At 35.3% G+C, this 70,655-nt stretch overlaps 5 protein-coding genes and 1 long non-coding RNA gene across 16 annotated transcripts; 4 read left to right on the top strand and 2 right to left on the bottom strand.

Annotated features, from left to right (window-relative positions):
• Positions 1 to 3,716: 3,716 nt before the first annotated feature.
• APRR2 (CheY-like two-component responsive regulator family protein) lies at positions 3,717 to 10,127 on the top strand. 4 transcript variants are annotated; one of them, XM_028221750.2, is made up of 12 exons: positions 3,717 to 4,000; positions 4,844 to 5,048; positions 5,882 to 5,961; positions 6,218 to 6,284; positions 6,432 to 6,478; positions 6,709 to 6,786; positions 6,875 to 7,417; positions 7,872 to 8,012; positions 8,222 to 8,491; positions 8,975 to 9,049; positions 9,169 to 9,246; positions 9,411 to 10,127. In XM_028221750.2, exons 2-12 carry the CDS (start codon positions 4,919 to 4,921, stop codon positions 9,558 to 9,560), a joined length of 1,659 nt encoding a protein of 552 aa, XP_028077551.2. In that variant the 5' UTR covers positions 3,717 to 4,000; positions 4,844 to 4,918; the 3' UTR covers positions 9,561 to 10,127. The 4 variants fall into 4 exon arrangements, with proteins under 4 accessions (XP_028077551.2, XP_028077553.2, XP_028077552.2 ...); XM_028221751.2 differs by having other exon boundaries at positions 3,873 to 4,161; XM_028221752.2 differs by lacking the exon at positions 7,872 to 8,012 and having other exon boundaries at positions 3,814 to 4,000.
• Positions 10,128 to 24,551: 14,424 nt separating this feature from the next.
• Positions 24,552 to 29,529, top strand: LOC114279495 (tobamovirus multiplication protein 2A). Of its 5 annotated transcripts, none has more exons than XM_028221744.2 (7): positions 24,552 to 24,735; positions 25,118 to 25,475; positions 27,018 to 27,117; positions 27,323 to 27,403; positions 27,490 to 27,594; positions 28,261 to 28,476; positions 29,071 to 29,529. In XM_028221744.2, exons 2-7 carry the CDS (start codon positions 25,243 to 25,245, stop codon positions 29,179 to 29,181), a joined length of 846 nt encoding a protein of 281 aa, XP_028077545.1. In that variant the 5' UTR covers positions 24,552 to 24,735; positions 25,118 to 25,242; the 3' UTR covers positions 29,182 to 29,529. The 5 variants fall into 5 exon arrangements, with proteins under 5 accessions (XP_028077545.1, XP_028077550.1, XP_028077549.1 ...); XM_028221749.2 differs by having other exon boundaries at positions 24,553 to 24,735; positions 25,231 to 25,475; XM_028221748.2 differs by having other exon boundaries at positions 24,553 to 24,735; positions 25,217 to 25,475.
• Positions 29,530 to 29,676: 147 nt separating this feature from the next.
• On the bottom strand, positions 29,677 to 31,593 carry LOC114279442 (uncharacterized). Its single transcript, XR_003635280.2, has 2 exons — positions 30,879 to 31,593; positions 29,677 to 30,708 (listed from the first exon to the last, which is right to left on the bottom strand). It is a non-coding gene; the product is annotated as an uncharacterized LOC114279442 (long non-coding RNA).
• An 8,090-nt stretch (positions 31,594 to 39,683) lies between these two features.
• IP5PII (myo-inositol polyphosphate 5-phosphatase 2) lies at positions 39,684 to 46,182 on the top strand. Of its 3 annotated transcripts, none has more exons than XM_028221742.2 (12): positions 39,684 to 39,855; positions 40,553 to 40,714; positions 40,810 to 40,915; positions 41,002 to 41,094; positions 41,438 to 41,528; positions 41,643 to 41,747; positions 42,512 to 43,370; positions 43,461 to 43,645; positions 44,052 to 44,160; positions 44,369 to 44,517; positions 45,405 to 45,628; positions 45,993 to 46,182. In XM_028221742.2, exons 2-11 carry the CDS (start codon positions 40,685 to 40,687, stop codon positions 45,616 to 45,618), a joined length of 1,941 nt encoding a protein of 646 aa, XP_028077543.2. In that variant the 5' UTR covers positions 39,684 to 39,855; positions 40,553 to 40,684; the 3' UTR covers positions 45,619 to 45,628; positions 45,993 to 46,182. The 3 variants fall into 3 exon arrangements, with proteins under 3 accessions (XP_028077543.2, XP_082758280.1, XP_082758279.1); XM_082902154.1 differs by having other exon boundaries at positions 39,689 to 39,736; XM_082902153.1 differs by having other exon boundaries at positions 39,769 to 40,714.
• Positions 46,183 to 50,394: 4,212 nt separating this feature from the next.
• Positions 50,395 to 54,151, top strand: LOC114279492 (S-norcoclaurine synthase 1). Its single transcript, XM_028221741.2, has 4 exons — positions 50,395 to 51,072; positions 52,194 to 52,438; positions 52,834 to 53,158; positions 53,709 to 54,151. Exons 1-4 carry the CDS (start codon positions 50,794 to 50,796, stop codon positions 53,955 to 53,957), a joined length of 1,098 nt encoding a protein of 365 aa, XP_028077542.2. The 5' UTR covers positions 50,395 to 50,793; the 3' UTR covers positions 53,958 to 54,151.
• Positions 54,152 to 57,444: 3,293 nt separating this feature from the next.
• Positions 57,445 to 63,162, bottom strand: LOC114279491 (ribose-phosphate pyrophosphokinase 1). 2 transcript variants are annotated; one of them, XM_028221738.2, is made up of 8 exons: positions 62,887 to 63,162; positions 62,145 to 62,312; positions 60,686 to 60,934; positions 60,222 to 60,365; positions 59,956 to 60,123; positions 59,420 to 59,489; positions 58,488 to 58,569; positions 57,445 to 58,051 (listed from the first exon to the last, which is right to left on the bottom strand). In XM_028221738.2, exons 1-8 carry the CDS (start codon positions 63,052 to 63,054, stop codon positions 57,871 to 57,873), a joined length of 1,230 nt encoding a protein of 409 aa, XP_028077539.2. In that variant the 5' UTR covers positions 63,055 to 63,162; the 3' UTR covers positions 57,445 to 57,870. The 2 variants fall into 2 exon arrangements, with proteins under 2 accessions (XP_028077539.2, XP_028077540.2); XM_028221739.2 differs by lacking the exon at positions 62,145 to 62,312 and having other exon boundaries at positions 62,887 to 63,157.
• Positions 63,163 to 70,655: the final 7,493 nt, after the last annotated feature.

The raw sequence follows: 70,655 nt of genomic DNA, 5'->3' as shown, positions 1-70,655 counted from the left end.
CATTGCGGTGAACAATGGCCAACACTTGCATCTTTTTAGCTTTTTCAACTTCATGCCAACCTCTGGAGCACGCGCTTCACGCAACCTTCTTCCACCCTGCACTCTCCCTTTTGAAGTTTGCAAGTTGAGCCTTGGCCTCATCCAACTTGACCTTTGTAGCCGCCGCCTTTCTCAGCAAAGCCCCAGCTAAGGTGGTTACCTCCATTTGGACAGAGCACAACCCCCTTAGCAGCTCAGCCTCATTGAACCTGGCTGCCGAGCGCACAGCCGCCTCATCCACGATCCCAACAAGGCGATCTGCAGCTGCCCTGGCGGGGCCTTCTTCTCCCTCCAATCGCCCAGACATCGCGCGGGCGTGGTAAATCGCAGTCGTTAGCCTAACCTCCCCTCCTCCTTGGGACGCAGGACCCCCTTAGGACTGTTCCTCTCCCCTCGGCTCAGGGCCAATTGCCTCACCTTCTACTTGAATTTTTTGGGCGATCTCCGCCACTACTGGGACGACTTCCATGACCTTTGAGGCGACCTCCACCACTTTTGGGGCAACCATTCGTCCTGGGATCTCCCCTACCCCCTCCTCCCTTGCCTCCTTGGCCATGGGGTCTCCTCTGCCGTCATCTCCTTCCTCCTCTTTAAGGCAGGCTCTTCTTCACTCCTCCTCACTCTCCTCTTCTTCTTCACCACACCCTCCACCTGCATCTCCCCGTGGGCTCTCTCTTTTAAAGGATCAACTGGGGGCGGTCGTGGCTCAAATCCACCTAAGTCTTTTTCCCCCAGGGGTTTGGGGCGAGGTCGGATCCTCTCCCTCGCGATCGGTTTTGTCGGTCGGTCTGCCTGGGACTCTTTGAACTTACTGGCTTTGGCAAGGATGGCCATATCCTCAGCCTCTTGCGCTTTTCTCCTCGCCTCTAGTTCAGCCCGTCCCAAATCTCCAACGCTCGGCTGAGGACCCAATCTCACTGCAAACAAGGCTGAAGGTTGAACGAGTTCGTCCCACCTGACTCCCTCCTTCTCCTTCTATGCCTTCACCTTTTTTATCCTCTCTTCTACTACCGCCCCCAGTTTTGGCTCCACAGATTTTGTGGGCACTCTCCACACCGTATGCACCCCAACCTCTCCATTCGCAGACACGTAAAACCACCGCGGCCTTCAAACCTTAATGGATGATGGCAGCCCCGTCACCAGACCCCTCCCTGCCGTCGCCTGCAACGTCACCCAAGTCTCTTGCTGTCCTGAGGCCTCATAACACACAAAAAATTCGTCCACCGTCATAGCCGCCCCTTTAGTCGCCTTCGGCCACGCGCTTGCACAGGCTAACACAATCTTCCACGCGTTGGGCATTAGTTGCCCCGGCGCTACCTCCAACCGGTTTAGGACATCAACCACCACTTGCGGAAGCGGCAGCCTCAGTCCTCCTTTCAATGCTTCCTCGTATAGGGCAAACTCCCCCGGCGGGGCGTCGGATGGCCTCTCCGTTGACGACGGTAACAGTAACTCTATTTCAGCGGGAACCTGGTATTTTTCACGCATAACCTCCAAGTCCGCCGCAGTAACCATTGATTTGTCAGCCTTCGTATGCCAGTGATCTGGTTCGGCCTGGCTGATTGGCTTCGAAGCCACTATCATGATGGAAGAATGAGATTGTACCACCGGCTCTCCTACCCTTTCCACTTGTCTCTCCGTCCAGTACTGCTCCGCCAGCTCCATTGCATCGTCATCCCCAAACGAATCAACCCTAGCGGTTCCAGCTTCTTCTTGAGCCATCTCTGTGGTGTGCCTATAAATAGCTTCGGAAGCGGGTGTAAGAAAATTCAAGAAATGTTGCAAAGCTGTATCGTCAGCAACAAAGGAGTTAACACTTGGAATGTTTTGATTTTTTGTAAAGAAGTAGGTAAATCGAATAATATCAAAAGCCCAAGGCTTGCCCGTATTCTAAGGGTCACAATTAATTTTCGCCAGTTTGAAAAATTTTCAAAAACATCCGCCAAAACTGTCTTTTCAACACCCATCATGACCTATCGTTTCATTTCTGGCCCAACGCCTAATCTCCCTCCCCACGAGATGCTGCCACGTATACGATCACGATTCACTACCACCTCCCCTTACCCTGTCTTTTCCACTTCAAGTCATCACGTGACACGCCGTTTCTTAAGCCCCGCGCCCCCCCCTCAACCTCCCACTAGGCCACCCTTCGCGGTCGGTTCTCCTCATAGTCGGTCCTTCCACTCGGTCACCCTTCGCGGTCGGTCCTTCTCATGGTAGGCCCATCCACTCGGCCACCCTTCGCGGTCGGTCCTCCTCATGGTCGGCCCTCCCACTCGGCCACCCTTCGCGGTCGGTCCTTCTTATGGTCGGCTTATCCACTCGGCCACCTTTCGCGGTCGGTCCTCCTCATGGCAGCCCTCCCACTCAGCCACCCTTCGCAGTCGGTCCTCCTCATGGTCTGTCTTTCCACTCGGCCACCCTTCACGGTCGGTCTTCCCCATCTTCTCCATTAGTATTCCCTTCATTGGGCTAAATCTGCACTTGGGAATGGGGGACTTCTGACGTAGTTAGGCCCACAAAGGTCAAGGCCCACTATGAACAACCCAAACCCATCACTTAGAGCCCAACACATAACCCAACTGATAAGATCCTGAACAGTTGGAAGCCAACATGGCACGAAGAACCAATGATATTCAGACATGTGGCAGGTAAAGGACAAATCACATCAGCAGACAAAGATCTGTAAAGTTATTGCCACTGCACATCGCCATTAATGCGGCCCATCATAACATTTATTACGACAACACCTCTCTGTCGGAATAGCACCTTCTCACCCTGAATAAGGTAAGCTACAGCATAGACTTTAGGCCAAGGTGGCAGGTCGGAAGGGACGGCGAAATGATTACCAAAGGATATAAGCAGACGTTGAAGACAAGAAGAAGGTTAAGCTTTCTACCTCCAATTCATATCTCTACATTACACTTCTCTCTCTCTAACTTGCTCGTCGGAGGCTTCGCTGGGAGACTCCCCGTTCCCCTGTTAAACTTGTGTGCAGGTTCTCTGGTGGACTTGAACACTCAGTTACTGGTTAAAGAAGCGTGAATTAATCCCACTTATTTCACCTGAAATCCATTGTATCGTAACTGTACCATCAAATAATATCAACAAAACCCATAAATAAATAACAATATTACATTTATATACTATAATCCTTCTACGTATGTCTCCGTCCTATAAATTTAAATCAGTATCATATATCTTATTTTGAGGTGATTTTTAGAATAAAAATTCATAACAAATAGTGATTTCCATAAAAAGTTTTTCTACAATAAAAAAAAAAAAAAAATTGAACTTTTTTGTATTGACCAGTAGGGGGAGCCTTTTTGCATATTCTGTGGTCTGCAGCAACTGACAGTAACTGTGCAGAGTCACAGACACCTCCAGAAAGCGCACTTAAACGAGTGAAGATCCTCTCCTTGCAGCTTCCGTGCTTGCGCCTGTTTTTGCAGGCTTTTGGATCTACTTTTAGGCTTAATTTTGATAATTCGAACCGTTCATATTTTATGATTTATTCAGTATATCATACCTATAAAAAATCAAGTTGATCGAATATCAGAAAGTATGTGTTCGGAAAACTGTTTATTAAAATCTTTAAAAAATAGTGTTTAGTTCAATTTTTCAAACACATACTTTCTGATATCCGATCAACTTGATTTTTTACAGGTATGATATACTGAATAAATCATAAAATATAAACGATTCAGATTATCAAAATTGAGCCTAAAAGTAGACCCGAAAGCCTACAAAGACGGACGCAAGCACGGACTTGGAAGGAGAGGCTCTTGACTCCACTTAAACACCCTCTCTCTCTCTCTCTCTCTCTCTCAACTTTTGAATTTCCTCTCTCTTGATTCCTGGTTCTCTCTTGATTCCTGGTTTTCTTCCTCTACATTCTACCCAACAAGATAAGAACAAAGAAAACCAGAGTGACAAAGCTTGTTTTCCTTCTAGACGAAGGGTAATAAAAGCTTCTCTTCATTGCATTTTCTATGCTTCTATGTTTCATATGTGATTTGATCAATTCATATTTTTTGTGGGATTTTAGTGAATTTTCTTTGTGATTTTCTTCTCTTGATCTCTACACACTTATTATCTCTCTGTTTCTAGTTTCACCAAGAGGTATTTTCTGGTAGTCTGTTGACTATGTGACTAATAATGATTTTCCCATATGTTTCTTTCTATGTTTGGTGTTTTGTTGTCTTTTCCTTTTGCTAATAATTTTTTTTTTTTGAACGATTCCATTTGCTAATAAGATCTTATAACATCAACACAATCTTTTTCCCCATCTTATGCACAAAGATTTATAGATCAGTGACTGACAATTTTAATTAGTTGATAGTACTGGGTATTTAGATCAAATCCATGGACCTTGATCCAACAGTGCCAGCATGCATGGTCTAAATTTTACCCCCCCTTTTTTTTGTGGGTGTTTTAGAGTCTGATGGAGAGCTTGTCTCAACTGTAGGACTTGCCGTTAGCGTTATTAGTGCTTAGATTTAAGACTCCATTTTAACAAGAGTCTCATGTACTGGATCACTCTTTTTAGCTCTTTTTGTGTTATATTAAAGTTTTTTTTTTTTATGGTTAGAGTCACTATCTTTGTTATTTCATCTATTGTTGTTGTGTAAATGGTTTTGTTACATGGCATGCCAACTAGTTGTTGATATTTTTAGGAGAATTTTTCTTTCAAAAATATTTTGGTGCTTTTCTTTTCAATACATGTACTAGATTAGCTTAACAATCTTGATGTTTTAGACCAAGAGATGATAGATTTGATGGGAAATTTATGTGGGTTATGCAGAATTGATTGATTGGATGTCCATAACCTCCAATCTGCGACACTCATCATTGGCCTGAGAACGATGCCAAACCAGCTATGGTTTGCACTGCTAATGATCTACTGGGATGGACAGATTTTCCTAAGGGCCTCCGAGTCCTCCTCCTCGACGAAGACAGCAGTTCTGCTGCTGAGCTAAGGTTGAAGCTCGAGGAAATGAACTACATTGGTTAGAGATTTTGGTTTCATTTTTTTCTTTTGCTTTTCAAATTCTGTTTTCCTTTGGTAAACTACAATTGGTCTGTCCTAATTTGCCTGTTGTCGATATTTGTTGCTTCCCATATGACATCTTATTCTTTAGATCGTTTTGGAATTTAGTCATATACAACTTAGAATTGGTTTTGACTTGTAAAGACTTCATTGCTTGGTGGAGGACTTGCTTTCCTTCCTGCATCTCCAACTGTTCTAAAATTAGAAATATTGAAATGATTAATGAAAGTAGTGAAATTGCACTACATTTTAACTGTTTTCCTATGGATTTACATGTTAGTTAAGCTTTTATAACACTTCGACTCAGTTCAATTTCACAAGCTTGAACTTCAACTATATCCTTGGAAACTGGTCCTCTTCATTTAGCTAAAACTAAGAAGGCACCTTATTTTTCCGACTTATTTTTGTCTTCATTGAATTTTTTTCAACTTTGAGTCTTTTTTTTTTTTTTTTTTTTTAACTTCATTGGTCCATCTCAACTAGATGTTTCTTAAAATTAAAAAAATTTGAGTCAATTTTGAAAAAGGTTCACTAAAGCCAAATGGCTTATTTTTGTAATCAACCAAAAAAGGGGATTATTTTTTTCTTTCTCTGGACTATTTTTTAAAAATAAAATAAATTTTTATGATAGTCTAATCGAGATGGATCTATAAAAAGTTAAAAAAGAATTTGACATAATTTTACCAAGTTAGTCACATGATGGTTGGCCAAAACTCTCTCTTCTCTCTCTCTCTCTCTCTCATATGCATGCACCTATATATGTTAATGTCTCATTGCCCTTGCCCTTTACAGTTTCTATGTTCTGCGATGAGGATGAAGCTTTGACAGCAATTTCGGACAAACCTGAGAGCTTCCATGTTGCTATTGTAGAGGTACTAAACTTCAATTAAAATTGCAAGCACTGAAAGGATCAACTATTAGATATGCATGTACGTAGATGGTGTTATGTGGATACAAGTCATGAATTCATTTAAATAGTTCTTAAGACACAAGAGTAATGACTCTCTATTTATGAAAGCCAATTTTGGAAGATAATTTCAATTAATATCTAATTAAGCAGAAGGTCGGTTCTTGTGTAACATGAGTCCCGTGTTAATCTTCACATTAAAATTTCGTTCATTTTCACAGGTGAGCACCGGAAACAGCCATGGAAGATTCAAGTTTCTTGAAGTTGCAACAGACTTGCCCACAATAAGTAAGTGCAAAAGTCGTATCTCCTCATGTATGTACCAAAGCACTTTGTAAATGATTCATTAGGATATGACTTAGCGCAACGAAAAATAGTCCATTTTTTTACACACAAAACAGTTTCTAAATTGTTTTGATCACTCTTTTGTTACAGTGACTTCAAACACACAATGCCTGACTACCATGATGAAGTGCATAACGGTGAGAATTCTAGTTCATGCTCTCATTGCACTGATTAATGCATGTTTGTATGCAACAAAGAGCATGGAGTAAAAATTCACACTTCCATAAATTGTGAATAAAATCAATCTAGAAATTTTTTGATTCAATTTGGAATGAGAATGAAGTTAAGGGAAATTATATCTTTAAAGCATATCAAGCTCTTCATATGCATCGTAGTTGTCAATGCTTTGTTCTGTGGAAATTTGCAGCTTGGAGCAGTTGAATTTCTCCTAAAACCGCTTTCTGATGACAAGCTTAGAAATATATGGCAGCACGTTGTTCATAAGGTTAGTCTAGATTCTAGCGTCAATGCATTATGCTTTAACTATAAAATTTTCCATGAAAAGTAAATCATAAACTTATTTGCCTGAGCAGGCATTCAACGCAGGAGGAAAGGACCTCTCTGAATCATTAAAGCCTGTCAAAGAATCCATGGTTTCTATGCTTCGCCTCCAGTTGGAAAACGGAGAACCAATGAGCGGTATCTCAGTCAAAGAAGAACATGAAACTGTGGTGGAAGAAAACAAGGAGGAGCACGATAAGTACCCAGCTCCCCCAACCCCGCAATTGGAACAAGGAGTGAGGTTGGTGGATGATGGGGATTGCCAAGACCAGATTAACTGCTTGACAGAGAAAGAGGGCGGGGATCAAGATGGGGAATATAAATCTGTTGACACTACTTGTGAAAATTTAGATGCTGAAACTACCGTTTGGGAAATCCCACCTCAGATATCGGAAGAGGCTGTTATTAAAGATGAGGATGAATCACTTGATGGTTGTAAGAGCGAGAGTAACGTGTCTTCGCGTTTAGAGAACAAAGACGGTCCTAGTGATTCTGGTGGTGATGCTGCAAACCTGAATAAGGCATCTGGGGTTCGTAATTCATGTGGGAATAAAGCTAATCGGAAGAAGATGAAGGTAAATTAGTCTATGAGTGGGCTTTATTAATTACATCCCAACTCTTTCATATGATCCAATAATTATTTGAATCATTATCAGTAGTAACTAAATTACTGTCATAAATTTACAATTTTACTCTCAACTGATAAATATAAATACAAATAAAAAACCAAAAAAAACTTAAATTTCACACTATTTCTAGTCATTTCCCTTTTCAATTCCTGTATCTTGACTTGCCATGCTTGCACAGGGGTTGGTCATGGACTCACCCTAGTGAGAGTGCTTTCTTGTAACTCTACATTCACTAGTTACAGAAAATTCTTTGACTCAATAATGACGTAAATTCTTGCTCAATCATTGAATCTCAAGTTGAAAATTTCTCTATAATTAAAAGTAAACTTTCCATGAATGTGCTCTAAGTAACTTTGGATTATACTTATGAAGCTTACATTCGTGTTTTGTTGGGTTTTAGGTAGACTGGACACCTGAACTGCACAAAAAGTTTGTACAGGCTGTAGATAAACTTGGCGTGGATCAGGCCATTCCTTCTCGAATACTAGAGTTGATGAAAGTGGATGGATTGACTAGACATAATGTAGCTAGTCATCTCCAGGTTGGTGGTAAATTTAGCAATAGAGATGCACATTAATAGTAATCTAGTTTTTTTGTGCAAATTTGAAGAGGGGGGGGGGGGGGGGGGGGGGTTGGGGTTTATTTCCCCAAAACAATGAAATTGAGACGTGGAGACAAAACCACATTTCTTTCCACACTAGAACAACGTTTCATAGCTTTTTAGAATGACTGTGACTCTTTTTGAAGCAGAAATACAGAATGCAGCGGAGACACATTTTGCCGAAGGAAGTTGAGAGGAGATGGCCTCATCCAAGAGACCCCTCACAAAGGAGTTACCATCCACACAAACCTGTTATGGCCTTCCCTCCATATCATTCTAATCCGACCCTACCTGCTGCTCAGGTCTATCCGGCATGGGGACCTCCCAGAAGCTACGCCTCCGGTGTCCAGATGTGGGGCCCTGCTTTCTATCCACCGTGGCAGCCTACAGAAAGTTGGCATTGGAAGCCATATCCAGGGGTAACATTTGCTCTCTTACGCTTCCTTTATTTTTTGGCCTAAAACAAGCCTGTTGTTGATGGTGTTTCCTGTCATGGAGAAGGCATGGGAATCTTCTGTCCAGATCTTCCTGTCCCTCTATGTCAATGCCGAACGCACACAATTAGGCCGGTAGAGAGGTGTTTTGGGACAGGGGAAATGGGAGATTCTGGACAGAGGATTCAGCTTCATGGAGAAGTCTTGTGTGGAACTTACTATATTTGATTAAGGGTCTGTTTGGTGAAATTAAAAACTGATAATGAAAAAGTATAAGTTAACAATACCCCTTTTCCTGCTTCTAAATAATCTTTTTTTTTTATTTTTTTTTTATAATTAATACATTGTAAGTTGTAAATAGAAATTACACGAGATACTTTGACAAAAATTTTCAAAGTAAAAAAGCTATAAGAAGTCTCATAAGCTGAACCAAACAGAGCCTAATATGTGGATGTTATGGTGTTTCAGATGCATGCTGATGCATGGGGCTGCCCTGTGATGCCACCAGCGCCACCTCACGGACCATATCCGTCTTTCCCTCAAGTAAGTATATTGGTGTGAATGTTTCGTGTTTTGATTATTGATTGAGAGAAATGTCTTCTTCTAGTTAATGCATGAAGTTAGACAAGGTCCACTGACTGCATGTTATTTGGAAAAAGCAGAATGCCAATGGGTTTAACAATGCTTATGCAACACATAGCAGCTACATGATGCCACCGAGTTCTGTTGATCTTCAAGCGGTAAGTAATTCCATGCATTTTCATCATTCTATCTTTTAAAATTTGAACATCCTCAATAGAGAAATTCTGTCTCATACAAATCTCTCTTTTTTTCTTTTTTCTTTTTCCTTCTTTTTTTTTGGGTTTTTGTCTTAATACAAGTAAGTCATTGTTTGTATGCACAGGCAGACGAGGTCATTGACAAGGTTGTGAAGGAGGCAATAAACAAGCGATGGTTGCCTCTTCCCATAGGCCTCAAGCCTCCTTCAACAGACTCTGTACTCACTGAGCTCTCAAGGCAAGGCATCTCCACCATCCCTCCCCACCTCATCTAACGGCTCTCATCCTCCCCCACTCTTCTTCCTCCCAACACCATTGTAGTAGATGATGATGCAATTGCTCACCTCATTCTCCGGTCACACACCAAGGCAAACAAACAAAAAAAAAACAAAAAGACAACCAAAGGGTCCACTCAGACTCGGATCCTATCGAACACCACAGTAAAAAGGTGGCAATGCTGCTGATTTGATTGGGAATTTCAATGGTTGAGGATGGGCCACGTATGTGGGTTTATAGCCATGGAGATCAACATGTGGTTGTGAATAGATCACTGACCTAGAACACTGTCATGGGGATGGTGTGTGTTATTGTTAGGTGGGGATGCAGTACTGGTTGGTTGCTGTCCTTAATAATGGAACTGGGTCGAGCTCATAATGTTGTGGGAGGTACTTGTGAATAACAATTGATGTCCTTTTTGCAATCTTTTTGGTTGAAATAGTCACTTTGTTTGTTTGTTTGTTTTTTTGTTTTTTGTTTTTTAAACTAAGTCACTTTGTTTGTTATTGCAGTTGATAATGATTTATTTAGCTGACAAATGGGGGAAAAAAAAAATTCTTACTCAAGTTTTTTTTGTTTTTTGTTGTTTGTTTTTTGAACCCAAGATAGCGGTTAGTATATTAATAGTTAAATTATAACGCATGCTAACATTTCTTCATAGACTCAAGCCTAAAAACTTGAGCAATTGTCCGGGTCATCTTACTCAAGTTTTTCACTAACAAAAAAGTGTAATGTTTTTGGTATTTGTCAAATGGGTCATGCTACATCCCCCTAAAAAACATCCCCCTAATCCCCCTAATTTCCATATTAAGTAAAGAAAAAAAAAAAAAAAAGGAAACAGTTGCCAGAAATGGAAATTAGGGGGATTAGGGGTGAGGATTTTAGGGCTACAAATCATTTCCCTTGTCAAATACATCATTTTTTTAACAATTATTCTTCCTAAGTGAAAAAAGCAAAAACAAAAGGTTACTTAACAAAAAAAGAAAAAGTATCTACCAAGCCCCGAAAATCTTCATGGAAATTCTTGCTTAAATATGGAAGATGCCATAAATGATTACTGTCATAATAACAGTTGTAAGACTTGAACAATAGAGGGTGAAAAGATTGGTGTATCAATTATTCCACTTTTTCTTCCTTTTTTTTTTTTTTCAAAAACTTTTTTGAGCTGGTTTGGATTTATGCCTAAATGGAGATATGGTGGGTTTGATGGACCCATCTTGCTCCTCTTTGAGCAAATAACCACCAGTTTTTTTTAGGAAGTGTGTATTTTATTTAATTTTAAAACTTTTTGGATAGATTTAAAAGTCCTATACCTATTTATTTTCTCTTCTTTCCTTACACCTTATTTCTTCTCTGTATCTTTCTTTCTTTGATATCGGCGACGACCACGACCACGTCTACGCATTCCTTTTTTTCTTTCTTTTTCTACCACCATTGATTGGGGTTCATAGACAATCACCGAGAACCAACTCCTTACTTCGTGCTCACCAACAACAATGCAAATGAGTTTTTGAAGAAGAAGATGAGTAATCTATTTAGATCTGACGTAGATTTAGTAGATCTACGTTAAATTCGGCTTCACAGCTCATTGGACGATAAATTGAGATATTATCGGCTTTCGTTAGCCCCTTATACTATTGACTGGTGAGCAGGCCTTTAGTAATCTCGGATTACTGGTCGGTTACGTCTCTAATCTTGTCGAAGTACAAGCATCTTTCGATATCTGTCTCTTTCTTTCGATCTCTCAGTTTTATTACTTTTTTTTGCACTATACATTTTCTATTTTCCTGTTATAATGGCAAAGTTTTTCAAGTTTTGAACAAGTTATTTTCGAGTTTTAATTACAAACAGTGAAAATTGTAAAATTTTATAATTTCATAACATATTTTTCAATTTGATTAATAAGGATAAATGTTTAATAGAATCATACTTTGAAACTGTAACATTTTACAGTTTTAAAGCTTACTTTTCAGTTTGATCAATATTAGAAATTATTTGCTTAAAACCCTACAAAAATTGAAAATAACATATGTTTTTTTTCATTGTAACTGTTTGTTGTTCTTAGGTTTTTTTTTTTTTAATATTTAGTATATTTTACTATGTTTTTTCACTTTAATTTCTCAGTTTATTTTTCTTTTTTTTTTTCGACAATATTCTAGATATTCCGATGAGTCTTCAACAATATTCTTGACATCCATAGACTATTCTAGACATTTTGACGACTTTTAGTGACATTCAGAACATTTCGACGATACTCTGACCAATTTCCAATGATATTCCGGTGACTTCTTGGTGATATTGAATATTCCGACGATTCTTCGATGACCTTTTGACGGAAGTCCAACGATGATGGATGTAGGAGCGTTTTTAATTTTTTTGGTAACAATTAAAAATATATATGGCTAATTAACGCAAGTATTTTGCTTTGGAGTGGGATAGATTTTAAACTTTGTTTATGAGACTTATTAGCAAGTTTCCCCCTTTTTTTAAACAACTACAATAATTTTGTAGCTATGATCTTTTTAATAGGTACTACAAAATAACCCGTTCAAATTATAGAAATAGATCTTAAGGTAGACCCACTAAACTCAAGAGCACCAATAGAATTTTCACAGTTTGTAGCCTCCATAAGCCATAAGAAATTTTTCCTTTTTTATTTTTATTTCTAGAAACATATAAACGAATATGAAAAATAAAGAAAAAATAAAAATAAAAAACTTAGAAATTGAAATTGATGCATAATGAGCCCTAAATTTGTAATATCATTATATGAATTCTATTTTAATTATTTATTTTGGGTTGCTAAAAACCATCTTATTCACTTGAGTTGGACTTGAGACCACAATCACAAATTTCTTTTTAACATATCCAGCAAGTAAAATTCTTATCTAAATGTATACATTGTCAAACATATAGTTTTGTAATATTTTCCATGAAGTCAATGAAAAGCACTATGGCTTTAAATTTGGATAGGGATTCCACGTAATGTTTGGATTGTAAGTATGATGTTCAAAAAATTTGAGTTTGTTTTCAAAGCAGATTTGGAGATACCAAGACAAATACCAAACATATGGAATCTTCAACCATCTGACACTATTGTCAAATGTGAATTTAAGGTTTAGCATGAAACTAGTTCTTTATTTATTTTTATTTTTTTTGTGTGTGCGCGCGCGTGTAGGTATTGAGTTCTGTAGTAAAGTTTTTTTGGGTGGGTAATGTAGTAAAGTTACTGGGCCTGAAATGTCAAGAGATGTATGCCCAGCTTAAGTCATGTTACGGCCCACAGCCCCAATACAGGTCATTTTTTTGGACCCCTTAGCAAACATGATTCTCTCTTTGGTTTGGGCTGACTTACCATGGAGAAGGTTTTTTATTTTTTTTAAGACTTTGCCAAAATGAGTTTTTTGGAATGGGGGCCTACGCCAGAAGAACTTTAAAAAAAGAAAAAAAGAAAAAAAAGAATCATATGCCCAACCCTAGTCCAGATTGATAAATCAAACTAAACCAAACCAAACCAAATCAAACCAAGCTTTAAGTCTCATCATATTGAGTTGGTTATATAAATCCTTCTTCTCCACGCGGTCCTATCAAAGGTCATTTCGTTAGTCAAATCAAGTAGATCCATATCTCTATTTACAACGCTAACCAACGTTAATCTAGGCCTATCCCTTCTCCTAACACTCCCATCTACCGTTACAGTATCACATCTCTTCACTACAGCCTCTATTGATCTCCGTTGAATGTAACCATCTCAATCGATTCTCTCTCAACTGATCTTCTATCGGTACTACTCCTATCCATTCCCGTCCCCTAACACTCCCATCTATCGTTACAGTATCGCTTCTCTTCACTAGTCCAGATTGATAGCAGTCCTAAAATCTATTTCAGGTCTAATTATTATAATAAAATTATGTACTCAATAAAATTTAATTAATTAATAATAATAACATATTGTAGTCTAGTTTAACACAAACATTTGGCTTTGTTTGGTAACATTTATGCATATTTCTTTTAAGAAACTACTAAATATGTTGTGTTTATTTTTGGTGAGAATAAAAACAAAACCATATTTGTCCACATGTATATTTTCAAAGGAGTTTTAAGCAAGTGAGAAGTTTTGAAAGGTAGTTTTTGGTGGGAGGTGCTGACGAAGATGGTTGTCAGCCATCAAAGATGGAGACTCTTTGAAGGTGGTTATTAGAGGGGTTTTCAGTAACAACAATAAAACGTAGGAGTTGGTCGATAATGACTTAAAAGAGTGAGAAAGGAGGAAAGAATCTAAGTTATTTTTAAAATAAGTAAAATCAACTTTTAATTTATTTATTATAATTTAATAAATTTTATAAATAATATGGGCTAACTTGGGCAAGATAGAAAAATTATTCGACCCAATTTTGTTTGTTTAAACTCAATTTTAATATAAATAGTTTGAGAGAGTATTGATTAGGTAAAATAAAATACAATAATAGAAAAGTTAAAATTATCAAATTTCTATTAAAATATAAAATTTTATTATTAAAATAAGGGAGAACTATTTATAAGTCTTAGTTTGGAGACTTATGTTACATATGGTTCTAAGTAAAAACTTATATTCCCATAAGTCTTATGGGAAGTTACGTATCACATTTACCCTTAATAGTAGTTGCTAATATCATAAATAATATAAAAATCATATATAGGAAATTGAATATTATCATAGATCATATCCATATACATATGGTTTTGAAATTCAAAATACACGTGATTTGTGGAAATTACAGGTTCACTTTGGCAAAATTTTAGGGATAAAAAAGAAGTAGATATGTTTTGTAGCTCTACGCTAATGTAAACGGTTAATTCAGTTGATAACATTTCGAAACCCACCACGAACAGGAGAAGGGGCGCGATTCAACTGACACGTTCGACTGGAAGGTGCTAACGAAATACCGTTTTCGGTGAACGAGGAGGAATGATGGCTCCAAAACATAAGTGTGGATTTGCCCTTGTTTTGCAATGTTCATTCATTTGATTTTGATTAACAACCCAGAACTAGGGTTTATGTGAATATGGGGTTTTTGATAATTTCGGTAAACTTCAGTCGTAATATGTTTTGTTGGTTGTATGTTTTGTGAGTTTTGTGAGGAATAATGGATTTTACAGTTTTCGATTTGGAAATAATATATATGTGGGGATTGTTCGATGGGGGTTCTGCGGGTTAACCAGTGTGGGTGTTTTGTGCTTGATTCGTTGTTGTATTGCTTGGTACGTGGTCTATTTTTTTTTGTTTTTTTTCGATCCATGCAAAGTATTGTGTTTGGTAGACTATTTTTGGGGGTTTCTTGTTGTGATACGATGTCGTTTGGTTCTGCGTATTAACTTTAAAAAATCAGTTGTTGGATGTGAAATGTGCCACGTTTTTGTGTTGTGTGTTGTACAGTTAATGAATGTGATTGTGATCCAATGTAAAATTACTGTTGAATGTGAGTGGAAGCACATATATGTTGGACTGTGTGTATAGTGCCACATTGTGGTACGGTGTCGTTTGGTTGTTTTCATTCAAATATACAAGTAAGTTGTCGAACGTGGCTGGTGCTACGTTCTATTTTGATATACGTTAAGGTTTGTGAATGTGTCAAGATATTTGAGGGACATTGTTTGTAAACTGTGACATGGAGAGGAACAATGAAAGTAACATGATTTGGGGTGTGTGGTTGTGATTTCATGTCAGCATATGAAAAGGTCACGTTCGTGTTCATAGTGGTTTTGGTTGTCAAGCTTTCTGTAGCACATTTTCGTTTATTTTTGGGTTTAGATTATTGCATTAATTGGCATGCCTAACATTATTCATGATTACGTTAAGTACTTCACAGCCACATTTGAAACCATGACCGTGAAGTGGGTGCGTAATTACTTCTAAATTTTTGAATTGTGTGACGGTAATTTTCGTTATAATATCTATTGGAATTCGCGAGGAGAATATTACATGTTTGAACTATGAATGTGTAACCGAATATTTAGGACACAATAGGACATACGCAAAGTGGCACATGCATATTTCCTTTAAATGTTATCACATTCGTGTTCGGGGTGTGTTACATGGAAATTGACTCATTTCACAGTATGGCTGTTATTGTGACAGTAGTTGATAAAATGGCATGCGCCACAGTATGATAGATGCTGTGTTTTGGGCTGAAGACGTTAACCCCCATGTATGTTTGTTTTTTAATTTTTGTAATTAACTAATGGTGTATACTCAAAAAAGTCATGTCAAGCTAACACGAGTGAAGCATAACAGAATGTGAAAATGTTGTAATTAATTTTAACATTTAGTGAATGAAGTAAACACAGTTGTTGAGGCATACGTAGAGAATAATTTTGTCTTCACATGTTGTATTGTCATCCAATTAGAATGTCAATGTACGGTGAGGGTATGTGATGAGGTTTGAATTCAATACATATATAACCACATGTTATCAGACCACATTTTAATATTCACGAGGAATATATTAACATACATTGTTACATATTGCTATTAATTTACATATTCACATAAGTTTTTAGTGGCATCTTATTTGTATGTAAAATGTGAAATATTTGTAACATGTTTTTCAAGAGGAACAATTAAAGGTACACCACAAAAAGGCTACAAAGCAAAAGTGAACATCTGTGAAGGGACTACATTTGGTAAAAGACGATGGTGTCAAACTTCGTCACGGAATGTGAACGCAGTAGAGCAAAGCAGTGTTCAAAAAGGAAAGAAGCTGAAATATGAGCCTCAACAACCACTGACCAAACAACCAAGATTTTGTTACCGTTCCAACATTGCTGGAATTGTGAAGCTGGTGGCAACGTCAAATCTGAAAGATGTGCATTTGCATCATCTTCAGAAAACACTAGTCAGGACCACCAGGATGTTGCAAAGTTACTATGTTTGTACTTATGTGGGAAGTTATTCTTTGCCACTTCAGGCGAGACCGTGGGATGGGGGTTCGTCCGGGTTGTTGAGGATCTAGAGAACATGAAAGCACATGATTAGGCTGGAGCAATCTGCGCAACTTTGATGGAGTCAATTAAGGGATTTTACTCTAAGCCTGAGAAAGTTACTAGATGTGTAACTCCCCTGCTTGTAAGTGCTCTGTTTTTTTTGTTTTTCCCACATTATAATTTCGATTTTTTTTGGTAGCTTTGGTATGTGTATTTGTTTCGAATAATTTTGACAACTTATGTTTTTAACCCATGGTTACACAATTTTGGATATGTGAGCACACCAACTTGATATAAGCAGATCGTGGAGATGGATTTTCGAGGTTTATGAAATAGAATATCAGCAAGTTAGTCACAAAGATAAGAGCAGTGGACATCGATTAGCCGCTTGATGTTGAAGTATGAATTTGTGTACTATTAGCGTAAATATTAGATGTGGCAATTACTATTTGTGATTTTTATTTTTTATTTTGTTTGCAGGTTGTAATAGGAGAGCTGCACATGAGTCATTCTGAACGGAGCATCACGAAGGCGAAAGACGATAAGGAAATTTGAGCAAATGCCAAATGTTCGTATCGCAGTGGGGTTGGTGGGAACATGTGGTGGACTACTGGGACAATTGTAGATGGCAGCATTTTGGGTTTAATTGATGGTGTTGTCAATCTGATGTCATATTTGCTTTAGAGACACAACTGTCAACAATGAGGGCATCATACGAAGAAAAATATAGGAAGTTAGCACATGAAATCACACTGACCAATAACCAGAAGGAATGCGACATTGAAAGGATGAAGCAGCTAGTGGATGAGCTTAACGACAAAAATACGAAGCTTGTGGAACAGTTGGAGTACGCAGTGCGTGAATACGCCTAAGCAGCTGTTGGTGTACAGGAGATGAAGCAAAGTAATCAGGACATGTACCACTGTAAGGTAAACATACTTGACATTATGCCATTGTTAACGTCGTCTCCATCTGATGTGAATAAGAAGACAGAGTTACAAGAGGTGAATACTCATATGACCTCGATCGACGACATTGGGCATGTGGCATGTGATGTGGATATAATGCCCAGGATTAATCAAAACACTAGAACAACAACTGCATTGTAGAATTCGCTTGTAAGAAACATTAAAAAAAAAATAGGAAGGAGCACAAATTGCTAGAGTATGAATATCCATTGGTTTTGGAGAAGTTGATGAAACCATCAGATAGTGGTGTGGTCAATGGAAGTGAGTGTGTCGATAAACAAAAAATGCAAGATGAGATCATAGAGGTTGATGACCTTGTAGACCCGTAGAGGACATTTTCTCGGTTTGACTTGACTAATCGTTTACCGATCTGGAAGTTGTTATCAACGCAAGAGAAGGACAAGCTTAAAGAAGCGTATGAGAAAATGGGTGACAGATAGGTTTCGCAACTTACTCTTACCGTTTTGCATTTGTACATGAATTTAGTATTCAATAAATGTCTTGTTTAACTGGTAGTGTGCAAGTTTGGACTAGGCAAAATGGTTCCAATTCTGTGTCTTTCAATGACATACGGGCAATCGTTAAGGGGTTGACGTTACGAGGCAATGTAAGTATGGTATTCTTAATTGTTCGTCAAACTTCTTAAGCTTCTTTACATAGAATGCAATTTATGTAGATGTATACGAGAGAAGCAAAATCATAAATATTTTATTTTTGCACGTATGTGATTGATGCATACGCGAAAATGTTGATGTACGAGCAGCAGATCAAGGCGCCTGTATCCATGGATGAGGATACATTTTCAGCACATTATGTTTGGTAAGACGTGGCATTTGATGAATTGATTGTAGTCGTTTTTAGTTTGTGCTTCTCAATTTCAAAAATGAATGTGTACCGTTTACGATAAGAGATATGGATGAAGATGTACGTGATAGGTACTTGGCTATGCGTGCCCCTCATGCCCTCAAGGTCAGATATATACAATTCCCAATCCACTTAGATAACTATTGGACACTAATGGTTTATGACACTGAGGAGGGGTTTTGGATGCATTACAACTCAATGAAACCAAGACGTGGAAGGGAAAACAAACATTACTGGGAAGCGTGGTTGTTGGTTAGTAAACATGAATTAGTTAATTGTAATGATCTTTATATTTTATTTTGGACAACAAAACTAATTACTTATAATATAAATTTGACAATAACGTAGAAGAGATACTTTGAGGATTACATAAATCGAAGACTGAAGATGGGCACAGTTGAAACACAAGACTTGGTGAAGGAGCTTTTAGTGGTTGATTATTGTCCACAACAAAAAGCAAACTCGTAAGTGTGTGTTACATTTCTTTACAACGTATGCCATTCATGTTTCTATACATTGCACGTGGTTTGTTTTGACGTTGTTACTAATGACTTAAATTTTCATAATAGAAATGATTATGGAATTATAGTATGCTTCATTATGAAGCAACTTGTGTGTCACCTAGATGTGGACAAGTCAATGGGAGGGGAGAGCTACAAAACGATGAGAGTTGGTTTAATGAAGTCATTTGTGAATGACCGAAGAAGGTCATTTGTTGTTGGCAATTGACTATCTTCCAATGGTGGTAGATGGGTGCATCGTTGATATTTTTGGTATAATTTCATGGTTAATTTTTTTTTGAATGGTATAGTAAGTTTGCTGGTAAAAAAAAAATTAGAAGTTTTTGATATTTTTGGTTGCATTGTCAATATGGATTGAGGATTAGTATAATTTGTTTTGGGAATATGTTACAATGGTTAATTCATTATTTTTTGTATGCACTTGGTTTTTCAATATGGCTTTATGTGTCATTTAGTAATGTCAGTAGAAAGTTAAGGATAGTAGGAATGTTGGGTACATAAGTGTCAATGTGGTTGTGTAAATGTGAATGTAAATAGTAATGTGACTTAAAATGTGAGGTGAATGTGAATGTCAATATCAGAAATGATGTTGATTTTCAATTCTAATACCCAGATTGTGTTTGTGAATATATGAAAATGTTTAGTACTTGTCTTAAGGAGTGGGAAAATGTAAATGTGAATGTGGTTGTGTAAATGTGAAGGCGTATGTTACTGTGATGATGAATATGAAAGTGAATGCGAATGTGAATGTCAGAACAAGTTTGGTTGTCTACCTATAATATCCAGATTGTGTTTGTGAATGTATGACAGTGATTTGTACTTGTCTTAGGAAGTGGGAAAATGCAAATGTGAATGTGGTTGTGTAAATGTGAAGGTGTATGTTAATGTGATACTGAATGTGAAAGTGAATGCGATTGTGAATGTCATAACAGGTTTGGTTGTCTACCTATAATACCCAGATTGTGTTTGTGAATGTATAACAGTGTTTGGTACTTGTCTTTGGGAGTGAGAAAATGTGAGTGTGAATGTGGTTTTGTAAATGTTAACGCAAATGTTAATGCCAAATTTAATGTGATTGTGAATGCGTAGGTGTATATGAATGTGAATGTGAAGGTCAGAAGGGATCTTGGTTATCCATCTGTAATTCGCATATTGTGATGGTCAATGTACGACAGTGTTTGGTACTTGTCATAGGGATATTGAAAATGCAACTAAAAAGATTGAGGATTGATAACATGGTGTTTGTTGTCTACGTTGCTGAAATTGTTGCTTTGGATATTCACGTTACGTGTCGATGGTGGATTGTTGTTACAAAATTTGACTTCCCATATATACTATAAATATAATGAAGGTGAATGTGTTAAAAGTGTTTACTACTTGTGATAGGATGTTTAGGGTGGTGGGTTTTGTTAGATAGATGTGGTTCAGTTGTCTGTAGATGCCTTACATTTTAAAATTGTCATTCAGTAAGCATGTATGCTAGCACATTAACGTTGGGGTGTGCTTTGTCAATTTAATCTGTCAAGAATATGTTGTAATTTAAGATTGATTAACTGGTTGCACGATAACCTGTGTCATACTAAAAGAATAACACCAACATGACCTGGCTTCAAAAACTATGTCTTCCCACATACAAAGCCAGCGTGCAACGCACCATCCAAACGTATTTTGTTGGTTTGAAACATACGGATGCATGAACAAATAAATAAACATGTAAACCTAACATATGAATGAATGTAGTGTGAAGGAAAAAACCAGCTGAATGATCAATTATAAATAATGTGTTTACTTTATTAAAATTTGTTCATGCATTTGCTTTTATACATTCTATTACGATAATACGATGTTGCTATTCAAAACTGATTATAAAACTTCCCCGCTAAATGTCTATTACTAAATTGGTTCTTTATATGTCTTTCGGTTGTGGCTGCCCATGCGGCCACATCGATCGCACCTGATCTGACTTAGTTTCTCTCCTCGAGATGGTATTTGATTCTTCTTTGGTCGCCCTGGAGGACGTTTAACTGCCGGTGGATATATGATAAAGTCATTTTCTGAGAATGAGGGTTTGTCAACTGTTGGTATTGACTGAATGTATCCGGAATAAGCTGCTTTGTACTGATCGACGGTGAAAAATTGTTCGACACATGTACTAAAATCCCTTCCACTATTCTGTATTGCAATCACTGCATATGCATATGGGAATCCGTTCAATTGCCACTGGAAACATGAACATGAATACTTGCCAACGTCTACCAACACCGTTGGAAATGAATGGACCTCGTATATGTCTTTATTTGCCTGGCTAACAATCCATGTGCAACCATTGAAGTACGCCTCCCTAACATAGCTTTTCATTTTCAGACAAAGTAATCCATTCCAATTAGTAGCCAATAATTTACGCTTAACCCTCATAGTCATTATCTAATTTCTGATTGTATCAACTAACCTTGTGATTGGGTAGTTACGGGCATCAAGTATCCATTTATTAAATGATTCTGCAGCGTTCGAGGTCATCTCTTCATACCGTTTGCCCCTGTTGACATTATGAAAACATAATGAAAATGTTATCACATATTGGGTATTTTCAATGTTAGCATGCGTAAGTATCGTACAAACCTGAAATACGCATTGGCCCAATGGTTCGGTGGCATATTTTCCAAGAAATTATTTATTCCAGATTGTCTTGATCCTTTTAGCTTGGTCAAATGGTGCTAAAACGAAGCCTCGGTTGAAGCATATGCACATTCACACAATTTGGCCATTAAACCCAAACGAACACAATTGTCAACCCATCGTAATTTGTCCCTCAAATTTGTTTAGAGATATTGTAAGCAGTACGCATGGTGTACATATGGGAATACAGTAGGCAAGGATTCGAGCAACCCAGCATTACGATTAGATACGAAAGTTAATGTGCGAGCACTATTGACAACCTTTGTCAAATGCTGTAAAAACCAAGTCCAATTTGCAGTTGTTTCGGAGTCAACAAAAGCAAAAGGTAATGGGAATAAACCTTGCAGATTTGACAAGTTTGATGTTAGATGAGTAATATTTTTAACAAAGTTTACATTCACATTAACAATTGTTCACAATTCAAATCGCACCATACACAATGTTATGAAAATAATATTAAATTGGAAACAATCTTGCTATTGAGGATCACCCACTGCTATAGTGGACTAATAAAAAATGTTTAGTCACAATGTGATGCATTACTATATGGATTTTTGAAGTAATCATCGTAAGACATGTACCTTTATTGCCATCCTTCCCCGTCGTTGCAAGCAAATTGCCTTTAAATCTACCTTTAAAAAAAGTGCCATCAAGAAACAATAACGGGCCGATATAGTTGAATCCGTCAATACAAGATTTGAATGATATGAAGAATCGCTAAATCGGCCGGTTGACTGCTCGAAATCCAAGTTGACATAACTCCCAGGATTGTACTGCATAACGGCATCTGCGTACCACCTAAGTTGATCGAATGAAACATGATAGTCACCATACACTTCGCCCCCTTGCCTTTTCCACACCTAACCATGCTATGTGGTAATATATTCAGGCTGTGCTCCGTTTTTAGGTCAAACACGACGTCAGTGGAACGTGTAAGCGGCTTATCACGTAATCGATCATCAATAACATTGCAAACTAATTCAGAGTTAAGTCTACTATTCTTCCCAGTGCGAACAACAGCACCACAACTATGTAAGTTGTTCAACCTCTTCAAGTAAAAATATCCATTGCATGTTTGAACTCTTCCATGTACACCATTTTTGCTCTCGCAACGTGCACACTGCCGTGACCCACAGTGAATCATTTTTTACAAATTTGAAGTCAAACCCATACTCAATAGCATATTTCGACAGAACCAAACAGAAAGCAGCAACACCCCTTTTGAACATTGGCCTACGTGACTAATGTCGTGTGACCAATCAACTGTCATCAACGTTTTCTCACTGTGGCGACAATGATTGGGCAACAAATCTATGCTAGTTTCGGGACTTGGTAATTGTTCACTATTAGGATCCAGTTGATTTGCAGATATAGTCCCACCGAATTGATTACCTCGAATCAAATCATCTACCTTATTTTGTGAGTCAATCGCAACGTTGATATGGGTAACACCAATGGACCTTGCAATGGAAAACATGTTTTCCATGTCCACATCATTACTTATCATGAATTGGTTCTTGTGACATGGTAGTTTGTAAGATATGGAAATTGATGATGGTGTCACCCATCTGTCACATAAATTTTGTACCAATTGTTTTAATGTCAATTCATTAACATCCCTGATAGCAACAGTGGATGAACCAAAGGTGCAAAAAAGCATGATGTCCATATCCTACGCAACAAAATATATGAAACATTAACTGTGTCACGACATTCTACAAAAAACAAAAGAACAATGCATGGAAAATATGTGATATGCAATCAAATGTGAGCGCAGTAACGTTGATATTGTACAACGTGGTTCAACCCACATTCAATCACAATCAATCACATGAAATTTTATATCTGAACAATGACAACCTAAATTGAATATTATATAATGAAAAGTTAGAATAACATTAAAATACATTCCAATAATTTCCATCAACTAACAACATTGTCACATTCAATTAGAAAAAATGGAAATCAGAGAGTTTGCGAAACGTAATGTGACACATATGTCCACAGTAAATATAACAATGGGACAACACAATACAGAAACCATGCTCATATCCATGTGTATGCGAGTTATATTTACATACATTCCAATAGTTTCCACAAACAAGCAACTGTGACATTGAAATGGAAAAAAAAAAAAAAACCCAATAATTTTGTGATCCGTAATGTGACACATATGTTTTCAAAAAGTACAACAATTGCAAAACACAAACTAAATACCAATAAACGTAACACAGACAAAAAATGACAAACATCGCAGGTGTGGTTTAACATTACAACCTAAACGTAACAGCCTTCGAGCCTAACGAAATTGTGCCAATGTATGGCTGTACCATTTCGCTCAACCCAACAACATTCTCACATTCTCACTTTCTAATTTAAGAAGCGAACGTAAAATACTTTTACGAAATATAATGTGACACGTATGTGAACATTATAATACAACAGCGTTACCACAGAAGTTGATGTGAGATTATCATTACAAAGTGTGCCAATGGATGGTTTTACCAGATTGCGAAATCCATACGATATATGAGGACATTGAAAACAAAACAATCAGGCAAAACAAAGAGCAACATTCACCAATTGAAGAAGCAGACAACTTTCTCTCATTTCCTCAAACAATCTGAGTCCAGATCGGCAACATGAAACAACCAAACCATCCAACCTAGTAAAATTTTGAAAACCCAACAGCCTCTGCGATCATGGTGCATATCACGACACCAAACAATTGGAAACAATACGGCTAAAACATAGAAACATATATAAATGGTATAATAGTAAACTAATAGGACTTCAAACTTTATATGAAATTTCATAGGACTTTCCATTACATAAGTCTCCCTAATAAGACTTATAAATAATTTATTCTTAAAATAATTAATTTTTAAAATAAAAATTCACACATTAAATTTTAAAAAAAAAACTGAATTCATTATCCGTTACCGTTACCGTTACTGTAACCGTGTTCGTTTAAAATGAAAATTTTGGTGATAGTAAAAGGGGGAGGCGCCCCAATCATATAACATAACCTAGCTGGCGATCAACCAGGAAAACAGAAAAGGTGTCACCTTTTTGCTTCATCACTACCAAATTCCAGACCATTCTCTTTTCTTTTGTCCGATTTCGAATCTTCAAAGCCTCCCAATCTCTCTGCAATTCCAATCCACCGCTCCAACCTCTCTGTAAGTTCTCTCCCTCTATTTTTCTGTCTATTACTCATAAAAATCATAACTTTTTGTGCTCATGTTTATTATATTTCTCTCCAATTTTCAATTTTCCCCGAAAAAGCCATTTCTATAACAATTTATTGAGGGATTCACATGCATTGTATCTTCAATAGACGAGCCAAACCCTAGCGAATCGTAAGTCCATTCAATCACCTCAGATTCCACGATTGAATTGGTTCCGTTTGTTTCCCCGGAAAATTGTTCCCCATGGAAATTTTCGCTGGAAAATTTATAGTCAGCTTCAATGTTAAATCTTCTCAAAGATGAATCATTTATTTATTTATTTATTTTGTGGAAACAAAAAGGTTTCTGATATTATATTGTTTTGATTTTTAAGGAGATTTGTACGTTTGAAGTATTGATTTTGTGGGGGTAAATGTGGGGTTTATGCTGTAGTGAATTGGAGAATTGATGATTTTGAAGGGTAATTTGCAAGGGTTGTGATTGAAGGGATTGTAGAGGATGGCATGTCGCGGGTGCTTGGAATGTTTATTGAAGCTTTTGAACTTCTTGTTGACTCTTGTTGGTCTGGCCATGTTGGCATATGGGATCTACTTGTTTGTGGAGTATAAAAACTCAGATGAGGATTTGGCTCCAATCTCAGCCACGAGTGACGAAATGATACAGTTTGGTCGGCCGATCCTCATTGCTGTGTCTCTGTCAACCAGCATTTTCGATAACCTTCCGAAAGCTTGGTATGTGACCCACCCCAAATCTGTTTGTGCTTTTGGATTTGTATAGAAAGACATTTTTTATATCTCATAATTAGAATAGATTGCAATTAAACTGTTATTTTCTAGATTGATCTCGTTATAGATTTTCATTGATTGATGGTGCTTTGCATAGTTGAATTTGGTTCGTTATGATATGTTGAAAATGGTTTTGCCCAATGCATGTTTTGTGTTGCTTTCATTTCCTCCTGTCTTCAAGAATAAATAATAGTTTGTCTAGAGTGCATCTTCCTGTTTATAGGTGAGTGTTTCCTTATATTATAAAAATAGTAGCATAAATTGCATATAAACGATAGAGGGAACTAAGTCATGGCAAACTACATCTAAGAATCTGTGAGGCAATCTTTGTTTGGCATAATTTCTATAACACGTCAATGGATATCAAAGAGAAGGCACAGTTAGTGAAGCCTGCAATTCGAATACTGTGGTGTGTCAGCACGACAAGTAGAAAGGCAAAGAAGTAAGATAGGCAATTACCTTTTGTCATGGGAAGTAGGTACCGATACGAGTGGATAGAACAAAATATGGCCATGTTAGCATGGTTATTTTCAAAATATCTGCACAACATATATATTAGTTATGGTCGCTTTAGCCTTTCTGAAATGGAATTATGCCAAACTTGTTGGGTTTATTATATTTTTTCTAAACCTCAGTTGTGCTCAGTGTAATTTACCCTTGTATACATTAGCAATAGAATTTAGGTTGGTTGGATTGTGAGAGCCTCTACCCAAGTCTTGACCAAGTTTAATTCAGGTTGGCAAATTTTAGCCGAAGCCCTGACCAAATTTGAAATCACTGTCCAAGCTCCAAAATTTTGTGGGTTGGTCTCGGGTTGCTTGAGTTCAATCGAAGTTGTGCCCCCCTACTTGAGTCTATGCAATGGACATGTGTCCCAATGTTTTTTTTTTTTTTACTTTTTGTGAAAAAAAAATTATAAGACACGTTTGGATATGTGCCGAACATGTTTCATTATATTTGAGATGAGTTTAGGTGTTATCATGTCAAACATAGACAAGCCACACTGTGAGATGTGTCATGTGTGTTGTAGGTGCTCACTAATTATGCATTTTTTTTTTATTATTTATTTATTATTATTTTTTTTTTAATTTTTAAATTTTTGTCCAAATAAATTTATGGAACCTTTGTGATGCTATAATTTAACATTGATGTGGAATTTTTGCTGTTTAGTTTAGCTTTCGTTCCCATCCTTACACGTTGCACGCCGATCATACATGAGATGTGGTGATTATTTAAGGAATTTAGAATCATTTTCCTCAATTTTCATTGGTAGAATCATGATATACAATACTTGAGGAATTGATTATTTTCATGATTTTTGTGGTTAGATTCACAATGTGCACACTGTTTCAGGTCGTGTTTGCAAAAACACGACCATAAATTGATTATTTTGGTCTAAATTCACGTACACATTGTACCCTTACCAATTGTTTATTCAAGGAAATTTTGAAATGTGAGTTAATTTCCATTGTGGTCGTGTTTTTGCAGGTTCATATTTTTATTTATTGGTGTTGGTGCAGTTCTCTTTGTAATATCTTGTGTTGGTTGTATTGGAGCAGCAACACGGAATGGATGCTGCTTGACTTGTGTATCCTAATTATTGATGCATTTCGCATTTGTAGCAAAAAAGCATGGATCCGGACACAAACACACCAACATGGAAATTTTAAAAAAATATAGGATACGACAATTGAGGAACATATGCAAAATATATAATTTTTTATATTTATTATATGGCTTGTCTATTGTTTATATTTTTTTGGATGATGTACGGTTTCCTTAAGTCAAGACAGTATACAGTATTGGTGATATTGTTGATCTTGGTAGAACTGGCATGTGCAGCTTTCATATTCTTTGACAAAAGCTGGAAAGAGGTGAGCGTTATTCTAAGTGAACTTTCGAATTTCAGGATGGTATACCTATTAGGATATCTGATTAGTTGCTTTTTTGTTTGTTTCAGGAAATTCCAACGGATAAAACTGGAGACTTTGATATGATATATGAGTTTCTGGAAGACAACTGGGAAATTGTCAAATGGGTTGCTCTTGGGATCGTTGTTTTGGAGGTAAGCATAAGAATATGTCTCTTGCTTTTGAGGTTTACTATTAATTTATTCTTTATTGCATCTGAGTGATAGATGCAATGAAGTGAAAGCATTCCTCATCCATTAGTTTTGTGCATATATCTCATCTTGGATTTCTTACAATATGACAAATCGTACTTAGACATGCGCTTGTTTGTTAGACATGCCAACCTCGAAAGAGAACAAAATACAGCCATATATTTTGGGATCAGCCATCTGACATATAAACATGTGGCCACATTTGGTACGCAAAGAATGTAATAATGCAGAGTCCTTGTTATGTTGTGCTGGATTCACTCATTAAGCTTCCCACCCCCACCCCCACCCCCACTCCAAACAAAACATATATAGAAACCAAAAAAGAGGGAAACAATGAAATAACATAAAAGCTTCATTTTGCAGAAATCCTAGAATAACCTTATTTTATTTGGAAGTTCTAAAAATTTATGGTTGACAGGACTGGCATGGGATATGATTTTTTTTTTTTATTTACAAAAAAAAAAAAAAAAAAAATTAACTTGATTTGTCTGAATGTATAGAAGTGTAAAAAGACTTGATCAAATTGCTGGTAGAATTCAAAATTGAGTCGTTTATGTTTTTTTGGTCTAATAATGCCCTGGTTCTACTGACTACGCATGTAATTTGCAGGCTCTTCTGTTCTTGTTAGCTCTTATTGTAAGGGCTGCAAACAGACCGGTAGAATATGACAGTGATGATGAATATATTGGTGGCCCAAGGCAACAAATCCGACAACCATTGATCAACAAGCCGCTGCCAGTTCCAGCCACGGGTGTCCCTGTTGCTGGTAACCTTGATCAGCGCGCTAGCAGAAATGATGCTTGGAGTGCACGTATGAGAGAAAAGGTGCAATCTGTTCTGTATACTATTGAGTTAGAAAAATTGTGTCCCTTATGAGGTAGTCTAGTGTGACATTTATCAACAACATGAGTGTATGAACATTTGAGAAGTGTAGCAAAGGCCTACAAATTTTATGTGGTGTTCAAAATAAAAATAACTTTTTTGACCAATCAAAAGAACTTCCATTTTGCCCTCTATTCCATGCATTTTCCCTCGTGTAAATTTTCCATTCGATCCATTTTGAAAATCTTGCCAAAATTTAGCCCAATTTGTCTGGTGGGTTCTCTACTTTACCCTGCTCCAATTTGATATTGATTTCAAAATTGTCCCTGTGATCGGAATCTGTACTTGAAAGATCTGAACTCAGAACACCACAGTTCCCACTATACTTTACTTCAAAAATCAAACAATTCAATTCTCAAACTTTCACATCTGACACTATTTGGAAACTCAATGACTCAATTGTATGGATATCATTGCAGAACAGTAGTTACTGCACGATGTTTCCCCTTCTACTTCTTGCTTGTACCTTTTTTTTTTTTTTTTTTTCCTTCTGAATATAGCTTCTTTTTCTTTGTTTATCTTGCATGTAAAAACCAGTATGGGCTTGATACTACCGAGTTTACGTACAATCCATCCGAGTCAAACAGGAACCAGCAAACAGCAGCAGCACAGCCAGCTGAGGAGAAGAGTCGTTGCACCATCATGTAATTACCATCTCGTTTTTGCACAAAATTTGAAATTGAGTTGGTTTGGTTTGTGGGAACTGGTTTTTCATTTGACCGGTGTGAGAACTTTGTATGTTAAGAAGACCAGTCTCTTTCTTTTTGTGAAATTTGTCTACGAAACACAATTCTCATGAGCTTTACTCATCATTTTTTTGCGACTCCTTGATTTCATTTCCAAATGGCATTTTCATTTCAATGTATTTCAATTTGGTGTAAAAATGCATGCTAGATTCAGGGCTGGGGTATTCACGACGTGTGAGTTGTGTGAGGTTGACATTAATCCTGTAGAACAATATGCAATGGTGTCTATATTATTCAGTTTGTAGCCAAAGGAGTCTTGTAACATTTTGTTGGTTTGTTTGATTATTCAAATTTGATCAGTTTTTCTATTTTAGCAAGATTTGGCAGTTTGAAAATACTTGAATTGTCACATTGAAAAAGCAGCTGTTTTAGGCATTTGGTAATCACGATAAAAGGCTTTTGTTGTGTTTTGTTTTACCCTCATGTGTATCAATTCAGAGGCAGAGACATATTAGAACTGAATTCATATTGACATTGACCATGCAATCAAGCAAGTTTTTTATTTTTATTTTTATTTGAATCGTCTCCTTATACTTGTTGGTTTTGGATACTTCCCAAGTTCCAAGCATATTTGATGTTAACTTTTGATATATTTAAATAAATATATAAATAAAGGGTCATGTTAATAACAACTTAATGGATTATCAATAAGCTGAGAAAGTTTTGCAGATCATAATTTAATTAATTTTTTTGACCACTCAAAAGGTTATTAATTAACTATTAATAAGTCTTAATAGTTGTTTTTAGTTTTCATAAAGCTCTATTGAAAATAATCTTAGTAAAATTGTCATTAAAATAATTTATTAAGACGATTTTTGCATGTGGTTAAAAATTATTAATTAGCGGCTTTTTTGTCACAATTTTTATAAATTGTAGTTAAAATTTATAATTAGTGATATTTTTTTGTAACGAATTTTTTTAATTTGTCACTAAAAATTAAAAATTAGTCATTTTTTTGGGACAAATTTTTAAGGGGATTTTTTTTAAGGTCCCTGGTATTAAGACTTTATAGCATAAAAGACATCCAATATTTTCATAATGTCTAAGGTCCCTCAAGTCAAATCAGAGAAAATTCAATCCAGTGAAATTCTTTGAATCAAACCCAGAGAAAATTCAATTTAATCCAGAGAAATTCTCTGGTCCAAACCATTGGTCCAAAACCAGAGAAAATTCAATTTAATCCAGAGAAATTCTCTGGTCCAAACCAGAGAAAATTCAATTCAGAGAAATTCACTCTGGTTGAATTTTCACTGAACTTCACAGAGAATTCTAGTTCACAGAGAATTTTTCTGGTGACTTCACAAAGAAATTCTCTCCAAATCATAGAAATTTCCAAATTTCTCTGACCAAATCACATACTCACCCCTGTGATTTTCTCTTGCCATCATCTGAGTTGTTGGTGCTCTGTAACTTGTCTGTTTCAACATTCCTGTTAATAGAATAAACAAAATTCGAGAGTTAATTTGAATTTAGTAGGGTTTTGAGAACCAGAGCTGGTTCCGAGTCTCAGAAAAGCAATAAATTCTCGAATATGTTGTGAATTGCAAATTAATGGAGAGAGAGAGAGAATGAGAGGAGTTTTGGAGAGAGAAATAGTACTCGGGAGCAGAGTTGTTGTCTGTTCGTGTTATCACCACTACTTCGACGAACAACAGAACGAGAAGAAGCAAGAACTCAAAGAAAACCACTTCTTCGAGACTGCCATTGCCATTACTCACCACTCACTCACTCTCTCGCTCTCTCTAAGATTTCACTTTCTCTCTCTCAAAGTGGAACTGAGAGAAGAGTGAAGATTAAAAAAACAAAAAACAAAACAGAGCAAGGAGAACATTGATAGGTGAATCCGTACATATTGTCGTCACAAACATCACAACGTCTAGAAGACCCTGAATGTTGGAGCGTAAGGGAATGGGCGTGGATCGGGTGATTCATCTCCTCTGGAAATTCAGCACAAAATTTGTTCATAAAAAATAAACAATTTTTGCAACAGAATGCAGAACCAAAGATGTTTTCCCAACACACGTTGCAGACAATTGCCTCACCATCATCGTTCACTTCACCGAGTATCAATGGATGTTCATGGCTAAAATGTTGAAGCTCCATTTCTCTCTCACTACAATGTGGGTTTGTGTCTGTGTTTGATGATGTAAGTTCCCACAGCAACAAAAGCTTATAATAAGAAAGGAAATGAGAGTGGTAGAAGAGAGAGAAGCGAGGAGGAGGTCTGGATATAGAAAAGAGGGAGAGAGTTTTAGAGAGAAGCGATGTGTAAAGGTCGAGAACGAGAAGAAATAAGAGAGAAGATAGCGAGCGGGAGTGAGGTACTTTACACATTATAAAATAATATTGTGAACCTCTTTCATTATTGAAAATGGAAGAAGGATTTTAGACTAATTTTTTTAATTTTTAAACTATCTCTAAAACTTATAAATAATGATATTTTTTGTGACAAAACTTTTAAACAATCGTTAAAAATTAACAATTAATAACATTTTTTAATAATAATTGATAAAAAAATATTATCAATTCTCATAAGATCTATTAAACAATAAATTTATCTATTTACACCTACACGAAAATCTTCCTTATATTTTCTATTTCCACGGCAGATTCTAGGATATTTCCACGGTAGATTCTAGGAAACGTACATTGTAAACAACTAAAAGGAATTGGTCCAAAAAAGTGCAATTGCTTCCTACCAAAGCAAAGCAAAGCAAATATTAATAAATTAACCCCCCAAAAAAATAAAAATTAATGCCGATGTTTTTGGTACTACAATAAGACCTGTTTGGAGATCTCAAAAAGTGGTTGTGGTGGCCTAGTCATCCTTAATTCTATAAATTGGTTCATAAGGAAATATAGCAAGACATTTGTAATAATACAATTGTTATTTTATTAGTAATTTAAGCAAATATTGTAATTGGGGACCAAATCGAAGATGGAAGCATAATTATTATTTTGATTCACTCTCTTTCTTTCCTCAAGTCCCAGAACGAAAACACACACACCAACAACAAAAATAAAATAAAAAAATAACAAAATTTATGATGGAGCCTACTTCTCAAGAATTATATCTACTCATTTGTTTTTGTATTTTTAGAACATCTTCAAAGCTAGGGATGATCACGGGACGAGTTTGAGGTGGATTTACCATTCTCCATCGTCGCTTCCGCCAACAAACTCCCCCACCCTATCCTAACCTTATTACGGATGAAATTTTTTAACCCCACGCCAGCCCCTGTGGATACCCGATATCTGCGGATATCCGATCATATTTTAAATAGTCAAAAAAATTAAAAATCATTTAAATTTTTAGCATACTAAATATATATATATATATACAACAATGATTCATCCCACTAATTTGGGAGCACTAATTGACCACTAATGATGTGAAAATTCAAAAAAAAAAAAAAAACTTAAGACCAAAATATCACATCAATAAGTGGGACCCATCAATTAGTGCTCTCCTAGTGCTCTTAAATTAGTGATCATAAACATTTTTCATATACATATTTATATTTTCATATATATAAACAATGAAACTTTTAAGATTATTATTTATTTATATTTAAACAAAATCATAAACTTTTAATATTATTTTCTTATATTTAATTATATTATATATATACATATATTATTTATTATATCAGGTTGGGTTTGGATCTAGAGAAGCGATTCCCGCCCTGTCTTGCCTTGTCCCACCCCCGTTATAGGTGACCAAAACATAATCCACCTCTGCCCCACATAAGCGTCGGCCGCGTAAAATCCACCCTATTTCGGGCGAGTATAGGCGGGTCCCTGCGGATCAAATTAAAATGGCTATCCCTATTTAAAGCTTTATTATTATTACTATTATTATTATTATTATTATTAAAATTGAGTAAAGATTTGGATTAAAAATTATTTGATACCAAATGTTTAACATTAAATTTTTAATTTTTATCAAATAACCGGTCGATAGAGGGAATAATCGAGAGGATGTCTGGGCAGTTGTTCAGCTTAGGGTAAATTTTCTTCAAATTTTTTGCAATTCGGTCGTTCACCTGGTTGATTGACCGGTCATCTATCTGATCGTCCATTAATAGTCATTTGCGAAATTTGATGAAATGTAAAACACTCTCTCGATTTGATGAAAAAAAGTAGGGATCCTTCCTTTGATACTAGTTTGGTAAAATGGTTGGAACACCATTATTATCAATTTTTTTTTTTTTATCAAATTTAAATTTGATGAAGGATTTGACTTTGAATTGGAGATGTTCTTAGACGTATTAGAAAGAAAAGGGTAAATTATATTCACACCTCCTAAAGTTTAAGTTTAATACATATCACCCCTTGATGTTTAGAAAATTACACTGGCCCCCTATTATTATAATTATTTAGACGGAATTAACGTTGGTATCAAAAAGATAGTAAATTCATACACTCTTTTTTTTTTTATTACTTTGCTTTACTTATGTGTGTTTTTTTTTTTTTTTTTTTTTTTGCTTTACTTTTTTTTTTTTTGGTAATATAATTTCCTCTATTTTTTTTTATTAGGAACTGTTACCTTTTATATAAGCAAAGATTTGTGAAATGAGACTATTAACCACAAGGATAAAAATATAATTTTTATAACATTAGGGAATGAGATATAATCGGACCAAACTTTAAGAGGTGTCAGTATAATTTATGTAACAACACTCACCTTATTCTTGTCATACTTGCATACATTTCTGCATGAACCTGCATTGTTATTTTGATTTGAAGGTTTTGTCTTGCCTTGATTTGCTTAAAGTTGCTTGCTTGATTTCGTTCCTCGCTTAGTGTGTGTGTGTGTGCGCGTAGCCGAGGTCATCTTGAGCTTAGTCCGCCTTTGAACCCTTGTACTTAGACTTGTTTTGAGATCTTGTCCAACCCATCTTCACCTCGGGCATTCATTGCCGAGATGCGTCGCACTTAGTGAACCTTGTCCTTGGGCAGGTATGGCCTAGGCCGAGATGTGGCACACCTCGGCCAAGGTGTGGCACAGCTTAGTCAAGTGTCGTCCTCCCTAGCCGATGTTTTTCTATCCTGTTGCTGGATCCTTGATTTGAGCCGATGTCACCTTGTTGCCGATGTGTCTTACCCGAGCTTGCTGCATATGCTTTGTCAGAGACTTGTCTTGTCCATCAATCACCTTTTTGGAACTGAACCAACCCGATAACGCCACGTGTCCGAGCTGATTGTTAAGGCAGCCGGCAGACCTTGAAACAAATCATTTTCTTGTCTCAAATCTTTGTTTTAGAGAGAGAAGCTCTAGAGAGTTCTTGAGTGAGAGTAGTCTTCCAAGCTTGATCTTCGTGGCTTGAACCGTTAGATTCGAGCTTTGGGGTAAGATTCTTGATCTACTTTGAATGTTGTTATGGATTATCTAGCTGCATTGCATGATCGGATTTGTGTTGCATATCATGCATCGTTTTGAAGTTGGTTTTGGTAAGAGAAAATGGTTTTCCATGTGTTCTTGAAGAAAGTCTCATTTTGATCGAAAAGTTTGGAACGAAAATCATGTTTTGTGTTTGTTCTTGCATGACTTTCTTTAATGGGTACCCAGGTCCATATATTTTGAACTCTTGGCATGAAAACTCAGATTTTTGTAACAAGTTGTGAGCTTGCATCCATCTTTCAAATGATCATGTTCTTCCTACTCTTCAAAGGAAAACCCAGGTTTTTCCTGACTTCGTTTAGCGGGACCTCGGCTTAGTCCTGGATGGTACCCAGTGTGTTTTCGAGAAACGGGAGCAGTGATTAAGCTCCCAGCTTGTTTTGTTTTGTCTTTGACTTGGATCTGGCAAGAATGCCGAGATCATTTGCATGTATATATAGAGCTTGCTTTGAGAATGTGACTTGCCATGTGATTGTAGGTCCTTGATATTGGCTTTGAGTCTACACCTGAAGAACTAGGTGAGTGGTATTTCTAATAAAGCTATGTTACACTTGCTTTTGATAAATCTTGTTTTGTTTGTTTTGACGTGGGTATTTGCTAAGCATGAATAGATAGCCTTGTTTGTTTGTTATCCTCGGAAAGTCCCTTGTGCTGGAGGACTCTAAACTTTTGCAGTACTAAGTATAAAAGGATACGGTCCTTGTTAAATCGGGCTACGGGCCTAAGTAACACAAGTCCCTTGTGCTGGAGGACTCTAAACTTTTGCAGTACTAAGTATAAAAGGATACGGTCCTTGTTAAATCGGGCTACGGGCCTAAGTAACACAAGTCCCTTGTATTGGAGGACTTTAAACTTTCGCAATACTTTTGACCAAACGATTACGGATCGTACAGCCCTTGATACTTGAATGATGAATGCGGTTCATCCCTTGCTTCGCCGATGTTATGATACTTGAATGATGAATACGGTTCATCCCTTGCTTCGCCGATGTTATGATACTTGAATGATGAATACGGTTCATCCCTTGCTTCGCCGATGTTATGATACTTGAATGATGAATACGGTTCATCCCTTGCTTCGCCGATGTTATGATACTTGAATGATGAATACGGTTCATCCCTCGTCTTGCTAAAGTTTGATGTGTTTCGTTTTGAAGGACCTCGTCTATATTCATGCAAAACCTTTATTATTAGTACCATTCACTGAGTATTTGTACTCACCCCTCTATATATATGTAGGTGACGAGCAGGACGGCGGCGACGCCTAGATCGTTTGGATGCTTGTTTTGGATTTGTACTTATGTCGGCTTTACTTTTGTATTTACGTCGGCGATGCCCTGCTTTGCATGTCGGCCAATCTTGAAAATCATGCTTCTTGACTTGTATTAGCTGTATTTTGTATATGTCGGCTCGAGAAGCCTTTTGATCAAGATGTAACATGTATTTTTACCTTGGTGTATTTAAGTTGTAAAGTTAATTGGAATGTTTGGCATTTCATTTGATCTATGCACGACTCTTATGGACTACTTGTATTTGATTCATTGCTTCCGCATTTGTGAGCCCCCTATATCCATACTCTGATTGTGTTAAGTTTTTGAAAAGTTGGCCTTCGGTAATTACGGATTACTGGCCATCACGGCACCAAACTACTAGGGGCGGTTTGGGGTCGTGACAATTTATCCTAAAAAAAATAAAAAAGAGTGACAAAAAAAGAATTTTGTAATTTAATAAAATGAAAAATCGTCAACATGCCAAATTGGGAGGGTTTAGATCATTTCTAATGGTTTTTTAAATTTATCATCAAATTTAAATTTGATGAAAAAAATTACTTTTTGTTTCTCTAACGGCTCATCAAATCATTCAGGATTTCACTTTTCTTTTATTAAACTGAGAATTAATATGTTTTTTATCAAATCACTGTTTATTGCTGATGAATTTTCATCCTAAGATGTTTGCCGGATGTCCTGAATGACTATTTTAAGACAAAAATTTATGAAAAAATTACAGTACCCAGACCAGCTAGTCATCTTCCCAATTGTCTGTCCAATCGATGGTAATTTGATAAAAATATAAAACCCTCCGGTGAAATTCTTAATATTAAAAGGTTTTTATTTAAATTTAATATACCATTAGAGATGGACTTAATGACCATTCATTCATTGGAATCTTGGGCCTTGTTTGTTTTGGGTTATAGAGAGGAGATTAAGATTTATAGCGAGGTAGAACCCACTAATATCATGTTTATTATGAGAGATGGATAGGGGATTCGTAATCCCCTCCGGACTATGAATTCCCTTGGGGAGGGGATTAGGATAGGCCTGTAAGACTTGGTATTAGAAAAATAGTCCGGCAGACTAGAAATTTTTTATTTTTATTTATTTTTTATTTTATTTTTTACATGTCGGGTATTTTTTTTTGAACATTAATGTTTAATTTTTGTTAAGTAAAAATTATTATTTTATTCATTTTATTTTTTTGAAAATTTTTTATTTTATTTTTATTTTTTTAAATTTTTTTACATGTTGGGTATTTTTTTTAAAACATTAATGTTTAATATTTTTATATATATTTTTTGTTTTATTATTTTATATTTATTTTATATAAAAATAATTTAACAATCCCCTCACTAATAACTATTATCAAAACAGGCACAATTTTACTTAATCTCTTCGCTATCAATCACTTTATTATTAATCATTTTCATTTTATATCTAAAAATAAACGGAACCTAAAGGGGAATCGTCGAAGAGGAACATAAAAAAGGCGGCAGAAGATGAGAAATATAGCAGACCGCAGGTTGCATTGCAGCTCTTATTACAAACAGAGAACTCCAATGCATGTACATATATATATATATATATATATATATAAAATAGGTACAGATGTATGTATATCTTCAATTGCCTTGGCCACTCGCCCCCAAACCAAAGGGACGTCTTCAAATTTGTAGTCATCGACAAGGGTCGGTAAGTGGATGTCACTTTCCTCTCCCCTCTCTCCCCCTCTCTCTATCTATCTATCTATCCATAGATATATTTGAAAAATTATTCAATAATTCCATAACATTATATGATTATATTTTAAGTCAATCATTAATTATTTAATTTTATGTACTTCCGTCTCCAACATAAATCATGTTTTTATTTATTTTTATTAATTAAAATCTTTTAGAGTAACACTTGTTTATATTTTAAAAATACTGAATAATCACTCACATATATATATATATATATATACACGTGTGTGGTCCAATCGGCAGCAGAAAGTGATCGAATTCGTATTTTCTTTTTGCTAATGTTGAGTTATTATCAAATTTGAATTGAATATGACTGGTTCATATTGGATTTTTGATAATGTAGCTACATTTTGTGTCTTTTAAAAAAAATAAAAATAAAAATAAAAATAAAAATTGATTGATGATGATGATGATGATTGGACAAACAACAATATCGATAATGCGTCCTAGGATGGTCCATTTCTTCTCTCAGTTTAAAAAGATTTGTGGGGAAACAATTTTTTTAATAATTTTTTGCCTCTTTATTAAAAGCTATATAAAAAAATAATAAAAGTGATGTGATAATTTATAATAATTTTTAATCTTTTAACTAAAATATGTAATTGGCAAATGAGATCTAAATTTTTCACAGATCCAAGCTGTTTTATATCCTTACTTGCATGTATAAAATTGTATCACTAAATTAATTAAATTTTAAATTGAAAATTCGTGCGGAAAACTTAAAAAAATTTCAATGAGGATAATGATAAGAGGTCGACCCAGTGCCAGTTTGGATTTGGTGCATTTGGGTCCGTGTGATGCTGACCACAAGTCAATTGTTTGTGGACACCCAAAGTGAGCCACAGCTGTAGACTGGTTGGTCCAAATACCTGCGTTGTCCCACTCCCAAACAAATATATTTTGTTTTCCTCCTCATGCCTAACGAAATATGGTTAAAAAAATATCTTGTTTTTGGTTTTTCATGTGTTTTTAAGAGGATACTACAGACCCAGAAAAAAAATAGTCTTTTACTGCAAACTCGTGTTCACATTCCTTCCATTACTTATTCAAAGAACACAACTTTTCAATGATTTCCCCAAATAAAAAAATCTTATCTTCCTCACTCCTTTCCCATTTCTTTATTATTCTATTTCCATGTCTTTTAGTCTGTATTTTAAGGTTATCCTCAAATCAATCCCAATATAGTAGGGGTGAATCTGGTTCGGATTGAGGTAAAATAGGACTAATCTGTTATTTACAGTTTTTAAAAATTTAAAATTAATCTAATCTGTTTAAATTGTAGAACCAATCCAAACCAATCCATTGAAATACGGATGAGATTGATTTAGGACTACGGATTCACATAATTAAATAATAAAAATATATATATAGAACATTTTAATTTCATAAAAATATAAACCTAGTATCATATTAATTCCATAATAGTAATATGTCTTTCCACAATAGTGACATATTGTTCTAGAATTTAAACAACCATAAGAAAATTACTTCCACCATAAGTATTTAGACAATTACAAATTAAAATTAAAAACTAATAAATGAAAGTAATAAAAAAAGATACTATACGGGTTTAAGTTTGGGTTTAGGTTTTATATGGAATAAGAAGATATTATGCAGGAGGGTATATAATATACATATATGCTATTTATATACGGTTCAGATCGATTCCAATCCGGAATCGTGGGGTTCAATCCGGAATCGTGGAATCCGGAATTAGACTAGACTAGATCGGATTACAGATTTTATAGATTCTTTACTAAGTCCTACAATATAGAGCCTTTGACCATACCTTATTTGGGACTAAATATTTTAGTCAAAAAATTACTATAAAATTATCATAATTTTTCTATTTTTTTACATATTTTTTATTAAAAATTAAAAAATTATTAAAATATCTTACTCCCAAACAAAGACAGAGACTCTTTTACACAGTTGGACCTTATCACCGCCCATATATATTTATTTATGCATGTACATACTTTCCTGCCAATAAATCTACAGCTGGGTTTTACTTATGAATCACTCAGTTGACCTAAAAGTATAAATATTTTTTAATGTCTCTGTCAATCTGCTATTATTTATTTTGAGTCATGCCAGATTTCTGCTTGTTTTCATGACGTGGGTTTCTTTGCTAAATCTTGGATATTAATTGTGATGGTAATGATCAATTAATTATGGTTAATCGGTCTGTTAGGCGGTGTCTTACTTTATACTTGCTGGTCTTAATTAGTGTTTGTGTTTGGCTTATTTATTATTGTGGCCTAAAAGTTTCTCAATTCATTCATAGATTTGTTTGGGGAATAGAAAAATTGGTGGGTCATGTTGTAATTGAGTCAATATTAGCTCAATCAGAAGTGTTTGTTGATCTTGCATTTAACAGCTGTAGTTACCCACCTGGTGTTTTCAGTTTCTTGTTCCAATTTGCTTTTGGATGGATGCAATTTCTTTTGTTTTTTAAGTAGTTCGACTCGTGCAATTTGCTAGTTTTTTTTTTTTTTTTTCTATTTAGAAATGGTTCTTTTTAGCTGTTGGTGTCAATGGTCCATATCTCACCCACTACCTTGCTGAAGTTATGTGTATAGGCATCGATTGATTTTAAGTGCTACAGAGTTGTCGTAACTGAAAGCGACATTCTAATTTTTATAGATCTTTGTTTGTTGAGTTTTGATTGAATTTTCAATAATATCATGCTTTTATAATTTGATGAGAAAACACCCATGTCTATTATTAATCCTCACCATTACTTTTTTTCTGTCCTTCCTGTTTGGTCCTAGTACGAATCTTCTGTGTATTTGGCATCGAACAAAAACAAAGCCTAACCGTAGACTAATGCTTTTAAAAACCTCTCATTTAGGATATTAAACTCCAAGAACACCGGCAAATATATAAGCCAGTGTGGCTGATAACATAATTAAGGACAAAAGCTCTCCGTTTTCTTTGTTGTTGTGTTTCTGAGCTTTCATTTCATATTTTTGACTGCGCGACAATGAAAGTTACGAAAGGAAAGCACCCTGAGGTATGCTTGAATATGCTTTATGCTTCACTTAATATGGGATTTTGAAGTTAGCTATGTGGTCGTTTGATAACTGTTTTTGATGCAAATTGTGACAGCCCTTTTGGCCTTCCATTGTGATGAAGAAATGGCTAAATATCAAACCCAAGGTGTATGATTTTAGTGAAGATGAAGTTGACACGGAAACTGAGAGTGAGGATGATGGTATGGACTTTGTGAATTAACTATGACAATTGTTTTCTGGCACCTATTGTGTTTGATCAGTCTCTCTTTTTTGCATATCTATACAGCTTGCTCACTTAAAGATGAAAGAATGCATGTGGGTGATGATCATATCCGCAGAATACAAGGGAAATTATCTGTTTGCACAAGTCAAACTTCAGGCAATACATAATTCCAATTTTAAGTGATTTCTTTCGTTTCAACTGATACCTGCTCTATTTATTGCAATTTAAACTCGAGTTATATCTAATTCTATTTTTGCTCTCACTTGAATCTTCTTTAATTGCTGTCTAGTTTAACCAAGAAAATTAGGTGGCCTGCCGCCTTTTGGCTTTAATGAACCAAAGTTTCTGTCAAGTTTCATTTTGATTCATTATTGAACAGAAGCCATATTGATAGTTTTGGAAGCTGAAAATCTTTAATATTATAGATTCCCCTGATAAGCTCAATTAAAATGAAATACAATGACAATAGGAGTTTCAAATTTTGAACTTTTTCGTCCAGGGGCACCTTCTTTAACGAGCCATACATCCAGACACAGGAGAGGAAAATCAGAAACGCTGCGTCTTCAGTATATTAATACAAAGGATGTGAGGTTCGATATAGAAGAACCTGTTATGGTTTCTTTTTTTTCTTTTCTTTTTTAATGATAAAGAAATCCCAATTTTTTTCCTGTCACTGACATATTGTGTCACCTATTTTTCTATAGGGTGACAATAGGCACTTGGAATGTTGCTGGAAGACGTCCATATGATAATCTTGACATTGATGAGTGGCTTTGTATGAAGGAACCAGCAGATATTTATATTCTTGGGTGAGTTTCCTCGTATTGCCAAGTTTAATCATGTTAAGAGATTCCTGTTAACTTGTCCATCACAGGGAGTAGAAGAAAAAGTAAATAAATAAAGAAAAGGAAATAGAAAATAACAAAATTATATACTTGTACATTTTATGGATGCATCAAGAATATTGAACAATTCTGCCAAAATTGGAACATCATTTAGATTTCTTTTTAAAATCCTTAAAAACAACTTAATTGATGACTAGTATTTCGTGTTTTTTAATAGCCACAACCTCAATACGGTTATTAATTATTTGCTGACTTCATATTTTTACTTTTTATAGACAGCACAAAATACTAAGATGGGGTGAGGGTGAGGGTGAGGGTGGGGGTGGGGAGACGGAGAGTGATTTGATGTAATGGCATGCTTGAACATCGATTGGAAATTCATGAAGTCCATTGTTTTCATTATGGATTTGATTTTTGAGTTAGGAACTGTATGCAAAATCCTGTTTGTACCCTTCTGTATCGAATGTGAACTAAGCAATTATGTAACAGCATGTTTTATGTCCCTTTAAATTCAACTAGTTCATACTGTATTTTTTACATCATTAAAAATGATGTGTATTTCTTAACAAATTCTTCAAAATAATGGTTTCAGGATTTACTGAACAACTTTATGTCGACTCCATTCGACAGTGTGCTAGAACTGTATAACAAGACTTTGTTTGCAGAAAAATTCGAAGGATATCAAGAATTTTTTTAATTTACATTCAATTATATTTGACCTTTTACAGTTTCCAAGAGGTGGTACCCTTGAATGCCGGAAACGTTCTGGGAGCGGAAACTAGAAGGCCAATTCCAAAATGGGAATCAATTATCCGTAGGACACTGAACCGATCTATGGAACCCAAGACCACACACAAAAGTTGCAGTGCTCCACCTTCTCCCGTATTAAGGACTTCTTCAGCTGCTGATATTCTTGCAGATGAGATTGATGATCCTGCATTCGAGATGTTGGGTGAAGGGGCTATAGGCACCACTAATATCAGTGATTTGAACATTTGTAAACTGAATGACATTGTGGGTATGGGGAAGAAACTCCAGTTCAAGAGAATATATGGCATTGATAGTGATGGTAGATTGGACTGGCCTGAACAATCCTTGGACACGACACCTCAAGTTCTTTCTTCCATGTGTAGACTACGGAGAGTATTCAGCAGTTCTGCAAGAGTAGGCTCTGATTGGATGGAGAATCCTCTAGTACTCAGTCCTCAAGAAATTGAGTCCACTGGATTGAAAAGATCACATCGTAGCTCTGGAAACCTTGGATTGATATGGATGCATCAAGTAGAGAGACCTGATAATCTTGATTCTCTTTCTGATGTCTCTGACCAGTTTTCCTCCAACCGATTTTCCTCTGACCAATTCTCTGAAGAGGAAGATGATTCCCTTCTAGAAGTATCTGAGGTGCTACATGGAAATGGACTACCAAAAGACAAAGTGAAATCGCGTCCTAAGTATGTCCGGATTGTCAGCAAGCAGATGGTAGGGATATATGTATCTGTCTGGGTACGCAGAAGGTTGAGGAGACATATAAACAATGTGAAAGTCTCTCCTGTTGGAGTTGGGATTATGGGTTACATGGGTAACAAGGTATGGCTTTCTATTCATGCTAAAGGCACACCAACATATATGCCAAACGACATTCAATGGATATCAACCTAATAAATGTCTCTGTTACAGGGTTCTGTTTCTGTTAGTATGTCTCTTTTTCAAACACAGCTTTGCTTTGTTTGTTCTCATTTGACCTCTGGTCAAAAGGATGGGGATGAACAGAGGCGTAACTCTGATGTGCATGAGATCATGAAACGTACTTGTTTCTCATCTGTGATCGATTTTGATCAACCACAGACAATTCCAGCTCATGAGTAAGTTGCACATTCAACTTAAAATAGATGTAGTCTGCTTCTGCAGTCTTGTTTTTATTTTGAAATTTTTTGAGGGCAAATTATGAATTATTTTCAAAGTGAAATAGTAAAATTGGCCATTCAGAAAGGTTTCATTACATTGATATACTAAACAAAATAAAAAAACTTAGTGCGGAACTTTCAAGTAGTTGATCTCAATAGCTATATGCTGCAGATAGTGTCGCTAATGTAGAGATTAGAAATAACTTCTTAGATCAAGATATATTTCTTGTCAAGAGAAATGGTTTCTACTCATCTCAATAGCTATATGCTGTAGATAGTGTCACTAATTTTTATTTTTTTGTTATTGTATTTTTGAAAATGTATTTTGAACATGAATTTGTGATTTGAGTGTTTCTGTAAACAGTCAGATATTCTGGTTTGGGGATTTGAATTATCGTCTCAATATGTTGGACGCAGAGGTGAGGAAGCTCGTGGCTGAGAAACAATGGGATGAACTTCTGAACAGTGATCAGGTGAGTGAGACTCATTCTTGATTTGGCCTGTTTTGGTGAAAAGTTTTCTGCCTTTGATAAAGCAATGGACTACTTAAAATATCGATCTTGTTTACATCCTCTGATTCATATGAGACTGTTAAAAAATACATGTCATGACAAGATTAGTTAACATATTAATCTTGAAAGTGTGAGATTGTGATAAATGGAAACATGATGGATGTGGCAGCTGAGCAAAGAACTTCGCAGAGGGCGTGTGTTTGATGGATGGAAAGAGGGGTCATTAACGTTCCCACCGACTTACAAGTACGAAATCAACTCGGACAGATATGCTGGTGAAAATGCGAAAGAAGCGGAGAAGAAGAGATCCCCGGCATGGTAAGTATGATTTTCTTGGAATTGACAAGATTAGCAATCTTGGATTGAGGAAAAGAGATTAGTAGGGGGAATCGAAATATATGCCATTTGCAGGTTTAGGTTTGGCCCCCTCTCCTTAATGCCCTTTCTGGGTCAGAGTTAGGCTATGGTTTGTGCACAGTTTTGTAGGTGCGCCAATGTTTCTGACATTCCAAGAGTCTGACTTGAAACTCAGCTGAGGATAGAATACCTCAGCTTAATTCTGTTTGGTTGCGCTTTTGTTTCCTATTTTCTGTTTTCGTTTTCATTTTCATTTTCAGTTTTTGGAAATTGGAAATGAAAACTTGTTTGGTATATTGTTTTTGTTTCCAAAAAAGTGAAACTGATTCCAAAATTTCAAAATTTTTGGGATCAAAAAAAGGTGTTCTCACTTGTTTTCACTTGCTCCTCTCTCCACCATGACCTCAGGCCACCACCCACCACCGCCATCACCCTTCAGCACCACTGATCACTGGCAAGCTCCAACAAGCTCCATCCACCTTCCAGCAACTGGTCAGTCACTGCCTATGACCTCGGGCCACCTCCAGCCACCCCCACTACTGGCCACCACATCAGTTCACCCCCACCTCCGACAACTCATCAAACATGTTTCTTTATTTTTATTTTCAAAATTTGATCCTATTTTTTGTAAACAGAAAACAGGAAATTGACAATGTCATTACTTTTATTTTTATTTATTTATTTTTCAGAGAGAGAGTTAGGCCAACTTGATTTTTTGTCGAGTCCCACAAAAATGGAATGGACAAATTATGAAAAAGTGATGGCATAAACTCCCTAGTTTGCAAGGTCTTTGCCGAACTATTAGGGTGATTGGGTGACCAGTTCTTACATACTTGGGTATTATGCAGGTGTGATCGTATACTATGGCAAGGGAGAGGTATAAAACAGCTTTCTTACGGGCGAGCAGAGATAGGACTCTCAGATCATCGACCTGTCAGTTCAGTTTTCTTGGTTGAAGTTGAAGTTTTTGACCATCGGAAGCTCCAAAGGGCTCTCAATTTCAACACTGCATCGGTCCATCCTGAGATTTTCATTGATGAAGGAGGAGAATTAGAACTTTAGCAGATAGCAGGTAATCTAGCTAAGCATAATAACAAATGGAGAGTGTATAGTATATATCATTGTCATTCTCTCAGATCATCCTGTGTTTGATCTTGGATTTTGTAGAGGGAAAAGGAAAGAAAAAGGACCTCTCTTTTTTTGGTTGGGTTAGGAAAATGAGAAGGAAATGAGAAGAAAATGTTTGTCAAAAAATATTCATTTTTAGTTTGACTACCTATAAACAATGAGTATATATTAGTAACTCTATTTCCCTTTAATTTTTCTTTGACAAATTCAAATTCCAAATACAGCCTTAATGTCATAAGTTCAGATTCATCTCTTTTAATATTTTTTGGTTTATTTTCATTTTTTTGGTGGACTTTGTTTTCAAGCAGGACATATACTTGAAGCATGGAAATACAAGTTGTTTTTGACAGGTGAAGATTTTTAGGTCATAACAAGCATGCAAATTTCCATATGTTGAGGACAGTGGCAGATACTTGACACATGATTTGTAAAGATTTTTTTCAGTTCAAATGGAATTTATAATGAGAATACATATATAGCTTCAAGAGTGGTTTTTAAGAACTGTTCTTTCATTGGATATGTAGCAATATAGGTAGCGTTGGGTAGAATTTTTTAAATATGATTTGAGAATAAGAGTTGTATTTTGAATTTGTGAGTTTTGAAATTATGATTTGAGTGTAGAAAATTTGTTTGGTGAATGAGTTTTGAAAAGAGTTTTGAATTGAGTGGAGAATTTTTGATGTGACATATGATATTTGATACAAAAATTTACAACTCATAACCAAACACACAATTCAAAATTCTATCAAAGCTCATAAAAAAATTTAAAAAATTTGAAAAATATTTTTTGTTGAATATATAAAAACTAACATGTGTCAATCGTACAAAAAAAAAATGCACTATTCTAGGCAACTGGCCGGACGACCGGTGAGACGTCCGGTTAGTCTAAATTTTCTCGCATTCGACCGAGTTTTCAAAAGTGAACATGAAATTAATTTTTAAAAGCTACAAATAAACACCACGTGAGAACATTATATTGGAACTAAATTTTCAAAACTCAAACAAATAGAGCCATAATGAATCTTGAAATAATCGTTATTTAAGTGGATATTGAAATTTGGTTCTATATACGATCTAACTCTTTTTTGCTTTTTTATATTTCTTTAATTTCTGTTTAAATTTGATTTATTTATATGATAAATTAATATTGAACGAGCTTTTAATGAGCGGAATTCAAAGAATTGGATTCATTAACCACCCTAACCATGACATACCAATCCAAACATAGATGCTTAGTCATGAGCCTCCAAAACTAAATAGTTTAAAAATATATATATATGCTCAAAATTCGGCAGTATGGTGTGTACATATTTTAAATTCTAAATTTTTTTTTAAATATTTATTTTTTTCTTAATAAATAATGTAAATTTGTACATCTTGTACTTGGAGAAATCCCAATCATTTTCCTTTGTTTGGAGCATTTGTTTGATGTCTTTCAGTTTGTTGCCTTGTAAGAGAATCATTCGTCTGTGTGAATCGTCAATCCCAAGACATTTTAATCTCAAAAAATAAATAATAAATTACACTAATTTCTTTTGAGATCTAAAAAAAAATGTGCATTAAATTTTACAAAATTTACATAATTATGTCATAGTTTCTTAAAATTTTATGAGTCTTATTAGAAAAATGACTTATACCCCCACTGGGGGTCGACCCCCAGTGAGGTGGAGGGCCATGATTGGCGGAAAAAAATTGTTTTTTTTTTTTTTTTTTTTTTTTTTTTTCATTCAGTTGGCAGCCAGTGGGGGCGCGCCATCTCACTGGGGGTGCGACCCCCACTGGGGGTATAAGGCATCACTGGTCTTATTAACATGTATCCTGGAAACACGTGATAAAGAAACTTAAAAGTATTATATGTTTTTATTACACTTATTTTTTTGCATAATATATAAATATACAAGTATCTTAACACGTGTTTTAAATACTTTCGTTCAAATTTTAATTTATATAATAATTAATTTCATTTTCAATAATAATTCATTAGGCCTTTAAAAAAAAATTAGTCTCATCTTTTATAAAATTGCATATTTCACCTGCATGTAATTTACCTAAAAGGAAATATATACATTATCATATAAACTGTTATTTTGAAAAGTAGGTTAAAAGTTAATTTTTAATTTTTTTTTTAAAAAAAAACATGCAAAAAAGTAAAGAGGTGATATAACTTTAAAAAAAAAACTAAAAAATTTAAAAAGTCCAAAAAAAAAAAAAAACCAAAGTTATCGAAATGAGCCAATAGGATTGTTTTTAGAAGATCATAAAAAGTTGGCTTTTGGCTTTTCACCAAACTTTTTGGTTTTTTTGGAAAATAATTTGGGAAGTTGGTAAAAAGCTACTTTTGATTTTTTTATTAATATTTATTTAGGGAAAATTAGTCTAAAGTCCCTCTTCCATTTTTAATAATGGAAAAGATCCACAATATTATTTTTGATGTTTAAGATCCTTAAATCTCATACCCATCTATTACAGAGAAATTTGATATATCTCACCCTCTTTATCTCTCTCTCTCCCACAACTAAAATTATATACAAGTAACAGAACAAACAAAAACAATTTTAAAGCACTTAGAAAGAGAAAGAGAGAGAGTACATGAAGAGAGATGTGATCAAAGACGGTGTCAAAACAGTCCGAAATTAGGGCTTCGACAACAATCTTCATTCCATGACAAGCATCGATGCAAAGCTCCTTCTCTACGGAGGCCACCGTAACGTCAACGCCGCTGTGCCACAGTATATCGATCATTATCACCGCTTCCATGCCGCCGGAAAACTCATCAGATCCAAATCGGTCTGTATTTGAATTATAATTCTTTGATTAGAGAAATATCCAAAAAGATAGCGAATCTCATGAACTCACTGATCTCTATCTCGATGTGAATATTCTCTCTGGGACTATACCTCTTGAGATTGGAGATATGGCTAGTCTTCAAGGTTGATGTATTAGTTTTGTAAAATTTGTATTAGAAATTGGTTTTTATACACTTTTCTAGCTTAGGATTGATGTGAAAGATTCTCTGGATTTAGTAGAAAGAAACTTGAATTTTTCTTTCAGATTTATTGGCATTCTTTGTTTTGAACAAATGGATTTGATTTGACTAAATAGCTTAATGAAATAGAAAATGGCTTTTATCTTGATCTTACATTTGTGGGTTTACTCTGTTTCTGGAAAAATTTTACTTTCTTTTGTGTATCTGTACCTCAACAGAGTTCTTGAATGGTATTTTTGCTGGCAAATAAAAAAATAGCTTAGAGTCTAGGAAAGGCAGAGAGGCCAGAGAAATTTCAAAATTTCTCTAGAAAGGTAATATTGTGGAAATGCAGAGAAATTTCTCTTGAGAGTAGGAAGTATATGGGAAGTATATGGAAGGCAGAAAATTTCTCTAGAGAGTCCATGAAAGGCCAAGGGGGCCAGAGAAATTTAAAATTTCTCTAAAGAGGTAATTTTGTGGGAAAGCCGGTGAAATCAGAGAAATTTTCAAATTTCTCTAGAGTGTTGAGTCCAGGAGAGGCAGGGAGGACAGAGAAATTCTCTGGAATAATTTTATGGAAAGGCAGAGAAATTTCTCTGGGAGAGTGGGAAGTATATGAAAGGCAGAGAAATTTAAAAAATGAGAGGGTAGAGAAATTTACAGTGGGAAGTTTAGGGAATGTCAGAGAAATTTTGAAAGTCCAGAATTTCTCTGGACCAATTTTCTCTGTGATGTGAATTTCCTCTGGATCAACTTGAGGGACCTTAGACATTATTAAAATATTGAATGTCTTTTATGCTATAAAATCTTAATACTAGGGATCTTAAAAAAAAAATCTCCATTTATTTATGATGTCACATCACAATAAAATGAAGAGTGTTTTGAAAAGATCATAAAAAGTTGACTTTTGACTTTTCACTAAGTTTTTTTGGATTTTTTGGAAAGTGATTTGAGAAGTTAGTAAAAAATTGCTTTTGATTTTTTTGGTTAATATTTATTTATGATGTCACATCACAATAAAATGACCAAATTATCCCCACCAAATTTAGAAAATTTACATGTTCACCCATGTATAATCCTAAACAATATAAATGGTATAATTGTAATTTTCCATGTAGCTTTTTTGACCTTGCCAAATGACTTCTTGCTAAAAAAGCAAATGTAACTTTTTTTCCCCAAGCTGCAAATGCAGCTTTTTACCAATGTTGCCAAAAGACCACATAATAACTGCTAAATTATATAAAAGCCATGTTTGGCATACCCACTCGGGGTTATTTTAGCCACATACGACAAAGTTGGTTGACGTGCTTGGACAGCTAGTGTAGGCAATGTCGAAATGACCAAATTATCCCCAGTTTCATTACCGTCATTTGTAAAAGCTCTTCACTGTAGATGAAGGGCATTTTCATAATTTTGCTTATGGACACATCATTCTCAAGTCAAAAAAGTCAAAAAAAACTAAAAAATTCATCCCAAATCAAACTTTTTAATCCTATACTAAAATAGTCAAAAAACTAAAAAACCAATCCATATCCCAAACGAAAGCAAAGTCTACGGAAAATTCTATTTCCACACACCACATTGTCTCTGTCCACACACTTAATAAACTTTATTTTTATTACAAATTTATCTTTAAATAAAATGACCAAAATAGACATCCATCCACACACTTAAACATTTAAAATAGAGATCTCTGTACACATCTTTTTCTTATAAAAACCCTCTGTACACATCCACTGTCCATTGCCTATGTTATTGACACTCATTCTCACACACTTCACTCTTTTTCACACTCTCCATTGCTACCTTCTTCTTTCACTATTTCTCACATTTTATTACCTACCTTTTTCCTTCATTATTTCTCACACACTCCATTGCCTACCTTCTTCCTTCATTATTTCTCACACACTAGACTCCATTACTAACATTCTTCCATTGCCTAACACATTTTTTCCTTATCCCCAAAATATCCCTTAACGCTCTTAAATTCAATTGCTTTAAATAACCATCATAATTATTAAATCCAATTTATTCAAATAACTATTATTTTAAATTTAACACGTTGCTTGACGTGTGTGTACCCACTTCTAGTATATATATGGGGGTTGGGCAATGAGAAATGTGACAAAGAGGGTAGAGGAATGGAAGGTGAGGTGGTGAGTAACACAAGAGGGGAGTTTGGTGGTTCACTCCCAGTTGAGAATGTACAAGCACTTGCTTCTTCCGTCATCACCAACTCCTCCAAGGACATACCACATCGGTATCTCCGACCGGAGGTCGAGTTCGATCAAGTTTCAGCCGACGAGTCTCTGCAAATTCCGGTGATTGACATGACCAAACTTCTCGTCAATAATGATACTGATCAAGCTTATGAATCTGCAAAACTTCATAGTGCTTGTAAAGCTTGGGGCTTCTTTCAGGTTCTTCATATTCTTGTTCTTTTTCTCTTTTCCTATTCTATATATGTGATTCAATTATTATTTATCTAATGATTACAGCTACGTAATTTTATTACATTTATTTTTATAAAAATAAATGACAAATATAATTTTAAAAATAAATTATTCATGTTTTTAAAAATAAAATGATGGAATCATATAATTACAATTATTAGTTCGAATTTGATTTTTTTTTTATATAGAAGATTTCGTTCATAAAATTAACAAATTGTATAGAAGATTATGAAAAATTATATCATAGTGGGGCCATGGCAAAACAAGACAAGATTATGAAAAATTGTATGAATTACACTCACCTCCATACGTCTTGAAAAAAAATATAATTAGTTTCACATTTTTGAAATAATTAAAGTGGCCTCCTTTAAGGTTTCAAATAACATAACAGTTGAATCATTTTTCATTAATAATTCATTAGTCTATGAATAAAAAAAAAATAATATTGTTATATATTTTTCAACTAAAATGTATATTTATATTTTTTTATTTTAATATCTACCCACTATTTTAATTACTTTCAGTCGCTTTAGTTATAATAAACTAAAAATTAATGTAATCATATCAAAAGTGTAAAACTAATTGTATTTTGCCCAAACGGAGATGTGAGTGTCAAAAGTGAGATCACTACAATTATGTATTTTTATTTTATTTTAATTTATAGGACTTGTGTATTTTTTTATTATTTCAATTTATACCTACATACCATACATTTTAGCTACACAATTAGAATATTTAGCCTCGTTTGGGAATAGACTTTTTTAGTAATTTTTTTGATTTTTTAGCTAAAATATGATGTAAAAAAATTTAGTATATTTGTAATGATTTTTTAATTTTTTACGAAAAAATGTACAAAAAAATAGAAAGAAAATGGAATCTTTAACTTTTTTGCATAAGTTGTTGACTTTTTTATTTTTTTTTAGTGATTTTTTAATTTTTAAGCTAAAAAGCCAAATGAGTTCTTATTGACTCCCTAAATTAACAAATACTAAACACACAAAAAGCATAAATACACCATTGTTGTGAATGCTCTCTTATTACTTTCTTGTGAGACAGTCTTGTGACTGGTTATATTTTGGGCAGAACAGTTGATGAATCATGGGATATCAGAAGCAATAGAGGAAATGAAGAAGGAGACAGAGGAGTTTTTTAAGCTGTCATTGGAGGAGAAGATGGTGTGTGCACAGCTACCAAATAGCATAGAAGGTTATGGGCAAGCATTTGTGGTGTCTGAAGATCAAAAGCTTGACTGGGGAGACATGCTCTTCCTTCTCCCCCTTCCACTCCCTCTAAGAAATCTAAGATTCTGGCCTACCGCTCCCCCCTCTTTCAGGTACATAAATATAATAATAACATTGTCAAAGCACCATCCAATGTAGTTGGAAAAAAAAACACATATCCTCGAAATAACACAAAATTTTAACTCATGTGATATCCTTAAGGCTTACTTTGGAAGTAAGTTTACCGACTTAAAAAGGCTAATGCTGAAAACCTAATTTGTCTGGTACATTTTGCGACTTATTATAACGCCTTTTTTTAGAGTGATTAAAGTAAACTTTTTGACGAGAAATGAATTTTCCCAATGATCCAAGGCTTTTTTAACTAATAAACTGGCTTTTTAACCACAACCAAATGTACCTAAACTTTAAAACAATACAAAGTCCGTACATCATGATTTGGTCATCATGCTAAGCAAATTTTTTGGCATGATGTGTGTATATATATCAGATCAACATTGGATAGGTACTCTTCAGAGCTGAAGAGAGTTGCAATCAGCCTCTTGAGGATGATGGGTAAAAACCTTGGGCTAGACCAGGAGGCATTCACAGCCTTGTTTGAGGACTGTGTGCAAGGAATTAGGATGAATTATTATCCACCATGTGAGCTTGCAAGCAAGGTCATCGGCCTCACACCCCATTCTGATGCCACAGGACTCACCCTTCTGATTCAAGTCAATCAAGTCCAGGGGTTGCAGATCAAGAAAGACGGTGAATGGGTTCCCATTAAACCCCTTCCAGGTGCAATTATCATCAACATTGGCGACATTTTGGAGGTAATTAATCAAGATAAATGTTATAGTGATTACATTTGAGCATAATTTATGTAGTATCTTACGTGACACTAATAAATCCTGATTTATCTTAAAAGCTACTAATATCCTATAAAGCCTATGAAATGATGTGATAATACCATATAAGCATCACATCAGATACTAACTAAATGTAGTCATCCCAACATTACTCACTAATAATGGTTTATCTATCTTAAAAATGAACATTACCTTCAAACTCTACACTTTTGAAGGCTAAACCTACTTGTCCATTCCCCAACTCAATCCAACTAGAAAAAATTTAGTATGTAAGCACCATAAAGACACGTATGTAGTGTCCTGACCAATAACGCCGTGCCAAAGGTATGGAAAAGGTTGACCTTATCTCCCATTCAATCGATCAAAGATGGGTCTGGTCACCTCATTCATCCCGTGACTATTGCATTATTGGTCAGAAAACACCATAAATGCGTTCCAAATTGGTGCTTATCCAACTATGCAATAATTGGGAAAGTAGAGACTACACACACCTTGTGTTTAAATTTGAATGCAGATACTAAGTAATGGAGAATACAGCAGCATTGAGCACAGAGCTGCGGTGAACACAGAAAAGGAACGGCTCTCCATCGCTGGATTCCATAGTCCAAACTTGAAGGCCATGGTTGGTCCTTTCCCTGATCTAGTGAATGAAGAGAATGGAGCAAAATACAAGACCATCAGCCATGAGGACTATGTGAAACTGATCATCAGCAGTAAACTTGATGGTAAAAGCCTACTGGATCATATGAGAATCACACACTGAATGGGGGAATTGTGCACCGTGTCCAAGCCCCTTGTATTTATTTTTCTTATATTGTTCAGCTTTGATCCAAGTTGTCATTTACCAAAAAAATGACCTTGCAATGTCTACCAGATTGTCCAAGCCATACTTACTTCAAATAAACATGAAGACCTTCATTCATAGTAACAGAATATGAAGTACATCAGTTCAAAACATCCCCAAGGTGAGTCGAAGTATGCTTGTCTGGCCGACCAAGTTGGCATTATAGGCCTGCTTTACAATACATGATCATGTTTGTTTGGGTAGCTTGGGGTTGGATTAATTATCCGACAAGATGCATAATCTGATGTTTGGCTTAGAAAAATTGGATCTAGACATAGTATTCCATATATGAGGGACTATTGAATCCCAAAATGGAGGACTAAGGAAAGGTTTGTTAAATTGCAAAATAGGTAGGATATTGTCAATCCCTCTTTTACAATCTTAAGCCAATCTAAGGACTAACAATCCTAGGAATACTAATCTCATCTAATCCAGTTCATCAAGACAAACATGACCGTAGTAGACATCATAATCAGAACATAACGACAATGTCCTAACAAAATCTGACATCATCGAACGATGCAGTTGTATCAGATTACTGATTTATCAGTACCTCACAATCTGAAGACAAACCACAGTTTCCGGGTGTCAATCCAGCATGCAATGCTTGGAGACAAACCACAGCCCTTCAAGAAACTTTGTTCCTGCAGCTACCTTCCTCCCTGTATAGTCGAACAAAACACTGCCAGGACTGCCCAAACAGAACCATCTACAGCAACAACATTATCAACATGAGTCCACCTCTGTTTGAGGGCTTGACAGTCCTTTAATTGATTATTGCTCCTACAGGAGCTCCCATTTTTCCTCGACATAGACAACACTTTTGGTCTTGTTGCCCAACTAGCTCTAATTTCTTGAAAGGTGATGTCAACACTTTTGACTTGAAACACCAAACTGATTTTAACTTTCCATGAACAACACACAAATAACATAAATAACCATATCCAGTTCGGGTGCTTCCTCAACCCACCAAGACCACCAATTCACCAAAAGACAACTAGTCACTCCAAAGCCATCTCACACCTAGGCCCATCCTTCATCCTGACTGAGCATTCTACTATATTTCATAATAACTTTGGACAGTAATAGATTATTCAAACATCTCCAAAAGAAACACTAAAACTTTGGGGTTTCAAATTTTTTGAAATATTGATGGAACCCATTCCTATAGTCCTGAACAACTAGTATGATGAGTTGCTCTGCCCATTGTCTCTATATTGCTAACATTCTCAACATTCTTCACAGAAATAGCCTCCCACAAAACCCAAACCAAAGTCAAGAAAGCTTTTCTTGTTCTTTCTTTTACTTGTCTTGGGTTCAGAACAGGTAAAAGATGATGAATATATACTTAACTATACAACAATGCTACAATAACCAAAATCACCGATCTGTCACAAATGTTGACAACTGTACATATGAACAAAATGCTCGCAACTAAAGATGAGCACATTTGTGAGGAGTCTGCGGTGATCGGATTTTTCAGTGCATCTTTTTCCTTAACTTCAAATTCTGGACCCTACAATCACATTGTGCACAAAGCAGCCATTATCTCTACTTGCCTCCATGATATTTACATACAAATAAGTAGCTAAATTTACAATCCTCTGTGGTGGATCCCACTATGTGAGAGTGAATATATTTAACAATTTGCCAAAAATATCATCAAAAACATTAGCCACGTCTATATCAAATAAAAAATGCCATGCATACCTAAAAATGTGCGCACCGAAATCACCAACGTCTCACAACAGGTGATTTCAGTGTGAGTATTTTTCAGTATGAGTAGCTTCTTTTATATCGAAAACCACTTCTGCCCTCTCTTCTTCTCAACCTAGCCTCTCAAAAGCTATCCAACGTAAGAACAATCTTTCTTCCAACCACCATCAACCAAAAGGCCAACCAAATTGCCAAGCATAGAAATCTATTGAGTAGAACACCACAAAGGATAATCCAATTGACAAAAACTAGCAACAAGGTTATGGCCTCCAAAGAGATCATAGTCTTCCTTTCATGAACCAGGATAAATGGTCGAAAGCTAGGTCTAGGGTCTCCAAGGGAATCAATGACTTAAACTACAAGCAATAATTATTATGCCCAACCCAAAATGCCCAAATAATAGCAAAGGGATCAAGGGCCATAATCAACCACTCAAAGAGCATCTCTAAATTCTACTATGATTTGATAAAATCAAAAACCATAACATCAAGCAGATTAGTCAGAGAGTTACTTATCTATGCTAGTGCCTCCTTGTTAGCATCTATCTTATATTTGATCCACCACTAATGAAGAAGCAACCCTTACAATTCAGAATAACCATCAGTGAAACTATAAAAAAATATTCAAATCAGGAACCAAAAATATTCTATGTGAATTATGTATAACAAAAGTAATAATCTGAAACAATAAACAGACTTTAAAAAAAAAAATCATAAATAAACTCAAATTTTATAATCATCATTAATATTTTAAATTTTATCCCCTCAACAAAAAATTGCTATATTTTATGCTGGTTGATCTTTTGATTTATTTCAATTTCGACCTTCTATTAATATTATATTATGAAAATAGGACAAAAAAGTTCACACCCAAAAAATATAAAAATAACCAAAATGTTCATTTAAGAACTTTTCTTTTTCTTTTTTTCTTTTTCTTCTTCTTCTCTTGATGGGATTTAAGAACTAGTTTATTTACATACATGTTTGGGATATGTGTATCTTCCCATCTTCTATGAAGAAATATGTGAAAAATATATGTACATATTTTACATGTATGTATTATAAATCATCTGTTTAATAAATATTTTTGTCATAAAATTGGTATGTGCAATTTACATGTCACTTTTTATTTTCTTTTTGTTAACTCAAGATCGAGATTAAAACATATCATTAGAGAAGCAAAATATAACAATTTTTAGTTAAAAGTGCCAAATTTATTTAGTAAAAACCTTGAAAAATAGTCAATATTTATCGCGCTAAGTGAGTGAGTTTGAAATTTAGAAGATGTTTTAGAGGCGGGCTTAGAATGATTGTATTGGGCCCAATGTCGGGCCAGCCTGAGCTTGAGATGATATATATGCTCTTGAGATGATATATATGCTCTTACTATACAGTGCAAGTCTGGCTCAAATCCTGATCGATGCAAACCCCTACTTTCTGTTGTGTGCACAGTCTACACCATGGAGCTATTATTGTACAGCTTGGGGGACAATCCTGACGTGAAACTTGTTTGGTTGTGATTAGTTTAAACAATAGAATCACTATTTATGTTAGTAATTTACTTGACAATACATAGTGCGATTTTAAAAAAAGATAACCAAATCATCAATGGCAAATTGACTTGTTTTGCCAACAGTCATTGAACTCAATCCCAAATTTAATCAAATTGAATCATCATAATACTAAATATATATCTTAAGCAGCATAAGATTTTCCTTCTCAATGCCCCAAATCCTTAATCGGATAAAATCAACGTAATAATACAGTGACACACCTTGCCTTACTATAAATCCAGAATTTACATAAAGATCATTTCAATAATTTTACAGCAAGTATGTCCTGTCATCAGCGAGATCTTCCTGAAACTACTTTCTAATGATGGGTTTTCCAGGCAGAATATGTATATCTGATCAAATTCAGAACAAGGGTGGGAAGGAATGGGGAAGAAATAAGATAGCACCAGCTCAGTTGGTGCTGTGCTTTCGGGTCAGTGAAGATGTAAGGGAAAGAAAGGGAGTAAGGAAACAAATCTTGACAGAGTGAGAGAAAGGAGATATGAACTTTTCCACCTCCAATGTGTATGGTAGGAGATGCTATCAGTCAATCCTAACAACACATCACTGAAAAATGCTACTCACAGAACAATCATCATGAACACGCCAAATGGTTTCACCCAGTAGGTTTGCGACTGAAAGAACTGTCAACTGTGGGAAGTAGTTCTTCTCCATCACTGGTATCGTGTTTGTAACGATGACCTCTTGAAACAGTCCGCTAGACAGTCTTTCAACGGCAGGAGGGCTGTAAAGAAAAAAAAGGAATCCATATAGATACTAGGTAAATATAAAATGCATCATCTAAATCTGTCACCTCATTTTCGAAGAAACATTGTCAAGAAGGTGTTGTCGATCATGGAATCATAAATTGTGGCAATTAGGGATTTGCAGGCAAGCTGAGCTCACATAGGAGATTCATAACAAGCCACTCAACTAACTGAATCTAGACATTTATGAACCACTCACTTATTAAGAGTTTTTAAAAGTTGAAAAACATTCTAACAAAAAGTAAAGATGGGTTCCTGCCACTTCAATCGTTTCAAGTCCAACATCTTAATTTCCTTTTCTAAAAAATAATCAAGAAATTGAAATTTGATCGAAATTTTGAAAAACACAAGATCTGCTGCATGCATTTAGAGAGGATCGAAGCAAAGATCAAACACCATGGATGAAGCAATTACCTAAAAACAGCATGAGTGCTACACGCATAAACTTCCCTGGCCCCCTCTTCATGTAACAGAGCTGCACCTTTTGCTATAGTACCTACAACCCACCATTCACTAGTTAACTACAACAATTCAAGGGAAAATTATATTTGTCGTCCTGTAAGTTGCCTCTTGTGTCAATTTGATCCATTCAAAAGGGAATTAATCAAATTGGACTCCAATCCTTCAATCAAATTGAAGAGAGTGAATGGACTATTTTGCTTCTTGATTTCACTTTAACTTCTAATAGGGCATTATCAATTAGATTTAAATTGACACAATACAAAAATTTCAATGATAAAATTGATACAATTAGAACAAAAAAACTAAATAATCAAATTGACACAAGAGGCAAACTGTAGGTACTACATGTGTAATTTGTCCAAAATTCTTAGTATTTAATGTCTAAAAAAAAAAAAAAAAAACAACCCTAGTATTTCCTTCAAAAGAGGAACTTCTTCCTGAGGTAATAAAATAACACTTGGAACAATCAACTCTTGAGTAATTACTTATTGGAAAATTGCAAAATAAAGAAAGAACCTCCCACGAGACTAGAAGTCGAATCCAGACAGCATAATCATACCGGACCCAACATTTAAAGCTAAGCAGAGAGCAAGATACATATCAATTGGACATGATAACAGACGGTCATGCCCTCAATTAAAAATTGATTTATATTATACGTGATATTCTAGTGGATAGATATACACACATACATATAACACTAAAACTAGGACAAGTTGTTCTTTAAAAATAAAGTGATGGAAAATTTGATCATGACACATTGAGTCAACAATTCAGCATTGAAAATAGCATGAAAAGAAGCTCTTTTTCTTTCTCTCTTCACTTTTTGAAATCCATTCCTAATTAATGGTCTATAAGCTGACATCTAGATGACTTCAACTCACCAGCAGTGTCAATCATGTCATCCACCATGACTGCAACTTTTCCTTTAACATCTCCAATGAGATTCATCACCTGCACAATGACATTAAAAATATTAAATAATAGACATGAAAACACTTTCACAAGAAAGAGCAGCAAAGAAGAGCTGTGACAATTCTTTCCACTTAATCTCAACAGTTAATAGTGAAGAATAACAATCAGTATTCTTATGATGCTTCCTGACAACAACCAGCTCCAAGGTACCCAGTTTCAAGCATACTGCGTGCTGATGACATGCATGCTGTCTAGCTCATGGTACAGAATTGGAGACAGCAAACATACATTCTTCTAAGCTGGCTCACTATTAGTTGGAGAAATAAAATCTAACATTTAACGTCACATGTGCTGATATACCAGGGAGCATTGGAACTTGAAACAATTCCCAAGCAAAACTGTTTAACCAAGTATAACTCATCAAGTTGCCAAAGCCCCAGACAAGGATGCTGAAGAAAGAAAGATAGCAGACACAATCATTTGAAAGTCCAGGAACTGAAATTACCTCAGCAAGGTTGTGCCCGTGACGCCTTTTATCCACAATGGCTAAAGGTGCATCAGATAATTTTTTTGCAAAAGCGCGTGCTCTTGCAACCCCTCCAACATCAGGTGAGACCACTACCAAATCATTGGAGCAAACCCTCTTGCTAGCAAGATAATCAAGAATCACATGCTGTTGCAAAAAAATAAATAAGGACATAAACAATAATTTTACAATCAATGAATATAAAAGTGATTGAACCAAAGGATGCAATGCTATGGACTCATTACCTGACAGTGTACGTGATCCACTGGAATATCAAAATAACCGATGGATTGGCCGGAATGAAGATCGCAAGCAAGAACACGATCTGCACCTGCTTCAGTGATAAGGTTTGCTACAAGTTTGGCAGCAATGGATTCACGCTCTTGTGTCTGAAGAGAAAAATAAAAATGAAGAGGACGATTTCTCAAAACATAAGATAATTCCCTATTCAAAACATAGGATGATTGGGACTCCATATTGACCAAATTTTTTTTTATATAAAAAAAGGGGGAATAGTTATTAAACAGTTGCTCGTCATGGTTGGTGTCATGCCTCATCCTTGGAGATCACCTGCTATGGGAATATCAAAACATAAATCCCCATGAAATACATGTCTGCCAGATAACCCATGCCTGTGTGATCTCTAACTATACTCAGACCACAAATCTGCAAAATAGTTCATCCAATCTGCACCTTAACGTAAACTTGCCTTTCTATCAGCTCTGGCATACCCAAAATATGGAATCACAGCAGTAATATTTTTGGCTGATGCCCTTCGACAAGCATCTATCATTACTAAAAGTTCCATGAGATTTTCGTTTGCTGGAGGGCAGGTGGGCTGCACTAAGTACACATTGCATCCTCTAACACTTTCTTGCAACTGAACATAAATCTCGCCATCAGCGAACCGACTTATGTTTATTTTTCCCAGATCAAGGCCCATGTACCATGCAATTTCCTACGCAATAAAATGCCAATAAATTATTAATGAAAAATTTAGGAGGTTCATAAGTAGCTCAAAATAACAAATTCATACTACATCATAACCATTGGCACCTTTCAATATAGACAAACACCCTCTACATCTGTTTCTTACATTTTCTTTTTTAGGGAAAGGGGCCAGGAATAACTACAAAATGGATGAAACAAAGTTAAAGTAAAGTAGGATAATGAGGATGTCATACACAAGGATCTGGTATCCTTACCAGTGGGCAAAAAGATAAGGCATTTCATCGAAGTCCCTAACAAAATTAATTTAGTTTGCCTGTACGGAACTACCAATTATCCTACTTTCAAAAAATTAATTGGCTTGCAGAAGTTCGAAAGTGAAACTGGATGTCTTTGAAGTACTTAATTCACACCATTAAGAATACAACAAATGTCAAAATCCCAACGGATGGCTCGAGGTTCCTACTAAAATATCATGCTCTTTAACACTATAAGTGACAGCAGTTAAACACACTCAAAACATATCAAAATAAAACAATAGAATTAAACAAACAATTACTTGATATAACATCAGACAATTTCCTAAGACAATCCCACATCCCACTTAGAAATTTTCACCTATTTTTAACTTTCAAAAAGTTCTTAGATGAAGTTAAATTTAGGACTTCTTTTCCCTCATAAGAATACAAGTTAATAACTCCTGCAACTAAGACGTTAGTCTCAGGCTTCATATATAATGATCGGCGGTAAATTTTGTTGTTTCCATGGTTGAATATATATGGCGGAGCTGTTATGAGAGCATACTTTAAATAATTTAAGAGTAATTATGAAAAAATCCGTTGTATGGTATTTTCCAAAAAATTAGGGTGTGGTTCTTGGAAAATTCAAATGTCATGCATAGCACTCAAATTTTTTGGGTCATTTATCTCTTAATCTACAATTTTCATGTTTTTTTGGAGGCTAAAGCACCATATATAGCTGAATAGTTAAAAAGGTTTCATGTATCCAACCCCAAAATGCTGGAATTCAAGGCTAACCCAAGCTGACTAAGATACAAAGGACACTTCACAAGAAGTAATATCTGAATCTTTTACGGTGCCAAATCCATCAAACACACTATCCACAAAGAGAAGCTATGATTGTGTTAGTTTTGAAATCCAATGCACCTAATCTTGCAATGACATTAAATTAATTAGGAAAAAAATGCAAGGGCCTTTTACCTGAGAAAGAGCAGGATTTGCCAGGCCAGAGAATATTTTCAACCTATTATGGTTTCTATTAACTGCACTACTCTCTAGGCGCTTGGATGCCAAGAACTTGGACAATGTTCCTTCACTAAGAATTGGAACGCACGGCTTTCGATTCAACGGTTCACCATGATCACATCTCTAAAAACCAAAAATCAACAAATTATTTTTTTGATCGGTAAAGTGAAAATTTCATCAAAAAAAGGTAAAAAAATCAACAAATTATGAAGGCTAACCAACTTATTTATACAATAGAAGAAAAAAAACCAAAACTTTATATGCTGACAGTGACAGAACAGAGCTTCACCTTCTAGTTACTAAAATTTATTAGGAAAATAGCTAGGGATTTAATATAAATTGCTCCAAATAACTTGTAAAATTGACTGAACCCAAACATGTTTTCAATAAAAATAAATAAAAAAAAGCATTCTTCCAATGCACTTGCTAGTTGACAATAAAATAGTATAATTAAACAAATTGAACCCATATTGGTACCTACAATAAAAAAAAAGAAAAAAAAAAGGTTGATTGCTAAAAAAAATGGAGGAAAAGAATTTACAGTAAAAATATGTTTTTTTAACAAGAAATGCACAGCACCGTGAACCAAAGCAGTGGAATGTGATATTGGGAAGTGGGCATTATTTCTCCTTTTTTTCTTTCACTTTCTCGGCAGCCAAACGAGATAATAATCTGAAGATTGAAGAGAAAAACTTACGACAAAGTTTAAAGCGCGGATTCGAGAAGTAGGCTCGTTGGGAAGGAAAATTCGGCGGCTGAGAGAGGAGCGAGAAAACAGAGACGAAGAAGATGACGATGTTGAAGAAGAAGAAGAAGAAGAAAAAGATGACGAAGGTGAGGGCAAAACCAGAGAAGCCATGTTCATATATAGATTTATATGTATGTATTTGCGTAGGGTGAAGGCAAGGGTCTGTTGTTCGGTTAGAGAGAGAGAGCACTTTTGGAGCTACTTTTCTGGTTTCTATGGCGCTTTGCTTGTTAGCTTTCTCTGTTATATATTTTCGTGGGGGAGCAGCGCCGCACAGGTTGCAGCCCTCGAACGACGCCGTTTACATAGTCTAAACCATTATTTATTTATTATTTTTGTCTTTATATATTTTTGGAAAAAATGTTTGACATCTTCAAAAACTACTGATAATTTTTTACTTAATGGTGTGCCAGGATATGTGTTAATTTTAATTTGTTATACATTTAATGATAGTAAGTTCAATTTTCATGGGATGGTAAATTTACAGATATAAATGTGTGGGTCTCTAATATAGGTAAGGTTAGAGATACTAAATTTTCTTTCAAATAAATGACTAAATGTGTATAGGTCTGCAATGCGACAATGAATTTTATGGATAGAGTGGTGATTGAGACCATCATCCCCACAAATCTATACCATTCATGATGTAAACTCTACACATATATGAGTGAGTCTCACACATATATGAAGGGCTAAGATTCTAAACATTTCCCTTTATGGATATAAATGTGTGGATCTCTAATATGGATAAGATTAGAGATATCAAATTTTTTATTAAATAAATAAAAATATCTCTCATGAGTGTTGGTCTACTCACTTTCTAAACTCACTAGTCACTTTTTTGGCATATTACTAGATTTAAAAAATAAAAAGTAAACTTACTCCTTTTATAAATGAAATCAATTTTATAGTAAATCAGAAATAAAGGGCAAATTACATATACACCCCTCCAGGTTTGGTTAAATTACAGATACCCCCCTGAGGTTTCGGAAATTACATCCCGCCCCCTGAGGTTTGTATTTTCATAACAATTTACCCCCTGAGGTTTATATTTCATAACAAATTACCCCCTAATTTCTTATGCAAATATAGCATTCAGGGGGGAATTCGTAATTTCTCAAACTTCAGGGGGTATCTGTAATTTAACCAAACCTGGAGGGGTGTATATGTAATTTGCCCGAAATAAACTTCCTCATTTTGATAGAAATTAAATTACATTTACATTCTTCTTAAAATTCGTGACAAATGCAAGCTGCTTACCCCATCATAAAAAATAAAATAATAATTCTTGAGATATTACTAGATTTAAAAAATGAAAAGTAAACTTATTCCTTTTATAAATGAATTCAATTTTATAGTAAATCAGAAATAAACTTCCTCATATTGATTACATTTACATTCTTCTTAAAATTCGTGCCAAATCCAAGCTACTTACCCCATCATAAAAAATAAAATAAAAATAAAAATAATAATAATACCTACTTTTGTAACCCTCAAATAACCTTATATTTGTTTGAACAAACTTGCTTAGATGTAATTAGTATTTTTAAGACTATTGAGATTATCAATCTTTTTTATTTATTTTTTTATATTTTGTATTACATTCTACATTTGAATTGACTCAATATTATAAAGAAGAATTGATAAAATCTAATTTTTTTTTTTGTAATTTTATCAATTAGTATGAATCTTTCATCAATTTTCCATTTTAAAATTCATTTATTGGGATCCAATAATCCATTATATTGGGAAATTATCATGTCCAATGAATTATTAATTTAGGTCAAGTTTGGGAAGACTAAATAAGTGCACTTTTTGACTTTTTATGAAATATGAGTTGGATTTGGGTTGGATTTGAAGTGATGTGTTAGAGAGATGATGTGACTTAAATGAGATGATGTGATTTAAATAAGATAGTGATTTTTTGACTTTTTAAATTTTTTAAAAGATGTCAAACCTGCCCTTAATATATGGAAGGTAAAATCTAACTACAATTTCCCTGACTTCGAACAAGATGGTCAACGCCAAGTCTAATAAATGCAGACCAATCACTCCTAAAAATTTGTAAATGTGAGACATGATCCTATAAAAAGTGAAACTGATGTGAGAAGTGATAGAGAGCTTGTCTGGGAAGATGAGGGTTGGGCATTTTTAGTTAAAATAGTTATAAAAAAATAAAATAAATTTTTTAATTTAAAAAGATAAAATATTATATCTAATTCATAATCATTACATTTTTTCTCTCACAAAAAATTAAAAAACTCAAAAAATTCTTTCCAAACGAGACTTTTTAACTCAAAATTAAAAAAATCAAAAAATCAATCAATTTTTCATACGAACCCAGAGAAATCTCAAGTGTGTTTAATGATCACCTTGAGGTCATGTTTGTTTGGGTGGACATAAGTTTGGGATTGGACTAATAGTCCAATAAAATTATTAATCCGATATTTGGTTAAACAATTGAAGTACGGATTAATTATTTTAAACTTGACTATTAGTTAAGATAGGATACATAATCCAACGAATTGGTTGTCCTAGGACTATTAGTCATGGGAATGCTAATCCAGTCCGCCCAAACAAACATGGCCTGAGGGTATAAGCATAGTCCACAAAACTCATAATAAAATAAATAACATTACCTATTCTCACATTCATATACTGGTTTAGTCATGGACAATAGTCCTGTTTGGTAGAGTTGTGGGAAAGTACTTATAGCTTATGCCTAAAGAGCTTTTAGCTTATAACTTTCAGCTTAAGCTGATTTCTAGTTTATTCTTAAAGCATCTCCTGCCCCACTCAAAGAATAAGCTGATTTCTGACTTCCACAAAGCTATAAGCTATAAGCTATAAGTTAAACCAAACACATCAAAATAGCTTAAATTAAGCTGAAAGCTGAAATAAGCTGTAAATAATTTCTGCCAAACAGACACAATGTCTCTAACAAATCACCAGTCGAAGTTCATTGCTTTTCTTGAATGTTTTATAGGCTATGTTTGGCATGCCTATTTAGATTAAAATAGTCATATAATTATTTTATTTTTTTTCTTATAAAAATTTAAAAAGTTAAAAAATTTATTTCAAATAAAACTTTTTAATTCTAAATTAAAATAATCAAAAAAAATTAAAAAATTAAAAATTCTACTCACATTTTAAAAATAAAGGCATAAAATCATCAGTCAGGTTCATACCAGTACACCACCATTATTGTGGTACGATTTTTCTCCATACGTGCTAAACACAAGATCACGTCTAAATTCACACTTGGACCAGTGAACCAAGAACACGTTTTTTGAGAGAATTCAATGTGAAGTAGTACTAGTAATATTAATTCAATAACAACGTGTGAACTCAAGGTTGACTATGGTGGCCTGAAATCGGCCACGTCAAGTGGGGTGAGTATAAGCAACGGTAAAATTTAGTACTCCTCTGTTTTAAAATAAATTTTTTTTTTGAGAATTTTTTTTTAATAATATAATTATTATATTTTAAAAAAATTAATTTTTTAAAATTATTCTTTGGTTATATATTTTTTTAGAAAATATCAATATCATAATTGTACATTTTATATTATTAATAAATTTAAAAGAGAACAAAATAAGAAATTTATATTATTTTTGTACTTAATTTTTAAAAGAAACTAATATTTTATGACAATGAAAAATAAAATAGAGAACTAATATTTTAGGATAGAGAAAATATTTAAGAGATGAGTAATGTTAGATATTTTAAAAAAATTATTAAAATTTTCATCAAATATTTTATATAAATTTAAAATTTATTTGGTGTAAATCTTACATTTATATAAAGTATTTAATAAAAATTTTAATAAATTTTTTAAAATCTCTAACATTTTATTTAAATATGGGCAAATTACATAAACAGTCTCTATAGTTTTGGACTTGTGTCACTTTGATTCCTGACTTTTCAATTGTGACATATTTGACCTTAAATTTTGAATCTTGTTTCAAATAAGGACAATTATATATATAATTAGATTTTTCAAGAATAAAATTGTCAATTTGATAAAATATAAACTAATTTGACAAAAATAAATGTAAAACAAATATTTTTGAATTTTTAAAAATTATTTCTACCTACAAAAAATAAAATTGTGTAAAACTGACAAATCTTGTAGATATTTTTTTTTTACCAAATTAATTTTTATTATGTGTTTAGATGATGATCATGTAAAATTAATTTTAAAAAATTAATCATGTAATTTTTATTAATTTTATATAATTTTATAATTGGTGGATAAAAATATTTTTTTGACATTTATTTTTATCAAATTAGTTTATATTTTATCAAATTGACGATTTTACCCTTAAAAAATTTAATGATATTTTTAATTGTCCTTATTTAAAACAAGATTTAAAATTTAAGATAAAATATGCCACAATTAAAAATTTAAAAATCAAAATGACACAAACCTCAACTTATAAGGATTATAATTAACCCTTCAAATATTCCCAGTGACTGATGGTACAAATTCCCCCATTTTGACGAAGACTTTGCGCAGCGTCCCGTGACAATCGTGCTTCAATCATTGTCGGTAATTACACGTTTTACTCAGATTTCGAGCAAGTTTGGCAGTATATTAAAAGGCAAATAATAGTACAATGTAACAGTTAAAAATAATTACAAATGAGGAAAAAAAAATTTAGAATAAATTATTAATTAATCTTAGTAGTTAGATTTAATTCTAATCAAATAAAATCGTCGTTAAAATAATTTTTTATGATAATTTTATATATATGTTGAGAGGATAATTTATATATAAATTGGGCCAAGTTAGGTAATGAGCCGTTCATTGGGCCACGGCAAGAAAGGCTGAGTAAAAAGGCCATAAAGTTACTCCGGTCTAAAAGAGGCTTGAAGTTATTCCGGTCCCAAAGAGCTTACGGTAAGCTCGGTCGTCACACACAAAGTTATCCCGATCGGGACTACGTATCAATTATCCCGGTCGAGACATACCATGGTTAGCACTGGGAGAAACCGGGGTAAGAGTAGTGAATAGAAGAGCCGAGCTAAATTTAGCTCGGTCTAGTCTGCGGCTTAGCACAGCCATGCTTACCTCGGTCATATTGGAGTCCGACCATGGTAAAACCATCTCACTTGGTTTAAGCAGTGAGGAGGGTGTTGAAAGATAAGCATTATCTTTCAGGAGTATGACTCCTAGGAGGACTCTACGTGGAGGAGTAAGAGTCCTACTAGGATTGTGCCACGCGGAACCTATAAAAGCTCACAACATCACCTATGGAGAGGTAACACAACTTTGATTTTCGAATACACAGAGCTTTTGTCTATTTGTCTATTTTGCTGACTTAGGCATCGGAGAGGTATCCGGCACACACCTGCCGGTTAGCTCACGTTTGTGTTTTCAGGGAGTAAAACGACGTCGTACGAAGGAGCGCAGACTTGATCAACAGGATTATACGAGAAGAATTATTTCGTGCTCGTACAAATTACCGGGGTATTGAGGCAGACCCCTCCCAAATCAAAGCTATTCAGGATCTGGAGAGGCCTAACTTAGTAAAAGAAGTGCAGCATCTCACCGGCATGGCAGCTACACTCAATCGATTCATTAGCCGGTCGTTAGACAGACTACGACCATTTTTTCTAACATTTAAAGCCAAGTTCGAATGGGACGAAGAATGTGACCGCGCTCTGGAAAACTTGAAGGAATACATGTCTTCTCCACTACTGCTTGTCACCCCAATACCTGGAGAAGAACTCTTCCTGTACCTGACAGTCTCTCAGCACGCAATTAGCGCAGTGTTGGTCCGTGCGGAAGGAATCCAACATCTGCCTATCTATTATGTCAGCAAGACATTGCTGGGCGCCGAAACGAGGTATTTGCCACTGGAAAAACTGGCCTTGGCATTAATGATGGTCTCAAGGAAGTTGTCGCACTACTTTCACGCCCACACCATAGTTGTCTTCACAGCTTTCCCATTAAAAGCTTTGTTTGAGAGGGGCGAACTTTTCTGGGCGAATCTTGAAATGAGCAGTAGAGTTGGGACAATTCGACATCAAGTCCCAACCCAGAACCGCGATAAAAGGCCCAAGCTTTGGCAGACTTTGTCGCAGAATTTACCCTAGGAAGTCATCATATCTGCCCAGTCGACCTGACTAACGCAACTGAACTAGGGATGGAAGTTGACGCTGGAATAGCGCAATCCCTGGTGCAGGATACTCAGTCGGACCCCATGGCAGACCAGAGTAAAGAGAGCAAGGCAGAAGCGAACCATGCTACACCAAGCCAAGACTCACCAACAAATAAAGACTTGGTTCAATCAGATAGCGAGGGGCAGACAGCAAATATGGACCTTGAAGAAAACACTAGCAACATCCTTGACCCCACGGCATCATATGATCCCTCCACTTGCTGGAAATTGTTCGTCAGAGAGATGTGGAAGCTCATTGTGGACGGAGCATCCAACCGGCATGGTGCAGGACTTGGCATAGTCCTCATCTCACCAGACGACCTGGTTGTGGAGCAAGCAGTCAACCTTGGATTCCCAGCATCAAACAACGAAGCGGAATATGAAGCGCTTCTTGCAGGTCTTAAATTAGCATTCTACATGAAGGCCATCGAGCTAATGGTCTACAGCGACTCACAGTTGGTGGTAAACCAAATTTCTGGCGACTATGAAACAAAGGATGACAAGATGGCCGAGTACCAAGAATTGGTCAGAAAAGAGATCAAGAAATTTAAAGTAGTAAGGATAGAACAGATTGGCAGGGAGAAAAACAGTAGAGCAGACGAACTAGCAGGCTTTGCTTCAATGGCAGACACATCCATCCCTCACCCATTGCTAATTGACTACCTACCAAGACCAAGTATTGAAGACCTCGAAGCAGAAGAGGTATGTTGCGCCAAACTAGGCCCTTCATGGATGAATCCTATCATACTGTTCTTAAAAGACGGCGTCTTACCAGAAGAAAAGAAAGAAGCCAACAAAATTAGAGCAAAGTCGCAGCGATTTTGGCTGTCCCCATCTATGGCATTATACAAAAATTCATTCTCAGGACCTTACCTAAAGTGTGTCCACCCTAGCAAAGTGGAAGCGTTCTTGTTCGAGATACACGAAGGTGTGTGCGGAAGCCACCAAGGAGGAAGATCGTTAGCCTACAGAGCCATTTCACAAGGATACTGGTGGCAATACATGCAAGCAGACTCGGAGAAATATGTGAAGAAGTGCGAGAAATGTCAGAAGTTCGCACACCAAATACATCAGCCAGCTAGAGAACTCCTACCATTGACCAGCCCATGGCCCTTCGCAATGTGGGGCTTGGACATAGTAGGACCACTTCCAACAGCACCGGGTAACAGGAAGTTCTTTCTCGCAGCAACAGACTACTTCACAAAGTGGGTGGAAGCAGAAGCATTGGCATCAATCAAGGAAAAAGATGTGAAGAAGTTCGTCTGGCAGAATATCATTACTCGATTCGGCGTACCTAAAGCCCTAATATCAGACAACGACACTCAGTTTAATGGCAGAATCTTTAGAGGCTTTTGTGAAGAATACAGAATAGAGTTCTACAATTCTACACCGACATATCCCCAAGCCAACGGCCAGGCGGAAGCGTCAAACAAGGTCATCTTTGATGGACTGAAGAAAAGGTTAGAAAGAGCAAAAGGCAAATGGGCTGAGGAACTTCCTCATGTTTTATGGGCCTACCGCACCACACCTCGACGGTCAACATGAGAAACA

The sequence above is a fragment of the Camellia sinensis genome, chromosome 13 (assembly GCF_055761805.1).
Source record: "Camellia sinensis isolate YWXY chromosome 13, ASM5576180v1, whole genome shotgun sequence".
Lineage (NCBI taxonomy): Eukaryota > Viridiplantae > Streptophyta > Magnoliopsida > Ericales > Theaceae > Camellia > Camellia sinensis.
Note: the sequence above shows the minus strand (reverse complement) of the source record. Positions and strands in the feature narration are given on the sequence as shown.

What these genes read in the sequence shown, in the direction of transcription:
- LOC114279495 (XM_028221744.2), top strand. Translation starts at nt 25,243, where the DNA reads ATGGCATGTCGCGGGTGCTTGGAATGTTTATTGAAGCTTTTGAACTTC. An exon ending in GATAACCTTCCGAAAGCTTG is followed by an intron (nt 25,476 to 27,017) that starts GTATGTGACCCA and finishes GTGTTTTTGCAG; the next exon opens with GTTCATATTTTTATTTATTG. An exon ending in TTGGGATCGTTGTTTTGGAG is followed by an intron (nt 27,595 to 28,260) that starts GTAAGCATAAGA and finishes TGTAATTTGCAG; the next exon opens with GCTCTTCTGTTCTTGTTAGC.
- APRR2 (XM_028221750.2), top strand. Translation starts at nt 4,919, where the DNA reads ATGGTTTGCACTGCTAATGATCTACTGGGATGGACAGATTTTCCTAAG. An exon ending in CCATGATGAAGTGCATAACG is followed by an intron (nt 6,479 to 6,708) that starts GTGAGAATTCTA and finishes GGAAATTTGCAG; the next exon opens with CTTGGAGCAGTTGAATTTCT. An exon ending in CATATCCGTCTTTCCCTCAA is followed by an intron (nt 9,050 to 9,168) that starts GTAAGTATATTG and finishes TGGAAAAAGCAG; the next exon opens with AATGCCAATGGGTTTAACAA.
- LOC114279492 (XM_028221741.2), top strand. Translation starts at nt 50,794, where the DNA reads ATGGAAGGTGAGGTGGTGAGTAACACAAGAGGGGAGTTTGGTGGTTCA. An exon ending in AAGCTTGGGGCTTCTTTCAG is followed by an intron (nt 51,073 to 52,193) that starts GTTCTTCATATT and finishes TGGGCAGAACAG; the next exon opens with TTGATGAATCATGGGATATC. An exon ending in ACATTGGCGACATTTTGGAG is followed by an intron (nt 53,159 to 53,708) that starts GTAATTAATCAA and finishes ATTTGAATGCAG; the next exon opens with ATACTAAGTAATGGAGAATA.
- IP5PII (XM_028221742.2), top strand. Translation starts at nt 40,685, where the DNA reads ATGAAAGTTACGAAAGGAAAGCACCCTGAG. An exon ending in CGAAAGGAAAGCACCCTGAG is followed by an intron (nt 40,715 to 40,809) that starts GTATGCTTGAAT and finishes AAATTGTGACAG; the next exon opens with CCCTTTTGGCCTTCCATTGT. An exon ending in ATTAATACAAAGGATGTGAG is followed by an intron (nt 41,529 to 41,642) that starts GTTCGATATAGA and finishes ATTTTTCTATAG; the next exon opens with GGTGACAATAGGCACTTGGA.
- LOC114279491 (XM_028221738.2), bottom strand. Translation starts at nt 63,054, where the DNA reads ATGAACATGGCTTCTCTGGTTTTGCCCTCACCTTCGTCATCTTTTTCT. An exon ending in CAAATCCTGCTCTTTCTCAG is followed by an intron (nt 60,935 to 62,144) that starts GTAAAAGGCCCT and finishes TTTATTGCGTAG; the next exon opens with GAAATTGCATGGTACATGGG. An exon ending in TGACATGATTGACACTGCTG is followed by an intron (nt 58,570 to 59,419) that starts GTGAGTTGAAGT and finishes GGTGGGTTGTAG; the next exon opens with GTACTATAGCAAAAGGTGCA.